At 37.8% G+C, this 58,385-nt stretch overlaps 1 protein-coding gene across 3 annotated transcripts; it reads right to left on the bottom strand.

The window, feature by feature from the left end:
- Positions 1-27,379: 27,379 nt before the first annotated feature.
- On the bottom strand, positions 27,380-54,775 carry LHFPL3 (LHFPL tetraspan subfamily member 3). Of its 3 annotated transcripts, XR_002781588.1 has the most exons (3): positions 53,198-54,403; positions 28,860-30,104; positions 27,380-27,881 (listed from the first exon to the last, which is right to left on the bottom strand). XR_002781588.1 is itself a non-coding variant. In XM_023533650.1 (2 exons), exons 1-2 carry the CDS (start codon positions 53,643-53,645, stop codon positions 27,829-27,831), a joined length of 501 nt encoding a protein of 166 aa, XP_023389418.1. In that variant the 5' UTR covers positions 53,646-54,775; the 3' UTR covers positions 27,384-27,828. The 3 variants fall into 3 exon arrangements, 2 of the variants coding, with proteins under 2 accessions (XP_023389418.1, XP_023389419.1); XM_023533650.1 differs by lacking the exon at positions 28,860-30,104 and having other exon boundaries at positions 27,384-27,881; positions 53,198-54,775; XM_023533651.1 differs by lacking the exon at positions 27,380-27,881 and having other exon boundaries at positions 28,223-30,104.
- Between the last annotated feature and the right edge of the window lie 3,610 nt (positions 54,776-58,385).

Consider the following 58,385-nt stretch of genomic DNA (forward strand, 5'->3'; position numbering starts at 1 on the left):
AACATTGTATGTTTCTAGGAATGTGTCCATTTCTTCCAGATTGTCCAATTTGTTGGCATGTAATTGCTCATAGTGTTTTCTTATAATCCTTTGATTTTCTGTAGGGTCCATAGTTACTTCTCTTATTTTATTTCTGATTTTATTTATATGAGTCCTCTCTCTCTTTTTCTTGATGTGTCTCGTTAAAGGTTTGTCAATTTTGTTTATCCTTTCAAAGAACCAGCTCTTGTTTTCATTTATCTTTTGTATTGTTTTCCTAGACTTTATTCATTTATTTCCTCTCTGATCTTTATTATTTTCTACTCACTTTAGGCTTTGTTTGTTGTTCTTTTTCTAGTTTATTTAAGTGTAAGGTCAGATTGTTTATCTGAGATTTTTCTTGTTTCTTGAGTTGGCTTGTATTGCTATGAATTTCAGTCAGGACTGTTTTCTCTGTGACCCATAGGTTTTGCGATGTGTTTTCATTCTCGTTTCTCTCAAGCTATCTTTTGATTTCTTCCTTGATCTCATTGTTCGCCCATTCATTGTTTGGTAGCATGTTATTGACCTACCATGTGTTTGTGTGTTTTTCAATTTTTTTGTTGTAATTGATTTCTAGTTTCATATTATTGTTGTGAGAAAAGACGCTTGATATGATTTCGATCTTCTTAAATTTATTGATAGTTGTTTTGTGGCCTAATATGTGGTCTATCCTGGAAAATGTCCCATGTGTACTTTAGAAGAATGTATATTCTGCCGCTCATTCTTTTTTTCTGTTCCTCAGACTGAATAATCTTGAATAGGCTTGCTTCAGTTTTGTCAGTTCTTTCTTCTGCTAGCTCAAATCTGCTTTTAAGCCCTCTAGTGAATTTTTGATTTCAGTTATTGTTCTTTAAATTCCAAAATTAATATTCAGTTCTTTATAATCAATCTCTTTATTGACAATTCCTATTTGGTAAAACATCATATATTTTCCTTTAATTCTTTAGACATGTTTCTTTTAGTTCTCTTAATATATTCATAAAGCTGATAAAAAGTCTTTGTCTGTAAAGTCCAACATCTTGGCTTTTTCAGGGATAGTTTCTATTGACTGCTTTTTTTCTTGTGTATGAGCCGTACTTAACTGTTTTTTTGGCTGACATATAATTCTTTGTTAAAAAATGGGCATTTTAAGTAATATAACGTGGCAACTCTGAAAATCAGATCCTCTCCCCACTCAGGGTTTATTGTTGTTGCTTTTTTTTGTTTCTGTTGTAATTTGTTTAGTGACTTTCCTGAACTAGTTCTATAAAGTCTGTATTCTAGGTTATACGTAGCCACAGAAGTCTCAGCTCAGTTAGCCTAATGGTCGGCTAACTGGACAAAGATTTTCTTAATTGCCTTGAAACAGCAGTCTCTGAGCCTTTGCTGCAGAACTCTATGTATGTAGTGGGCCCCCTCTGCAATGACTCTGAAAGTTTATAACTTTTCCTTAGTGCCTTCACTTCCTACTTGTACAGAGCCTCAACATCAGCTAGTCATGAGAAATTTGGACATTCCCTGATCTTTCCTGACATGATCACAGCCTTGTACATGTATGCGGCCTTCTAGATCCCCAGGACTACGGCAGAGCTTTTCAAAAGCTCCTCTTGACATCTTGTTTCTCACATCTATCTTTGAAGTTTGGGGGCAGGCTCTTGTTTGTTCCAATTGGCATTGCAGCCTCAGGCATGTGTGATATTAAATAATGGTCAATGATTGTTTTTTATATACACCTCAGGGATAGTAGTTTTCCTACAGTGTGAGCTCTGGCTCAGATCACATAACAACAATGCCCTGTGAACAGAGGTTTTCCATGGAACTGTGAGAGAGGTCAAAGAAAGACAAGGCTCTGGAGATGGGACTCTTTGAAGAGTTCATAATCTGTTATGGCCACTCCAGTGTCTGCTAGGCTGCTGTTTTTCACAACTACCATGGTTGTGAGGTTGCTAGTATTGAAGGCTACCACAGAGCTGGGAGAGGGGGCTGGGTAAATAAAAATGTCATAAAGCTTATTGTTTTGAGGTTCAGCTGTTTTTCCTAAATAGCTGCTTCTCAGATCTTTGCAAGCCTTTGGTTAATTACCAGAGCTCAAAAAGTTGGTTTTGATAACTCTGCCAGTGTTCTTATTGCTCTTATGGAGGTTCAATTTTTGGAGGTCTATTCCAGAAGTGCTTCTTCCTTTCAAACTTTTAAAAATAAGCATTTTAAAACTTACTTCTATATTGAAAGAACAAAAGAACAGAATGTGATGGTTACATTAAACTTCAATTTAGAACCACTGATAATTCACAGTATTATAATGTAGGTAAGAAAATGTAGTTACCTTAGCTCACTCTAGCATTAAAGTAAAACTATTTCTTGAATGAATGAAAGAGTGAATTGGTACATGAGTGGGTAAATGAATGAGTGAATGTATGCATAAATGATAAAAAATCCATCCTCCCAGAGAGTCCAAGTGTCACCAGGAGAGAAAGGCTGGCTGCCTACCAATATGCCTTTTAAAGAAGCAATCATTATCTCGGTGCCAAGTCTGGTCTTCAGCTTTGCAGACTCAGCTTATAAACAGTGGGGCCATATCTCTTGGACAGCTTCTCATTACCCAGCTCATAGAGATCAGAATGCCAACTTATTAATTTACAATAAGAACTATAAATACCATGAGAAACACGATAATTATATCAGCTGGTCTAGTGCATTTTCTCCCTGTAGGTAGATCTATCTGGGAAGACAAATCATTTTGAGAGGTATGCCAGGTGAGCACAGAAAAAGGACAATGAGAATTGTTATAACATTTAAATGTTTAGTGATATTGGGCTACTGAGGCTTGAGAAGCTATTAAAATCTTAACTTCTGTCTTGTTCCTGTTGCTTCAGGAAACTGGAAATAATGTAAAGCAACCTTACCATGTAAGATCTAAGGCTCTTCTCAGATGGAGGAATGAGGGGGGCAGCAGGGCTTTGGGTTTAGAACAGGGAGGAACTAAGCACCTTGTTTGTGCATTTTTTGGGCCACCCCAGCCTTTTTGGAAGGTTGAGCCCAGCAAAGAGTTAAGGTGGCAATGCTCCAACTAGGATGAAGGAGAAGGCTGACACTTAAACAAGAAGAGGAAGTAGACTGACATGGGGAGGACATGGTTTCCCTGAGCTTGAGAAGGGTGGGAAAAGGTCAGTGTTTGGGAAAGTGGTTCTACAAGTGACAGAGGCATACAATTCCCCTTTCAGAAAGCTGGACATCAGTACAATCTGCTCAGAAGCCCTAGGTTTTCAAATAGATCATTCCAGCTAGACTAAGGTAACCTGTAGAATCCTCACTGCAATTGGAGGATCACTTCGTAAGTTATATAAATGTATAACCACTATGCTATACACATGAAACTTATATAATATTGAATGTCAACTATAATTTTAAAATGAATATTAAAAAACATGATTAAGATTACATTTCCCAACTACTATTTACCCTCTGATGTGAAAAACTTCCCTCTTCTTGGCAAAGTTTGAATGGTTCTCACCAAGATCCTTTTTGCTGATTCCTCTTTTAATCTATGCTACTTCAAACAGTCCTTTTGAAGTGTTCGTTCTTTAGTCTTACTTTGGCTTCCTTCAAGTCCCTCAAACTGACTTTAAAGATTACTGCTCAGACCCAAGTTCTAGGAAGCATCTCAGTTTTGCCATCACTTCTAGCCTCTGCCACCCAGTTTTTATTTATTGTCTGCATTAAACAGGTTACTGTGGCATTTGGCATCCAAATAACTGTCTAAAGACTCCTGATCCTTCTTTTTCCCCTTTGTCCTCCTGTGTAGTCTTCTATCTCCATTACATTCTTCAATCTTTTAGTTAGGCTCTCTCAGTTTCTGGGTTTTAACCATTTACGAACATATTTATTTACTGGGTCTCTACTTCTCCCATCCTCAACACCCTCAATGCTTGGTTTCGTTTAGCTTCCTTTGTCATCATTACTGCTCACTATTTAACTTATTCTCCCTACATACTGTGCTCGTATTCAAAATTTCTCTCTTTTCTATTTCTATAGATCACAGGTGGAAAAGGAAAAGCCAGAGGAGTAAAAGGAAAAGCTTCCAGGATCCACGAGATGCCCTCCTGATTGCTGAAAGAATGCAATTGCTAAAGGTCACATAACTGATGACATGCTTAAAAACGAATTCACAAGGCACACAGAAATGAGATCTATTGACGTTCAAGATTCAAAACTAACCTTTAATGAGAGTCCATAAGACCATCTCTACTCCCCCTGACAACAAGACAAAGAAAAAAAGGACCATTCCTCCTTGTCTTCAGATTTTAAATACTGTCAAAAAGAGGCAAACTAGCAACAAGGTGAAGGTTTACCGAGAGCAACAATTTCCATCCAGAAATCAAATGAATTTAAAATGTTGCTCCTTAGGAGAAAAGACCATTTCCATCATAGCAATACTTTAGAAAAGAAGGCAGGTGCTGCATATTCAATCAGTAAATGCCAATGGAATACTAAGATCTCAGGGCAAAAGCTATTAAGCCAAAGTTTTTGAAATGCTGGTTCATCTGAATATCTGGTTAAAAGTACACTCACAGGGGCCAATTAGCATGTACATTTAAAAAATTAACTTTAATAATGATTGACAAGGCCAGTGTATGTCTAAGCAGATTGGGAAGCCACCAATTTGTGAGAGGCACTGACAGTCCTGTAGCCCAAGACCTCACCCATATTCTGTCTTGGCCCCTGATATCTCCACATTAGAGTTACTGTATTAGACAAGAGCCTCTATAAGCACTGACACTATAACATGCACAGTTCAGAGGAGGAAAAGCACAGATATTAAAGTACTACTAAGGGCTTTTACATTTGTTACATTGTGATCCTCAAAATTCTCACGAGGTCCAATTGTTACTATCATTATGGGGCATTATGGCATGGTGGTCAGGAATATGGACTGTAGAAGTCAACAGCCTGCACTTGAAGCCTGGCTCTGTGAGGTACTAGCACAAAACTGTGCCACAGTTTTCTCATCTGTGAAAGGGGGCAAATAGTGTATGTACTTATCTCTTAGAACTACTGTGAACAACAATACATTAATTTTTGCACAGAAGCTGCCTTTAAGAGTGGCTGGCACATGGTAAGTATTTAACAGGTATTCTGATTAATATTTTTCAGATGAGAAAACTGAGCCATAAGGAAATGAGATAACCTGCTGACAATCACACAGCAGTAAGTGCCAAACCCTGAACAGTATTCAGGGCCATCTGTCTCAAAGCCCAGTCAAGCACTTTGCATACCATCTCACCACAATATGATAGTTAATGAAGTTGGCTGTTTTGTTATTCAGAATTCATTGTGGAAATAGGACATAGGATATGTCAAATATGATCAGAAATGGGATATAAAGAGAATGACAGTCTGTAAAGATCTAGGCTAATGGTACTCAACTTTGACTGCACAAGGTCAGAGCTCGATGCTCAGGCCACATCCAAGAACAATTAAATCCAGAGTCACTGATGGTAGGACCCCAGCATCAGTAATTAGCAAAACTCCCTGGGTGATTCCAGTGTGCAGAAAGCTTGAGGACCACCACAACAGAATCAGCATAGAACTTGTTAAACAGAATTGCTGGGCCCCACCCTCAGAGTCTCTGATTCAGTAAATATGGGATAAGGCCCAAGAATTTACATTTCTAATGGAATTCCCTGGTGATGCTGATGCTGCTGGTCCAGGGAAAACACTTTGAGAAACTCTGCCCTAGATAATCAAAAATTCCCTCTTCATCCATGTGCATAGAAGAGTCTTAGAAGCCAAAATCTAGTAGGAGAGTGAATGTATGGTGAAGTAAAGGGTAACTAAGTATCCCAGAATGGGGCCTACGGCCCACAGTGAGAGCGGGGAACACGACACACTTCTGCCTACCTCACAATTTCTTAGCTAAGGCTAATTCAAATGATGAAAATGATGAACAAGGATATACACTTTTATGCTAATCTCTGGCAGTTTTAATCAAATTAGTCTCTCATCATTCTAGTGCATCTGTTCCAGTAGAAGCGATATTTCACCCAGCATCGAGTTCTCAATGAAAGAGGGTAGATTTTTTCAAGTCAAAATCAACTAATCATTATTCATTTACAAAGTGTTTTATAATAAATGGATGAGCAGAGAATTATCAGGCAAACAATGCAAACAAGAATTAAAATCTTAATTTCTCATTAGATTTTAAATTCCATGAGAACAGGGGCCACATGTGTTTTACTTATAATTTTATATCCAGAACAAGTGCAGTCAGTGCCTGATACAGAGTAAACATTCAATAACTGCATGTCAAACAAAGGAAAGGAGAAGGGAGAAGAGGAAAGTAAGGAGGAAGGAAGGAAGGGAGGGAGGGAGGGAGGGAGGGAGGAAGAAGGGAAGGAAAGAAGGACAGAAGGAGGATGGGAAGGATTATTCAGAACAGAATGCAAGGAAGGCCAAAAAAAACAAAGGGGAAAGGGGGATTATTTACATTGATAAAAGGCATAATCCATAATAAAGAGATAATAGTCATGAATCTTTATGTGTTTAATAGCAAATAGGAAAAATAAGAATGTTTAAGCACATATGGCAGAAATGCTAGAAACTCAATAGCAGTAGACCTTTTTGAGTCACCATACTTAACTGTCTGTTCTCACATACAGTGATCTGTTGAACTTTCTTGTTAACTGACTTGATCTGTAATCTTGGTGAGTAAATAGAGAAATAGAATTCACTTTAATTCATAGTCATAACCTGAATATAGTCATAAATGAATGTTTTAATTTCATCATCATGCTCTATGATTTTGATTTTATATAATACTTTGATCTTTCTTTTGCAATCTCTTTTATAACATGATTATATTTTATTTCTATACTTTTAAAAACAGTTTTATTGAGATATAGTTTATATTCCTTAAAATTCACCCATCATACATGCTGATTTTCAGTTTTAATACTTTTTGGAAGGTTTGGTTCTATTTTTAATTCCACATTGAGCCCCTAACAGTAATTATCAGCAGGAGAGTGAAACTCTCTTGAGGTTAACTCTCTCCCTTGAGGTTAAAAATTTAAGATATTTACTATTTTTCTCCTTACTACTGCTCATATTTGCTATTTTTATTTTAAAAAACTAGGATTTTCTAACAAGTTTATAAATACTAAACTAGTGTTTATCTTATCTCTTAAGACTTATTTATTATAATTACATTCTAACAGTGAACAAGTTTTCAACAGTTAAGAATAAATCTGCACAAGTGATTTTAAGATTCACAATTCCTTTTGAATTCCCCTTTCTGCTGTCTTCATTTTTATTCATTTCTTTTTTGGCTAGAGAATATCTGTAAGTAAATTTTTCAACATAGTAAACAAATGACATATATGGCTTAGAATTTCTCAGCCACAAACATTTCTCCTAAAAATATTACGGCTGAGTAATATTCTATTGTATATATGTGCCGCCTCTTCTTTATCTATTTATCCATTGATGGACACGCAGGTTGCCTCCATTTCTTAGCTATTATAAATAATGTTGCAATAAATATAGAGGTGTATTTCCCTTACTGAATGTTTGCCAGAATTTTCTTTACTCTTAAAATTCAAAAATATCACATGGATATGTTTAGATTACAACTATTTCATTAATTTTTCCTGAAACATGGTAAACCATTTCAATCTGCAGATTCGGATCATTCTTGAGCCCTGAAATGTTTTCTTCTATTTATATCTATGAATACTGTTTATGTTCCATTTGTTCTTTTTTAAATATTTATTTTGTTTTTTATTAAATAGATGTACAATATTATATATTAGTTTCAAGTGTATAACATAGTGATTAGACATTTATATAATTTACAAGATAATCATGATGATAAATCTAGTGCCCATCTGACACCACAGTTATCACAATATTATTAACTCTATTCCTTTACATCCCCATGACCATTTTGTAACTGCCAATTTGTACTTCTTAATCCCTTCCCTTTTTTCACACATTCCTCAAACCCCTCTCCCGTCTGGCAACTATCAAAATGTTCTCTGTATCTATGAGTCTGTTTCTGTTTTGTTTGTTCATTTATTCTGTTCTTTACATTCTATATACAAGTGAAATCATATGACATTTGTCTTTCTCTGCTTGACTTACTCCACTTGTCACAGTATGCTCTAGGTTCAGCCATGTTGTTGCAGATGGCAAGATTTCATTTTTTTTTTTTTTTTTACGGCTGAGTAATATTCCATTGTATGTATATGCCACCTCTTCTTTATCTATTTATCCATTGATGGACACGCAGGTTGCCTCCATTTCTTAACTATTATAAATAATGCTGCAATAAATAAAGAGGTGTATGTCTCTTTTCGAATTAGTACTTCGGGTTTCTTCAGATAAATGTCTAGAAGTGAAATTGCTGGATCTTTCTTTGTCTCTTGTTATAGTCTTTGCTTTAAAAATCTATTTTGTCTGGTATAAGTATTGCTACACCAGCTTTTTTAAATTTCCATTTTCATGAAATAACTTTTTCCATCCCTTTACTTTCAGTCTGTGTATCTTTCGATCTTAAGTCTTTTGCAGGCAGCATATGAAAAGGTCTTGGTTTCTTATCCATTCAGCAATCCTATGCCTTTTGATTGGAACATTTAATCACTTACATTTAAAGAAATTATTGATAGTTATGTAGTTATTAGCATTTTTTTACTTATATCTTTGATCTTTTTTCTTTTCTCTTTCTTCTTAAAGAAGTCCCTCTAACATTTCTTGCAATACTGGTTTGGTGCTGATGAACTCCTTTAGCTTTTGATTGTCTGGAAAGCTCTTTATCTGTCCTTCCATTCTAAATGATAGCTTTACTGCATAGAGTAATCTTGGTAATAGGTCCTTGCTTTTCATCACTGTGAATATTTCATGCCAATCCCTTCTGGCCTGCAAAGTTTCTGTTGAGAAATCAGCTGACACTCTTATGGGAACTCCTTGTAGATAACTAATTGCATTTCTCTTGCTGCTTTTAAGATTCTCTCTTTGTCTTTAACCTTTGGTATTTTAATTGACATATCTTCGTGTGGGCCTCTTTGGGTTTATCTTGTTTGGGACTCTCTGTGCTTCCTGGGCATGTATGTCTATTTCCTTTACCAGGTTAGGAAAGCTTTCTATCATTATTTCTTCAAATAGGTTTTCAATCCCTTGCTTTTTCTCTGCTCCTTCAGATATCCCTATGATGTGAATTTTGTTACACTTGATGTTGTTCCAGCCACTCCTTAAACTATCCTCATTTGGGGGGATTCTTTTTTCTTTTCACTGTTCTGATTGGGTGTTTTTTACTACCTTATCTTTCAAGATACTGATTCAATCCTCTGCTTCATCTAATCTACTGTTGATACCCTCTAATGAATTCTTTATTGCAGTTATTGTGTTCTTCATTTCTGACTGATTTTTGTGTTTTCTATCTTCATTTTTATGTATCCTGTGTCTTTGTTGAAGTTCTCACTGAGATCATTGGGCATCCTTATAACCACTGTTTTGCATTCTGCATCTAGTAGATTGCTTATCTCCATTTTGGTTAGCTTTTTTTTTTTTTTCTGGAGCTTTATTCTTTTCATTTAAGACATTTTTCTTTGTTTCCTCACTTTGGTTACCTAAATGTGTTTGCTTCTATGTATTAGGTTGGGCTGCTATGTCTCCCAGTCTTAGTAGAGCGGCATTATGTGGTCGGTGTCCTGTGGCACGGTCACCTGAGCCGGGTACTCCAGGTGTACCCCTTGTGCCCTTGTGTAGGTTGTGTGTGCCCTCCTACTATAGTTGAGTCTTGGCTGCTCTTTGCATGCCAGTGGGAAGAACTGACCCTCAGGATTATTGGTTGAGAGGACTGACTGTGGCTACAGTGGAGGAGCTGTTGTGCAGGGACTGAATCTACTAAGCAGGATTGGCTTTAGCGGTACTCTGGTGCCTGCCCAGTCTGCCCTTTGGTTGTGTCTTTTGTGGAGGTGGCTGGGTGGTTCTCTGATGTAGTCTGAAGCTGGCCATCAGATTCGTTGGTTCTGGGGCCTCCTACAAGGGACTTCATTGCAGGCCAAGGTCAGCTACTATCTGTGCCCTGCCCGGGGCTACTTAGTATGAGCTACAAATCTGCAGATAGTTAACCTTACGTTGGGCTTGGAGGTGCCAGGGTAAGCTAAGCTGCAAACTAAGGCTGGCTGCCATTAGTGCTGGGCTTGGGCTGCTTAGCAACAGATACAGATCATGCTGAGGCCAAATGCTACTTGTTTGGGTTTGTTAACCTTTGAGAGATTTTAAGAAAGTCCAAATCCTAGGCCAAGACAGGCCGTCTGTATGGAAAAGCCACTGGAGGCAGCTTGGGTGGGCCCAGAAGTTGGGTAAGGCAGTGTGTCAGGGAATCACAGGGCTGGGCAAACGTGTTAGCCAGGTTGATGGAGACTCAGTTATGGTGCCTGCCTCTGCATTCTGGGTGAGGGAAAAGCTCACCAAAAGAATAATGGCTTCTGGCAAAACTTCTGTTTGTGAGTAAGCAGTCCCTCCAGCCTTCACCCTAAAACCAGAAAATTCGGTTCCTCCCTGTATATCCCTGGCACCTTTCAAGCTGCTACCCTAGCGATGGAGCTCAGAGTGAGTGAGTCTGTCAATGAGTAAGTTCATGTACAGGCCCTTTAAGAGGAATACCTGGGACTCTACTCAGCCACAGTCTCCACTGGTTTTCACATCCAGAAGTTGTAGGAGCTTCTCTTCCTGGCATTGGAATCCTGGGCTGGGGAGCCTAGTGTGGAATTGAGACCCTTTGCTCCTCAGGGAATACCTCTGCAGCCAAGATATACCACCAGATTTTTAACCACCACATGTAGGTTGGAACTGGCCGTTCCACATCTCTGCCCCTCCTACCAGTCTCTGTGTGGCTTCTTCCATATATTCTTAATTATAGGATTTCTGTTCAACTAGACTTTACGCAGTTCCCAATGAACTTGTAGTTATCTTGTAGTTTAGTTGTGATTTTGATGTGGTTATAAGAGAAGGCAAGCACAGTTTACCTACTTCACCTTCTTGACTGATAAAACTCTCCATTTGTTCTTAAACTTTCTGCAGAAATGCCAGTTACCGTGTGCTGATTATTTGCCATGTCCATATCTAACACATTTTAATTCCACTTCTCAATATACCTACATATATGTAAGTACAAGTATATTGTTTTAAATAAAATAATAGTTAATATTTATTAAGGACTTACCATGTGCTGGGCACATGGATTATCTAAATGAATCTTTATAAGAAAACTCTGTGAGAAATGTTATGTTATATCCCCCATTTTGGAGTTGAGAACCTTGAGGCTTAAAGATATAATTAAATGTTCAGGGTCACACAGCTGGAAAGTGATGGAGTTATGACAGGAAAGCAGTCTAAATTTAGATCTGGTGCTCTTAAACATTATGTTAACTATTAATAAGATTATATGTGTGTGTGTGTGTGTGTGTGTGTATGTATATATACATATATATATACATACATATATCATGCAACAGAAAAGACTTTATGTATCAAGAAACAGAAAGTAATATTTTTCTTATTAAATCTATGCCATGGGCAGAATTCAATGTTTCTGCTCTAATCAGATGATTCTCATATAACCAGCCCAATAAATACTCAAATATGGTATCTCTCATCATGATAAGCACAGGAATTGATAAAACCTGGGACGGCACTGTGATTGAGGGTCCCAAACTATGGCTCCACCTACATCCATTATTTCCTCTACATAACAGAGCAGTGACTTTGTTGAGAAGCTCTTTTCCCATTACTTCTGTTTCCCCTAAAGTTAAAATTGGATCTTTACATTTACTTGAAACTTTGTGACTTTTTCCCAGATAGTTTAGTGGCTTTCTGATTTATTAGGTTTTGTCCTAGAAGCATAAACTGCAGGAAAGGTCAGCAGCCAATGTGTCTATTATACCACTCTCCTCCTTGGATGTCTTGCTTCCTTAATGCCAGTTTGGACAATTAACATAGCTGACTTGTCCAAATGTAAAAGAAAAGATGCACTTTATTATTTCAGGATAGTACTAGCCTCCTGAAATAAGGGAGTGATCCTATTTTCATATTCAAGAAAGCATCATAAGCGGGCAGGCACACTTACAAACTTACAAGGGAAATTCCCCAATGTCAGCAGTTAGTTTGCTCTGGTTCAGACAGGTCTGCACCATGGAAGGCCTAGGAAGTGTGGACTATTCCCCCGAGTTACCTCAAATTCTCTCAGAGATCAATGTGGAGACCTGGCTTTGTCCTGGGATGGCACCAGGAATCTGCCAATCAATCTAAATTTCCAAGCTTGCCCTATAAATGAACCCTGGCTGGACTGAAGTTGGAAGGAAACAACAAGGTCTGTATCTCCAGGCCATCTGGCACTATTTCTCTCAAAACTTCTGTGCTATGTTTGTAAAATAAAAGTCAGCACTCTCACCTGATCCTATTGGTTTCTGGTTTCATAATTTAGGAACAATACATTAGATGATGTGTTGGGAGACTTAAGAATAAATTGAACCTAAAGCATAAAAGGAAAACATTAACTGAACTCTTTGAAAGACTCCATTACAAAAAATGAAAAGGCAAATCACAAACTGGGAGAAAATATTCAAGGTCCACATATAAATCAAAGGACTGATATAAAGAATATATGAAGAACTCTCATACCAAACTCTTACAAAAGATTTGAAAAGACGCTTCACTGAAGAAGATATATACTGGTAGCCAATAAGCACACTAAACAATGCAAATTAAAATGAGACACCACAATACATCCATTCAGTGGCTATAATCAAAGTGTGAACAAATTCAATACCAAGTGTGAACATGGATGTGGGGAAGTGCAACTCTCATACATTGCTGATAGGAATGTAACAATGATACAGCCGCTTTGGAAAACAACAATCTCTGAGAAGTTAAACACACGCTTACCCTATGTCTAAGAAATTCCTTTTCTAGATATCTACTCAAGAAATGTGAAAACGTGTTTATACAGACTTGTACATGAATGCTTATAGTAGCTTTATTCATAATAGCTAAAACCTGGAAACAAAAAGCTCATTAATAGGTAATAAATGTAGTACCTCCATAAAACAGAATACTAATCAGCAATGAAAAAATGAACTATTGATAATCACAATAATTTTGATAAATCTGAAAAGCATGTTCTGCAAAACAGGCATAAGATTACAGATTGCATACTCCAATTCTCTGAAATTCAAGAAAATGTCAATTAATCTATCATAACAGAAAGTAGATCAGTGGTTGCCTGGGTCAAGGGTGAGGGGTACAACCTCAATGGGGCAGGAGAAAAGTTTTGAGGGTGGTAGAAATAGTCTACTTCTTGATTGTGATAGTGTTACTTAGGTGTATAGTTTCTCGAAACTCTCAAATGTACACTTGAAATGAGTGCGTTCTATTATATGAAAGTCATATAATAGGATTAATATTTTTAAGAGACTAGACTGAAAGTAAATTTCATTTGGGAAAGTTCAGAATTCAACTTCAGTGCTGCATCCATTTTATTTTCACAAGATGGAATTTTTACAAGAATTGAAGAAGCCACAGGCAAGTACACTCTAGGTTTCTTAGTTAAAAGCAAATAAAAACTTAGCTATTATTACTGAGAAGACACAGGGAACTTTAGGAAGCATTATTAGTTTTTTTTAATATGTAGCTTTGTCCTTCCCAGAGGTTATATAATGCTGAGAAGACACCGCAACAGTTTGGGGGGTGGGGTGAAATGTGGAGCAGTCACTGTTTTGCCAACTGTCACAAAAAATGGTAAGAGTCAATTTATGTTAATTGACCCAGTTCCTCACAGGTACAAGCTGATTATTCAGAAAAGCCAATATATGGTTTTTAAATATTTCAAACAATGAGGCTTCTGTCATTTCTTTAAAACTTGATTCTGAAGAATCAAAAGATATTATAATGAAAAGGTGCTTTTCCAGGCATTCAGTTTGAAAGGCTCCTTCCTCCAACCCATATGTGCCTTTGTGAGACATCAAAAACCAATTTCTCTCCTTTTCCTATAAAGAATGGAGCTATGTCCCCCTCCAAGTGACAAATAAGAAGGGAAATAAAAAGGCGTTTTAACAATTAAGTGTGTTTTACAAGAGTATTCAGCATTTTATAGCACCCCATGATCCTTCTCAGTCACCTTTTGTGGGGATGGTTAAACTAAACACCTGCAAGGATGGCTGGTGAGTCAGCAAATTCTTACCTTCTATCCTGTAATTAAACAAGGCATGGAACTTTACAAGATGTCACAATGCATCTAGTCCCCTGCCACCCACAACAGTTTGGGATATTTTCAACCTTCCTGCAATCCTTCCTGGAGTTAGTTGAGAACTGGAAACCATCCAGATATCTGGGAAATTGTAGCCAATCTGTGATGTTTCCTTTGTGTCCTCACCAAACAAAATTTCCAGCAAGAAAATTAAGCTTTATACTACATCATCTATCAAAATTTTAAAGTCATAACCCAAGTATACTGCATACCTACAACATTGCTAACTTGCTTTGCAAGGCTCCTATAACTTCTGAGGGAAAAACTATATATTCTGAATTGTGGATGTATAAATATTATTGGTAAAAAGGCTAAAATAACATAATTTACCATGTATTTTAGCAATGATAAGGAAGAATGTAGCCACTGTTTCCCTGCCAAGCCAGAGTAATAGAGACTGGTCTGCAGACACCTCACCAACCGTATTACCTGCTTGATGTCTGCCCAAGAAGTATATTTTGACAAAAGCTTTTATAGGACAAAAATTTCTTCTCATGATGCAACTTTTCGCAACCCCCAGCCGGTTTAGCCCTATTTTATTACCATGACAACCTACATTCCAAAAAAGTAGCAGAGATATTAACAAGAGAAAACTTCCGGTGTTACCCTTACCCTACTGGGGAGCTGACTGGCTCCAGAGACCTCATCTAGCATCGCCCTTCCTGTGGGTTCTTGGCATTTGATGACACACTGAAAGTTCCATATGAAAACTTCTTTACTCTTTATTCATTGCAGTTATCACTACCTGAAAATACATACTTTTTTATTTGTGTATAGTCAATCTTTAACACAAAGATGTAAAGTTAATGAAGGTAAGACAGAGCCTGACACATAAAAGTGTCCACAAACTGTGTTGAATTATTGGATAAATCAATGAATGAATGACTGTGTGTTGTCCTGACATCTTGCCACCAATGGTATTGTTCATGTCCTTTCCAACATCCAATATCATGAATCCTATATATTAACCAGTAGTTCCTAAACTGTAATCTGCATAAGGATCTCCCAATATGCTGTAAAGATGCAGATTCCTAGGCCAAACTCTACAGATTCATATTCAATAGTCTAGGAGTAGCACCTAAGGATCTGCATTTTTATAAATATTGCAGATTGATGCTGAAGCACTCTGGGGAACAGTGAGCTGGGAAAAGATGATGGCAAACCGTTTAATACAGAAGATGAAGGCAGGCAGCTATGATAATGGTAAGACAATGCCAGCTGCTAGAGAACTATAATAACGCATTCTCTGGAAAATAACGTGAAATACTAGCCCATGCAGGTTTGCCTCCAGAGACTCATCATTGAAGTGTAGGATCCAGAACAGTGTCTGTGAGGTTTCCTTTACATCCATTGTTTCTACCAAATTCATTTATTTTTCTGAGATCAAGTCTTGCAAATCTAAATGTCATCAAGATTTCATTATTCTGTGAACAATTAGCCAATCAGAAATTTAACCGTGTGCAATTTTGAGTCTTGTTAGTTTTATATTACTTTGACCACTTTTCATCAAGTCCAATTTTTCCTAGGTCAATTTTTACAGATTTCAATTTACCAAACAGATTTGGTTATACAACTCGTTTGTCAAACATACCAAAATGTACCATGTGCAGTATCCATTGTTTTCAGTTTTACTTTGCATTATTATTTCTACAGATGAAATTCATTACAAATTAAATTTAAAATAAACTAATAGTTTGTCTATTGCTTGAAGCAAATAGCACAAGGCAAAAAAATATCTGAATGACAGGAGGAGTCAAAACATTCTGCTTCCAATTCTACTAATTCATTGAAGATTCAAAAACGTAATTTCTTATTTACCTTGTGCCTGGCACTGTGCTCGGACCTAAGAACACAAAAACAAAGTCCATCCTAAGAATCTCACAGTCTGGTAGAGGAACCCATACTTTCAGTGCGCTCTAAAATTACTTGCAATAACATTACTCCCCTTGATGCCCTTCAAGGGAAGGAGTGTGCTACCAAACCATCCTATTAAATCAAAGCAAGGCTCTGTGTTTCTAACACCCCAGGCAACACCCACTAAATACTTCCTGTGCTGTATCTTAATTTCCATTTTTCATATGTGTCTCTAATCCCCCATCCCCAGTCTGCAAAGAAACTTTAATATCCATTCATAGATAACAGAGTTATCCCCTAAATCAACAAATATTCAAAACATGTTTATTCCTAGCTTGGGAGCTGAAAGGATGTCAGGTTATAACACACCATCAATAAATAGAAAGCAAAAATAATTTCAAAAATATTAAAAACATATTTAATACTTTTGAATCTCATGTTTCCTAGTTTCATCCAACTAAAAATTCATTTCATTTAATTCACAATTTTTCCTGAAATATTACTGCTACTGTGCAAGTAAAGACTTTTTTCTCTGATGTTATTTTCAAGTAAATCTCAATCACCTTGTTGTCTTTAAAAATTTGGTAAAAGCAGAATATACCAAATGGGTACACTATTCCATGAGATGTCCCATGAGGGAAAAGGGCTAATAGTCAAATAAGCAGAACATGTTGGATTAACAAGGTTACCAGCATGATTTCTTGTAAGACTTCTCAGAGCTTTTAATATGTTCATGTGCTTTATAAATCTTTAGTAGAGGACTAGAGCATGCAGCATTTCACAAACTTATTTGCCTATGGAACTGTTTTTGTTTGTTTGTTTGTTTGCTTGGTTTGGTTTGTTTTTTAAGTATCTCTGGAGAAAACTTGGGAAATGCAAGTTTAAGCCGCAGACATTTTCCTTTACTCAGAAGTATGGTCAATGACAGGCACCAAGTGTTTTATTTGGATTAATTCATTATTCAACCATTCGCTGGATAATGTATAATAAAATCACAACCAGTTGATTCTAAAAATAATAAGGTGTGAACAGCATCCTGGGAACACTGAAGTCACAGATGAATCAAGAACTATGATACTTAGATGCAAGCATCAGATTTACTGCTCTTGCAGGTCCCAAATTAGCATCATTTATTCAGAATTGCAACCCTGAATTTCCATTTCATAGGCTCCCTGACCAGAAAAGGACAAGAGCCTAAAAGTCAAAGTATACATGAGAAAATAGCTTCCTCACCAGCACACAGGCAGTTAGAGGCTGGATTATGATGTGAGTGGACACATGAGTACCTCCTGCTACAAGACTGAAGCCATGGTTAGGCCCTGACCACTCTGGCTGAATTCTTACTGTTTTTAATGGCTGCCTGGAACACTAACATATTATCATCAAAGAAGCAACAGTTCTGAAAGGGCTAGATTATTCTTAAAAGGAATGTAACTTCACTGAAAAGAAAAATGAATTAAAAATCCACCCACCGAAAAATTTTATCCTCTCTGAGGTTCTTAATGTGCAGTGAGATAATTCTGGTCCAGACTTTTGGTCTGGATAAATATGTCATGGAAAATATATACCTCCTATATGTATATTCATAGAATGGAGGAATATTCATATGCTATATTCATGTACGCATATCCCAGATGTTGTTGTTGTTGTAACATTATTTGTCTATGCAAAATTATGTGCCTATATACTCATACTCAAGTATTCTATAATGTCAAATTCTAAGCATAAGAGTACCACACAGCCAACTGTGGATTATACATCCATATCGTGTAACATCCATACTGTGACTCATTTGAAAAAAAAATTTTTTTTTTGCCTAATTTCTCAGTTGGAGAAAGTCATGGTGATATCACTATTCTAGAATTTGAAGTTAAGCAATAAAAGCATCAAGTCCAAAGTGAAAACAGTGAACTATGTTCTGAAACTCTAAGAACTAGATAGAAAGCAATTAAAAAATAAGAGAGAAAGATGTAAACAACAGGAAAACACAGAATGAAGTCAATTAGGCCCTTGCCCTAAGAACCATTTCCAAATGATTCTCCTCTAATGACTAATGCTCCCATCTTTCGTGGGTAACACTGGGAGAAGAATAACCATGTGCCCTTGTTAGTAGCCATTTTAATGTCATAGAAAGTGGAGAGTTAAAAATGGGAAACAAAGTTATTTTTAAAAAAGGGAACAATCAGGTGGATTGGCTTCTTTTGAAGACTGGAGCCAAAGCTCACTGTCTGAGGTCTCTCTATGTAGGACCTAGAACTCTACGATTAATTCTCCATGCTTTCAAGAACCATAAGAAGAAATATGGATGGTACTTTCTTTTATCAACTAACAAGACCATAGGACCACAGAAGATACAAGAGTTCACAATAGGAAAGAGCATTGTTTGCAAACCATGTTTTATTACAATGTATGGTTGGTTGGACCAGAGAGGCAGACTAATGTAGTAGTTAAGAAAATGGGCTCTGGAGCCAGACATATGAGTTCAGATCCCAGTTCTGTTACTTACCAGCTTGAATATCTTGGGAAATTTATGTAAATTCTCTGTTCCTCAGTTCTTCATCTGCAAAATGGGAATAATGCCACCTACCCATGCTGGTTATTAAGCTACTGTCTATCAACTTCAAACCCTCCCTCTGTACTCTATTCAGCCTCTGTTGGGGCTGGGACTCTGCAAGTCACATTTCTGCTTTGTCATCTTGCCCTTCATTAGTCTCTGCCAATAGGAAAGGCGACTGGAAGGCTAGAGAAGGAAAAGAAACTTCTTGATCTTCCTGTCTGTTGCCCTAACCACTCTTCTTCTTTCCCAGTGGCAGTTCCAACAACAGCAGCTGATTCCAGTTTGCAGTTTTTCCAACATGCCAAGAAATGGCCTTATTGTACCCCCTCATAGACATAGCGCCAACTGGGCAGCAGCCTCTCCTCAGAGGAGGAAGTTTTAGCTCCTTCTCAAAGTTTCTAGTCTTCTAATTTTAACCTGTTCCTTTTGTTCCTCCATCCTTAGCTGCTTCTTGTAGTGGTTGGTTCCATGAAGCTTTTGTGTTCTTTTTTCTCTTTTCAATTCTTCAGTAGAGAGTTAACATATATGCTAACATGGTTAATGATTCTTCATATTAAATTCTCTCTATTAAAATAATTGATGTGTGAAAAGACCAGCTATAGCTTGGGAGAAGACATTTACAAATTATATATCTGATAAAGGACTTGTATCCAGAATATATAAAGAAGTCTTATAACTCAAAAAAAAAAAAAAAAAGAAAGAAAGAAAAAGCTAACAATAAGAAAAGGCTCGAATAGACGATTTACCAAATAAGACATGTGAATGGCTAATAGGAACATGAAAAAGTGCTCAAGATCATTATTCATTTAAGAAATGCAAATTAAAACCACAATGAGATACCACTACATACCTACTAATATGGCTATAATCAAAAGGACAGACAATATCAATTAAGTATGGGCAAGAATGTGGAGAAATCAGAACTATCATGTATTGCTCGTGGGAATGTAAATGGTACATCCACTCTGGAAAACAGTTTCGTAGTTTCTTAAAAAGTTACATATAAATGTGTCATGTAACCAAGTAATTCCAGTTCTAGGAATCTATCCGAAAGAAATAAAAACATGCTCACACATTACACATAATAGTCAAAACTGGAAAAAAATAGAAATGTCCATCAATTGGGAAATTCACAAACAAAATATGGTGTATCCATACAATAAAATATTATTCAGCAATGAAAGGAACGAACTTCTGATACATGCAACAACATGTATGATGTTCAAAAGCATTATGCTATCAAAAGACACCAGACACAAAATACCACATATTGTATAATTCTATGTTAACTACTAAAGGTAAGTCTTTAGAGATACAAAGACCAGTGGTTGCATGAGGCTGAGAATGAGGGCAGGTATTGACTGCAAACAAGCTTGAGGAAATTCTGGGGAATGACAGAACTGCTCTAAAAACAGGATTATAGTGGTGATTACACAACTATATAAATTTACCCAAAATCATTGAATTATACACTTACGATGGATAGATTTTATGGTCTATAAATCATATCCAATAATGCTAATTTTTAAATGGTATTGTTTCTGTCTCCTGAATAGGCCCTGACTAACACAACCCTCGTAGGGCTGCTGTGAATATAAAACAAGTTAACACTATGTAGAAGGTATATAGAACAGTGCCTGTCACATAATAAAGGCTATATGTGAACTCTCACATTATTATTTTCTTACCACAAATTAAACACTTGACACGTAGCAGATACTTAATAAATATTAGTATCAGTGCAGAACAAGCTGGCCATCCTCTTCAAGGAGGTCAGTACAGTGGTATCCAAAAGGAAGCGTCCTTATGGAAACCATAGAATTGCTGGTCTGTGGGAATGCTATGTGAAGAAAAACAAAAGAACATACTCATGCATGCTTGGAAACAGGACACTAACAACACATTTGGAAATAGGATGAGGATGCTAGAGGGTGTGGGGAGGGAGAAAATTTTGGCAGAGGCAGGAACGAAGAAATAAATGAGAGTCAGGAAGTGCTGGTAAGAATAAAGGAAGAGACTGCAAACCAGAGAAGTGGGTCCCCACCTCCCCCGCCTCATTCAGGTAGCTAGGTGTCTATAATAAGCCTCTTGCCTTTGCCAAGATCCTTCAGGTTCTTGCTAAGCTAAAATTAAAGTCTTAAAAGTCCCAAAGTGAACCATTCATGTCCCTTCCTTCCTTCCTCCCTCATACCTTCAAAACAAGCTGGATAGAGGTTTTAATCCCAAGGAAAATGTTATTCAGACCCAAATTGCCCTGCTGGGGAAAACAAAGTGCAGGACCCACAGCAAAGGCTGCCAGGCAAGGACTCCTGATTCAGCCCTCCTGTATTCCACAGCACACCTAAATCACAGGGCCGCTGCTAATGAGCTGACGGCTTCACTCAATGCTGCTCTCTATGGATAACCCACCTAGCAAGAGCACCAAAAGCCCAATGAGAGGAAAGCTGGGTTCACAGGCAACAAATGATAGCCAAAGAATTACAATGATAAATTTCCCAGTGCTTCTGGGCTAAAGGCTTAAAGTTCAGAAGTATGAAGGAAAAGTAAGGAAAACTAAGCCTAGGGGTATAGCTAGTAAAAGGACCATTACATATATGCAGTTTTTCCCTGGGTCTTTGATGAAATAATAATAATAAATAAAATACTGAGAGGTACTCCCCCCTCCTTAAATCCCATCCATCCCTCAGCAACTGCCTCTTTCATCTGTAAGTCATCACAATGCAATTTTATGTCTGGGCAACCCCAAACAAAAACAAACAAATAAACCAAAACACACACACACACACATATATTTTTTTTAATACTATGTGAATAGCTCTAGAATTTCCAAGTTGGAAAACACAAATCCATTAATTATGCTGTTCCCAAATCCACTAGCTTTAGCTGTCTTCATCAACAAGACAGCAGTCTCCCTCTTCTGCCTGCTTAAAATCTGACAATCTATGTCCCAGAGCCCATCCACAGCCCATTTTATCTGACTCAATATTAGTACTAGATGGGGGTTAAAACTAAATCCCCTCTTAAGACACAGACCCTTTGAGTGTAACAACATACTAATTCTCTAATTTAGAAACAGGAGAATAAGAAAGATGGGCACTCTGGTTAAGAGTTAAACACAGAGAATCTAATTCCTAACCTGGAAATAAAGGGCTGCCCTGACCTTTACAGCCCATAAGGTAAGGTCCTCGGAACTCAATACCAAAATAATTTTCTCTGATGATCAAATGCATTATTTGTATACAGTAAGAGTAGAACCCTTATAGAACCTCTTAAAAATTGAGGCTGTCTCTCTGGTATTTTAGTTTGATCATGAGAACCCAGCTAAATCCACCCCAATATAATTAATCCACAAACTCCATAGTAAACTTAAACCCCTTCTCAGATAAAATTTAATAGCAGAATAATGGAGTAAGAGGGCCCCATGCAGTCCAGACTTTATTACGTTCAGAAAACATGCTTCAGGACATTCATAATTAAGTTATGAGGTATTGTCATAAATATGTAATTAACAACCATCCACACTTAGCAAAGTAAATGGAGAAAAAAAACCCTACATTCAGCAGTGCTGCTGTTTGATTTATTTGTTTTCTCCTCGCTGGCGATTTTTCAAAATTCAATAATCCACAAATGGACTCACCCATCTCTAATACAAATTAGCTGGGTTCTCATTTCTGTTTCATTTTATCTGTATTATATTTACTGAATTTCTAGGAATGATTGGCAAGAATGTAGGCAAAGCCATGACCATAAAATGTACTGAGGCAGGCAAGCAGGAGGATATAATTTTATATTAGGATGATAGCGGAAACCCTTCCTGGAGAAGTGGGAGGCACAGCTGGTATAGTTAGGAAAACTACCTTTTCCTTTTATTTGTGGAGTCAGTCATAAAGAGAGGAAAGGAAAGGAAAATTTTCGATAGGGTGCCTGGCAAAAGAAACTAGGTCACCTCCTAGTTTGAATGAGACGAGACCTGCACATATCAACCTTGTCTACAGCCCAGTCATTACGGAATTTTTTTGCCTGACTCCATCTTTTGCCATCATCCTGGATAATATTCAGCTTGATTTACTTCTATAAAGATCAACTGAGCATCCTTTATGTGCCTGACATTATGGGCTAGGATGTCAAACAAAGTAAAGGAGACCTTTGGACCTGGCCTCATTGGGCTCACAGTCTAGCACTCTGCCCATCTCTTCCTCAACATCCTCAAAAAGAGAATGTAATTCCCACTCCACACTCCTGTTCCTACTAAGCCTTCTCCGCTCTCTCAGAGACTACAGGAAGTCTCAAAGGAAACCTCAGACTCTGTTTTCCTCCCAGGCCAAGTCGCCAAGGGCAATCCTTCCAAGGTAACCATCTTACATTTAGACTCCCTCCCACATTGTCCATGCATGTCAAATTATGAGAAATATGATCCAGCACAATTCCTGTTGTTCGACTTCATCTGAGTCCTTGCTATGCTCCAAAATGTTTCTATTACCCTCTCGGTAATTCTCTTGATTATCCTCCACACAATCGTTCCAAACTTTTTCTCTTCTCCTTAGTACGTCCATCTCCCCTCCCTGACAATCATTCTAGGCAGATGACCAAGATGGCACAAGGCTTTTGATCTTCTTGACACTACCACATTCTCTTCATCTCCTGTGTCTTCCCTCCAGCTTAGAGGGAGAAGCATCCTCACCTTTCAGGACTGAATCTTCCACACTGGTCTCCTGATGTCACTGTCTCCCACCTCCTTCACAACCTTGCTATGACAGAAATGTTCTTTCTCCCGTATCTTCAGTAACCCTCGACTCCTCTAAATACAAATATCTTAAAGTTCCTTTTAGCCTAAAATAGAAATTTCTCAATTCTGCTACCCCTCTGAACTGACACTCTTCTTTTATTCTCATCACCAAATTTAGAGCTACAATCTTCTCCAGTTTCACCTTACAAGTGAAGAAAGCAGTTAAATGACCTGCTCATGCTTGCCCAACTCGTGCATGCTAGAGTGAAGAAAAACACAAGAATGCAATAGTTCTTTACTATAATATGAATCCCTGTCTAACACTCTGTCCTCTCCCTCAACACCTACATTCTAATCCTGACACTACCACACCATTTTCCACCATTAGAACTCGCTTCCAGATAAGAAGAGAATTTTGGTAGAAGATCTGGGTTCTTTGTACTTCTGAACAGGACTAAGAAGACATAAAAATCTAATGTCTATAGTCAGCTTTGCTATTATTTATTCAAAGTTATTTTTCTTCTTGCGATACCTCTTTGAAATGCATGTGTGTGGTGGTGGTGGGGGCGGGGTTAATGTTCTTTTTACATTTACTCTGTATGGTTTGTTTCCAAATCAGAGAAAATGTGGCCTATAACAAAAGAAGTTGCTGGACTACAAGCTTAAAAGGACAACTACTGATAAACAATCCCCCCACCATCATCGCGTTCTATTATTATCAAACTGTGCCCACTGCCGAGGGCTCTCATTACACGTTCCAAACGAAATCTCTGGGTAATAATTGCCTGTCTCCACTGCCTCCCATGCCATCTAGAAAATGGCTAAATCCCAAGATTAGCTACGGATTGCTGCCTGGGGGCAGGAACTCTTACGGAGAGAGCACTCTCCTTGTCACTCTAGTTCTAATACTCAAGTACAGGAACTTTCAGCTGCAGCCCTTGCTTAATCTGAATTTTCTTGAGATCACACAGGAAAGTCATCATCTGAATTAAATATCTTCCAAGCCATGATGATCTCCGTAATAGCTTAAGTGTGTTAACCTATTAACAAGAAAAGGAGGACATTTGTAAAAGTGAATTAAATCAAACCTACTCTGGGAGACTCTAATATTATTCACCAATATCTGGTGTCCTGCCCACTTTCTCGATGAAATGTGAACAGAAATAGCAATGCCGCCCTGGGTGAAAGCTTCAAGAGGCCACATGTGCTTCCCCAGGCCCTCTTCCCTCTGCCATTTGGACTGGACTAGGGTAAAGATAGCATGCGTACAGTACACAATTTAGGAGGCACTCACTTCCAGCATCATGGAAATGCAAGTTTGGCACTCGTGTGACCCCTACAGTGAGTGCAGACGGGCCTCACTTGCCTCATCCTAGAGCCAGCACTGCTAGATAGTGCTGCCCCATCAGCCTGGATCTCCAAATGAGGCTAGTATCAACATGAAGCAACCTTGCCACCCTCATGCACGAGTAGTAAAAAGAAATAAGTTGTGGTTAAATTACTAATATTATGGGAGTTATTTGTTACTGCAGCATAACCTCCCAACATACACCAATCCTCCAATATCAAAAATTAGAAACAACTTAAATTTTAGTAGGAGGTAATTACAATCTTACATAGCCCAGAGGAAAGAGCAGGAGCTTTCTTTCCATTAGGCAGACCTGGATCTGTATCCCAGGCTTAACACCAAGTGACTTTATGTAATTTATACTAACTCCTGGTTGTTAAATATGACTTTATGTAATTTATACTAACTCCTGGTTGTTAAATATGACTACAGATACCTTTCCAGATTTTTTTCAGAATTAAACAAAACTATTTAGGCAAAGCTCCTAGCACAATGTTTGACCTCGAAACCTACCAACAGTCATTTTTATCATATAAGGAGCTCACTAATTCCAGCCTCCTTAGGAAGGATGATCTGAGGCTTATTCTACAGATTGCCTCAGAGGGTCCCCGGCAGCTGAAGCCCGGATATCACAGGTTAACCATCCCAGAAATACACGCTCTATTGGCTTTCCCTCTTCCTTCTCCTACTCTCCCTGCTACTTCACTCTTCACTTTTATTTTTCAGAAGCATCTGCCCAAAATCATCTTTTTTAAAAATCGAGACAGATTTATATTTCTCGAAATCACCATGGTCTCTCTCATTGCTCGAAGATTTTCCTGTTACTTTGGCCCCATTACAAATATGCATTTAATCACCAAATCTAAACTGTTTTAGTAGAAACCTACTATTTTGTGAGTCAGAGATGAAGATCATTACCCCAAGGCCCTCTGCGTATTATTAATAATGTCTTATTCTTTTGTAGCACCTTTTTTCTCGAGAAGCACAAAATTCTGCCTATACATTATCTCATTAATCTTCATGGCAGCCCATGAGGTAGCGTGAGGCCAAGGGCTGCTATTACCCATCTCATCCTTTTCCCTTAGTGTTCACTCTCAGTTGGAAATGTTCAAAAGCAATTTAAAAATTAAAGCTGATTTACCAAAATCAATCATGAGAGATTTTTCCAGATGCTATTTAGAATGTACCTTCACAATGTACAACAATTATTCCAGGCCTTCCATGCCAACACAGATTAAAGTAACACCAAAAATCAATAGAAATATATAAATAAAATCAATATGCTCCACTACAAGGCTCCTGAAACAATGGAAACAATGTTATTCTGTTTTCCCACCAGCCTTAAAAGAGAATGACACTACTAGAGCTTAGAGCAGAGGCCGGCAAACTTTTTCTGTAAAGAACCAGATAGTAAATATTTGAGGCTTTGTGGGACATATGGTCATTGTTGCAACTACTCAGCTCTGCTCTTATAACATAAAAGCAGCCACAAATAATACATAAATGAATGGGCATGGATGCGTTCCAATAAAACTTTATTTATGGGCACTGAGGTGTGAATTCCATATAATTTTCAGATGTCACGAAATAGTCTTTTGATTTTTTTTCAACCACTAAAATATGTAAAAACTCATTCTTAGCTATGTTTTTGTGCAACCATACAGAAACAGATGGCAAGAGGGATTTGGTCCACAGGCTATAGGTCCCTGATCCTAGCTTAGAGGCTACCATGGGGATTTGTGAGTCTTCAGAGCAGATGATCTCCCCATTTTCACTCTCTCTGAAATCTTTCTGCAAATTCTTTCTTTGCTTTCATCTTGGGCAAAAATGCTTGTAAATGTGTAAACACACATGCACACACACACACAAACACACAAAAATTCCAATGTGGAAATCGACCCCCTCTACAGCTGAAAATACAATGAGTAGAAATCCTGGATTTTATCGTCAAATCTGTCACTGCATTTATATTTCAGGTACTGGCTTACCTACCTATCCTCAGGCAAACATAGAAATAGGTGGCTCATCTTCAAGTCCAGCTAGCTGGTCCCTGGTCTCCTACTTCACCACCTGGTCTCCTACTTCACCACCCAGTCTCCCTCTGGTCCTCCCATTCTTTGAGATGTACCTGGATGCCTTTACCTGATTAATTCAATGAAGACTCATTAAGGTCTTACTCTATGCCACACTTTGTGCCACGCACAATAAAGTATGACAAGTGTTACTACAGATATATGGGCAGGTGTATAATGAGCACAGAGGAAGGCATGGCAAGGCAACACTCCAAAGCAAAGGTTATGCTTGTGCTGTGTTTTCTTCTAAGATAACAGAAATGCTTTAAGTGAATTACTTGCCATTTCCAGGTTTTCTTATCAAGTAACTTCCCTGGATCATTTTGTCTCCCATAAAACTGTAGATGCCCTGTGCCCCATTTTCTGGAGACTGGCTGCTATGGTCTGAATGTTTGTGTACCCTCAAAATCCATATGTTGAAATCTTAACGCTCGAAGTGATGGTATTTGGATGTGGGGCCTTTGGGAAGTGCTTAAATCATGAGGGTAGAGTCCTCATGAATGGGATAAGTGACCTTATAAAAGAGACCCAGAAAGCTTCCTACTCCCCTCTACCATGTGAGGACACAAGAAGTCTGCAATCCTGAAGACAGCCCTTGTCAAACATGCCAGCATCCTATTCTTGGATTTCCAGCCTCCAGAACTATGAGCAATAAATTTCTGTTGTTTATAAGGCACCCAGACTGTGGTATTTTGTTATAGCAGCTCAAACATTAGCTCTGTGGTAAAAAAATCCTGAAAATCTTCATTAGTATGGTATAATGGAAAGTGACAGGGTTTTAGGATCAAACTGTCCTGGGTTTGAAGTCATCCCTCTCACTTACTATCTGTGTGACCTTGGGCAATTTACTCACCTTTCTGAGCATCAGTTTTATGAAATGACATACATCTCACACAACGGCTCTGAAACTGTGCACCATGCAGCCTCTCCCATGGAAGGTCTATTCTGCTCACCAGCTCCAGGGCACTGTCAGAGCCCATTTTCTTGGTGATCCATAACTGTGGTTGGGAATTCATCTATGTCTGTCAGTAGCAACAAATTTGAAAAACATTTCTCTAAACTGTCACCGCTGCAAAGGATCATTATGCTGACATCCACCGTAAGCTGACAAGAGCTCACGCTACATACAAGGAAAGGACCCACACATCACAGTTCCCAATAAAAAGCCGGCCCGAACAGCATGACAGCATTTATGGAGAAGAAAAGAGCCATGGTGGTAAAATACTCCCAGGAACCCAAGTAGAACACAAGCTAAATCTCAAGTTTTCTTTCTGACAGGCCAGAGATTCAGGCCCATCTTCCCAAAGGGCACACTCGAAACAAAAGTTCCCTGCATTTAAAGATCTCCATCACTGGCTCTGTGTAAGCTACCAATCCTATATTATCTTTATTATTCAATATGCTTTCAAGTAGTATAAGCAAAGCTTGCTTGTGCCCTCACATTATAAGCTGGGGATTCAGAACAATAGTCTTGAACAATGTCTGCCTCAAGTGTGTGAGGGAGCAGAGGCTGCCACTTGTCAAGGACCTGACTCCCCAAAGGTAAACACACTAAACTGGCACTTTTAAATTACACCCTACCGACCCATAATGAGCGGTGTGTTCCAATTTCGGGCCCACAGCAGTTAGCTTTGCAGAGAACTGTTTAATAACAATTGCATTTGATTTTTCTTATTATAGTAAAAAATATACATAACATACAATTTACCATTTTTAAAGTGTACAGTTCAATAATATTAGTATATTCATAATGGTGTGCAGCTGTCACCACTATCCAGTCTCAGAACATTAAATCAACCCTAAACAGAAACCCCATTCTCTCCTGCCCTCAGCCCTTGGCAACCACAAATCTGCGTTCTGTCTCTGCAGATTTGTCTATTCCAGATATTCATAAAAGTAAATAGATTCATATAATACGTGGCATTTTGTATCTTTGATTGCTTTCTTCCTGCCATTGCTCTAAGTTACCTAATCCCATTGCTAATGTTACCTTATCTCACCTTAATATCAGGGCTGGTCTATGAGAGGTGTGATGGTCCATTTTACATGTCAACTTGACTAGGCAATAGACCCCAGTTATTCAGTCACACATTAATCTAGGCGTTGCCATGGAGATACTTCATACATGTGCTTAAAGCCCATAATTAATCGGAAGGCCCTAAGAGCAGAACTGAGGCTTCCCTAAAGAAGAAGAAATTTCACCCATGGTCAGCAGCTTCAGCTCATGCACAAGAGTTCCAGCCTGCCCTTCCTGACGGCCTGCCCCACAGATTTCAAACTTGCCAGTCAGTCCCCGTAATCATATAGGCCAATTCCTCAGAATAAATCTATTAATATATATCTCCTATCAGATTTGTTTCTCTGGTTGAACTCTGACCGACACAGGAGGGAAAAAACTATTCTGCTTTTTCTAGTCCACTGAAGTTAGCTACCTAAAAGTTTAGTGCTTTTAGAGCTTTAAAGATGCCCTAACTTAAACAGTTGTTTTAGATTGTCATTTGCCCAAATGCCTCAGTCAATAATTATTACTTGCCATTAAGAGGAAGAAAAAAGCCTGACTTTATGTGTATCCTGGGTTCAGACTCATACTTCCTGACCAGGTTTCTGGCCAATACTACACATGACTTGTCCAGGAAGTGCTTGTCTCACAGCTCTGAGACTACTCTGGGTTATGTTAACGATGCTGTGAAACCTGAAAAGCACAGGCATGGAAGCCTTTACTACTTAGCCCTGTAGTCAAAGTCCAGTAGGCAAGGAATTCTGCCTACAAAATACCACTTGGGACTTCCCTCTGAAGGAATAGCATGCTTTTTCCAGCTCATTTTTGTCTGTGAAAATCCTACTCATCCTTTAAAGTCCACCTCAAAGACTATCTATTCAATAGTTCATCCCAAGTTCCCAAATTGAATTAAATGTGAAGTCTTCCTTTGAGTTTCTACAACACTCTGTGTCTCTCTTAGACCACTTGGCATACTCTGCCCTTGATTTTCATTGTCTGTGGGCTTGTGCCATCTCCTCCCCCATCAGATTGTGTGAGCGATGTATCTCTTCTTTGGGATCCTACGAAGACTAGCACAGTGTCTATAAGAAGATTGTTTGCTGAAGTGAAACTAAGTCCTGAGGAGTCTGGGAGAATTGGGAACTAGAGTCCATCTTTAATCCTTTTGGGTTAGAGTTGGGTTTTTCCTTTCTTCATTCTTCATCTGTTCCCCCAACCTCCTACTTGCTCTCTTGGTCTTCCTGTTCTACCAAAACAAAAGGAAAACACTTGAATTCCATAGCTGCCAAAACCCAAATGAAACTCCTCCTGGAAATGACAGAAAGTAGAAGGATCCTGAAGGGTCAGGTAAGGATGATTCCAGGCCCACATGTCTTCCCATTCTCTTTATTATTTTTTCCATCATGTTTCTCAAACTGGTCCTCACCTAATTTAAGGGTTAAAGTTGTTACCTCTTTCTTTCAGTATATGGTCGGGAGAAGTTGGTGATCAACACTAAGGAGTAGAGGAAACAAGAAAGAATTTTCTTTTATCTGCTATATTCTTGCCATGAGTCTGAATTTTGTTCATTTCTCCTCACCTGCCCTGAACTAAGCAGTGACCAAATCTGAATATGTAACTGCAAATTGCAAGCAACCACATCTTTCTTTCTTTTGTTACGGCATTTATTTTTTGTTTTCTTCTGTTATAAAAGCTATATCCTAATATGATCATTTCACTGATACTACATTTGTCCTACAATCTTTCACACTCTTTATTATTAATGCCTACCATATCTCATATCATTATGTCTTAATTTGGTACACCTGTATAATGAACTATATCAATTATATCAATATGAAAATTTACCTTTTATATCATATTTTCCTTGTTAAAGTGAGATGTGCTCTGGCTTTGCCTATGCGATAAATATACTAACTAATCTTTATGTCAGATTAACAACAGATTCTAAGACTGCCCTACTAATTCATTCTGGATAAATGCTAGTGGTGGAAAAGGTTTTCCACTAATTTTGGGTCTAAGAAATTTCTCCAGTCAATTAAGACGTGTTATAGTTTTATCTGAGGATGGATTTTTAGCGGGGCATTTACACTGGAGGGAATTTATTATGTTATTTAAACAAATTTTATTTTTATAAGCTTGATTGTATTTGCTTAGAAATTTTTACTAGTAAGAGGTCACATCTAATCTATACTTTTATAGATCTATTAAACATAGAGTGGGTGCTTGGAAAACATCAACAGATGAATTACCAGACAACAAGTAATTGTTAATCAAGTCCAAATGTGATTGCTAAAAGCTAATTTAGTTTCAAGTTACTCTGGTGGTGGCAGAGTGTCTGGGTCAGAAGAAGCTAGAATCATTTGGACACTGCCCCATCCATAGACTACATCTAAAGAACCATGCTGCTTCTAGTAACCCATCTCAGGAAAGATATGAACAATTGGGAACGCAATCAACCCAAGGGCCCAATGTGGATTAACCCAGAGGTAAAGGAACTATGTCATGTGAGGGACAACTGGGAGAAATGGGGATCTTGAGGACTAAGAAGAGAAAACATCATGAGGAAAGAGAAATTCAAGAGCTATAATTCAAGGCTTATCAGGGTGTCCTCTCAAAGACAGATTACACATTCTATGTGTGGCCATAGAAAACAATATTATAACAAATGAGTAACAATGAAAGAGAAGCAGATTTTAGTTCAATATAAGAAGGGATTTCTAATAATCAGGTATATCTAAAACTTTATAAACAATGTATTTTTCTGTTAAATATAACTTTATGTGTATAAAGTGACATTTCACTTCAATCATTGAAAATTTAGCATCTAAACTGAGATACGCTTTCCTTGTTAAATGCACATGGGATTTTGAAGACTTAGTATGGAAAAAATATAAAACATCTCATTAATAATTGTTTTATCAATTATACATGGAAATTTATATAATAATTTATATAATAATAATTTATACCTGTTGAGTTAAATAAGATATGTTATTGAAATTAATTACACCTGTCTCCTTTTACCTTTTTCAATGTGGCCACTTGAAATTACATATGTGGTTTGCATTATATTTCAAATGGACAGTGCTAGTCTAGAGAGATGAGCAACACCCTGACCATATCCTTTATCCCCTGAATGGGAACACAGGGCAGAGGTAGAAAACTAACAAGCATATGAAAAGATGAAGAGGTGATTTTTTAAAGAACACTAAAAATTTTGAGACATGTACACTAAAACAATGAGATACCACTTTAGACCATACAGACTGACCAAAACTAGAAAATAAGGAAAATGAGAAAAATATGAGTACCAGTGGGGATAAGAGGATACAGGAGTGCTCTGCTCCTGCACTGCTGGTGGACATGGACTGGTGTCCAGACAGCCTGGACAGCAAACTGACCCAATATAGTCAAAGCTGGCGTATGTGTGCCCTATGGTCCAGCAATTCCCAACAACCTCACGTAGGTTCATCAAGGGTTGTAGACAAGATGCTCACTGCAGGGTTATTCAGTGTGGTAGAGATCTAGAGGCAATCTGGGTATCTGCCACCCAGAATAGTAAGTGTATTTACTGCATAGGCAAAGCCAGCACACATCTCATCTTAATAAAGATGAAATGTGCTGGATACTGCGCTGAGTACTGTCCAGCGTCAGTAACAGTGGATCAGAAGTACAACCTAGTGCTGCTAAAAAATTGTTTTAAGTAAACAGATAACAGAGTAAGAAATCTATAGCAGAATACCATAAATACAGAAACACAAACAAGAAAAGTTATTTTTTATAAGAATCCGTACAAACAAAAAGATAACCATCAGACTTGTTATAATGGCTTGCCAGTGGGGAAGGAAGGCGATGGGAGTGAGAAATCAGGGAAAACGGAACTAACTAGAAAGAATATATAAAAGAAGAGAGAGACAAAGAATGGAGCCTTGCCTTTCCACTTTCAGTGATAGCTCTGGACAAGTCACATAACCTCACTGAGCTTCAGATACATCATCAGCAAATAACAAAATCTACCTTGAAGGAGTGTTAAGAAAAGGAAAACACCCAACACAGCTCTGGTATCTTCCAAGATTCCTTCAATGGGAACAACTATTATAACTTGGGTTTTATGCAGGTTCCGCTGACCTATTGAAGCACATTCTCCCGCTCTACCAGGCATGGGTGCTCATAACTCCAGGCTAATCGAACACCAATGAAGAAAATGAGCCATAATGCAGACCATAGGTAGTTATATAGGGTTATCCTTTATCTTACAGGACTTCTCTCACTCTGCAAACACTTCCTCCATCTAGAAGCTGTTATTTTTATTTGCATACAAATGAATAATTTATCACTGTAGCTATCAGGATCAGAGACCCAAACTAAGGCCTGAGGAAATATAAATAAAAAGGGCTAATATGACTCAATGACAGAATATTAAGAAGGCTTGGGGGGAAAAGTGTGAATATATATTACCTACATTCCTTCCTTATTTAGTCCCATCTAACACGCAGAACGGCCCACCCTGTTTTATTCCTCTTCAGTGTGGTTGCCTATAAGCTAAGGGAGTTTTAAAATATGAATTCCTCCATCATTGGCTAGTGTTAATATCTTACACTTACTCACAGAGTGGCCAATAGTGTTCTATAAATACATATGTGTATATGTGTATGTATGTATATACATGTATACACACACACATATACACCTGGTTTTCTGAATATGTCAGAGCTTTTACTGCTTCCTCACAAATACATTGTAAACAGAAATCAGCAAATTTTGATCTGTTCGGAGCCACTATGGGCATCCAGGACTGCAAAGGGAAAGTAGCCTTTCTGAGTAGCCCTCACAGGTTCCCCGCCAACTTTCGAGCTTTTCTAGAGTGTTTTTTAATGGGGTTGGAGAGCCCCAATTGTCACTCTGATATTAGCCAGGAGCAAGAGACCGGTTTTACCTGGGTCCACCCATATCTACTGGACTCAGGCTCTCGGCTGAAGACGTGGAGGTAGTCCCACATGATCTGCCCTACACTGAGGGAAAAGGATAAAGAAAGCTGTACTCCTGGACAACCAGGCTTATTATCCTCTACCTTGAAGCCTTCCTTTAAGATTATAAAATGCTGTGGTGCTCAGGCAAAATCTCAACAGTGCCTAGCACAGGATTTTAAAGAGTTTTCAGGGTATAGAAACTCCAATTTTAAGGGAAGGTTAGGAGGATCAGGAGGGGAAGCGGTGTTCACCAAAGGGCACATGCACTGTGTATGAGCTGTCCAGGATTGAGGGGTGGGACTGGCAGATACATGTGGACTACAGCAAGGAAAGGTAGGATGCTTTGAGGCAAGACCTGCTTAAATCAAGCAGAGAAAGGGATTAGAGTGCTCAGAATAATAATAACAGCTTAGATTTATGGAATTCTTATCATGTACTTTATACTATTCTAAGAACTTTACATGTAAAAGTATTTTATGTGTAAAATGCATGGAATATCATCGTAGAAGTAATACTTTATATCTAGTAACTCACTTGTCCTCACAATTACAAGAAGGGAGCAGTAATATTGTGCTAAATTTTAATAGAGAAAAGGAAAGCATGAACTTGGACTTAGAGGAAGCAGTGCCATAGTCAGGAAGAAAGATGCACGGAAATTCCTAGGTACCATTTTAACAATCAAATCTTTCCAAATGCTTAGCAAACGAGATGTTGAATGTATCCTTAATGGGTGTCAGTGTAGTTGCTATCTTAACATTTTTTAATTTGCTCTAAGGCCAGGCATTTATTTTCTGTGCTTGGTTAAACTATTAACAACTAAAAATTACATTTATAAGATTGTTTCTTGAGTCCAGAACTATGATTTAGTTTCTTTTCTTCTTAATTTTCTTCTAAAAATAATTTTATCAGCCTGGCTTTACGTATAGTAACTTCTGATCTGGTAGACTAGTCTCTACTTATTGGGGGAAAGAGGTCGTGAAAAGCAGAAAGATTCTTCAAACATGTATGATCCGGTAACTCTTTTAAGATAAGGCTAATCATAGAAGGGTGCTAAGATTTGCTTTGTGTTCCCAAATTTGAAGACTACAAAATTAATAGTTGTAAGAGAAATGCAATGGACCCTAAGGACCCAAAAGTAGATACACAGGAACTGGGAAAGAAAAGTGACTTCATACCAAGGGTAAGGAAGGCTGAATACATGAGGTATGACAATCAGGAAGAGAAGGCATTTCTGTGGATGCCTGCCATTTTGTGTGGCACTGGACATGTGAACTGAACTCACATATCTCTGCCTTGGGGCCTCTGCCCTGCTTTTCCTACTGCCTGGCTTCTCTTCTCTCACTTCTCTGTGTCCTGCTTGCAGGTCTCTTCTTAAATGGTATCTTATCAGAGAGACTTTTCATCAGCACTCCCTATCATCACCCTTACGTTGCTGCACTTTCTCCACAGCATTTATCACTACCTGATATGTATTATGTATTTAATAATCTGTTTGTGTCTGTCTTCCCCAGTAGAATGTAAGCTCTGTGAGGTCAGAGAATCTGTCTGATTTGGTTCACTGCTATTATCAACAGTATCTGGAACAGTATTTATCACTCTGCAGGTGCCCAATAAAGATTTGTGGAATGAATGAATGAATGAATCTCCTATTCAGGCTTTTATGATTAGTCTTGTCCTTTATCCTTCAAGTTAATATCAACTCATAGACTCTCAGTACCAGTCCCTTTACTGTTAATGGAAGGTGGACAATATGACAGTTCAGTGTAGTAGTTATGAGTATAGACCCTGGAACCACGTCACCTGGCTTCACTGCTTCCTCAAAACAGCATTGTCCAATAGAACTTTTTGCAATGATAGAGATATTCTGTTCTACACAGTCCAGTTCAGTAGCCACTAGCCACATGGACCTACTGAGCACTTGGAAGTGTGGCTAGTGTAACTGAGGAACTAAATTTCTAATGTCATTTAACTTAAATTTTAGTCACACGTGGCTAGAAGTTTCTGTATTGGACAGCACAATTCTAGCTGTATGATCTTGGCAACATTTCTTAATCTCTCTGTGCCTCCATTTCCTTATCAGTGAAATGATAACAAGAAGAAGAAGAAGAAGAAATATCTCCCCATAGACTTTATGAGGATTAAGTGAGGTAATATGTAGAGTACTGGAACAGTACCTGGTACACAGTGAGCTCTCAGTAAATGGTACTATTGCAGGCAAAAGGAGCTGGTTTTGCAATAACACTGAATCCTTATTCAGACCTAACAACAATATTCCTCTAATATATAAACAAACATAGAAAAATGTAAACATTCCCAAAATGTAAGATTATATCAAATATGTGATAAATCAGAAAACAGAATAAATATAAAGGAAATCTAGAATAGCATGCCAAGTTGACAATTTTAGTTGACTATAATGTTACTCTTTAATAAAATAGCAGTTACCATAGCAGCCAGACATCACAAAGTCATTTTAAAATCAAAGACAAGGCACATCTTCTTAAAGAAATCTTGTGAACAATGTAACTGAGCAATATCATGAAAAGGGTCCCATGTATGTCTGGTGTTTACTGTAGAGAATAATTCATTTCCCAACACTTTTCTTCAGCTTTCAATATCTACTTTACAACTATATTTTAGATTCTACATATTTTTCTGATATCTGAGGGTTTATATTTTTAAAATACAACAATAAAAAAGGTAAAACAATTATTTTGTAAGAAAAAATGATTATGCAATATATCTTATGACATACCTTATTATTGCCCTGGGAAGCAGCAAACTGATGCTATTATATTTTGAAGGAGGCTTGAATTAATTTTTTTATTTTGTATTGTCTTTTTGTTAGCCTCCAAATAAAACATTCTTTCCCCACCTATATAGGTTTTTTTCATTTATAAACTCCATGGTTTTTCTCCTTCCCAAAGAATTTGAAAGTCAAGCTGAATTTAAGAAGGAGGAGGCAGAGGGAGGGTGGAACAAAAAGGGTTTTTGGCTCCCTGATTAGACTTTATCTGAGTCTCCCCTTGCAACCATTATATAAATGTCCGTAAATGGAGCAAGGATAGTGGAGACTACACAAGATTACTGCTGCTCTGTCACATGCTAGTCCCATCTGTTTAGTTACTTGAACTATACCGTTCTGTCTTTTTGTCTTTTCGTTTGTCCTCTACGTCTTCCCATCTTGCTCTACTCTAAGATTTTATGGTTGTTACCTTAAAGGCTGAAAACTAAAAGAATTTCTTTTGGAAAATAATTTGTTTGAAAATGAGGTTTATACTCAAATATGTTAGTATTTACTTGGTTCTATAACATTTTCATTCTTTGTGTTAAGGTCAAAAATTACAAACCATAAAACAAACCTACATGCTGAATTTTAACAAAATATCCATTTTTCAGTGTCATATTTCTCTGGTCAAGGTGAGCCATTTAGAAGGTGTCATTCCGTATTCATATACACAAATATTAAAGCATAATCAAGTATGGTTCACATTTCATCATTTCAGAACTTGAAATAAAAAATAGGACCTGTTTTCTTAAGTAGAGCTTAAATCATACAGAAATGGTAAGATATCTAGTTGCACTGATTCTATGGGAAAATCACCCATTCTCTGAAAAGAGCTGAGAGAAGTTGTCTTTATATCAATTCCTAAAATAAGCTTTGAGTTGTGGCATCAGTTTAGCGCACTGAAAGATAAGGCAAACTTACAACAACAAAGATCCTAGGCACTAAATATATAATGGTGAATAAAACATCCATGATCACTGTCCTCAAGAAGTTTCCAGAAAGGTCACAAGGAGCTACAATTGATAACTACTACATGTCCTGTCTGAGCCCTAATGATATCCTTCTACAGATCTCCAATCTCCAACTCGAAAAATGGTTCACAGGGCACCCACTTCAGGGAAATTCCATGACTTCCTCTGTCCTCCTCTCGCTATCATCAAATCCCCACAAGAACCTAAAATGGAAAGAGCTTCACCTGCCCCCCCCCAAAAAAGGAGTAACAATGAATTAACAGCCCCAAAATGTACATGATTTCTTTTTTAGAATGAAAGAAAAATAAAATATTAAGGTCATATGGAGTTTTTACAAAACAGCAACATACTAGGTCCTTTACTTTTTTTTAATCCTTCTGGGACTGCCTTTCTAGAGTGATGATGATGGTGACAACAACTATGATGCTGATGTTAATACCTAACATTTATGAGTGTTTTCTGTGTTCCAGACATGAGACAGTCACTACATTTTTCCTCATTTTATAGATGAGGAAACTAAGGCATAGATAGGCTAAAAACTGTAAATGAAGTAGCCGCCACACAAACCCAGATGTTCTGCTTTCAGAGCTTATATGTTTATCTAGTATGTTAACTAGATAAACATATAACATATAACACACTTTTCTTAGTAATACAAAATTCTTTCCAAACCTAAGAAGAAAACAAATCATAAAGATATCTTAAATATTAGAAAGTGTTTTAGTCTTCCTATCTCCTCTAATACACATAATAGGCATGCAATAGGAAAGATAAATGAATGAAGGAAAGAATAAAAGGACTGAGAACCCAATTACAGTATTTTTGTAATTTCATCCAGTATTTTTACATTAAAACTAAGAGAAATCTACTCTACTACATGTATATGCCATTGGAAGTAGAGACCGTCACTCCTTTGTTCCTAACATACGATTCATCTTAGAAAAACATAATGCTAACTCGCTGTGAGGGGATTCATGAATTTTGAGTAGTAGGTCTGGAAATTATAATTAGTTTGCATGCATCAATCCACATTTCTCTGATCCTGTCCCTCTTTTAGCAATGGCATAAATTGGTGACTTGGCACTTTAAAGTTTAGAGTTTATGTGGCCATAGAACTAAGCAAAGTCAACTGAATGTTATCCATGGAATTTATTTTTGGGGAAATGTGGAAGACCAGATGACTCAAAAAACCCTCTCAAACAGAACGCCTCAAAATGTTAAAAAATTTTTAACATGTATGACTGAGCTGAGAGTAAGAGAAATACTTACAGGTAAGAAAAAAGACAAAGCAAGAGTCCAAAGAAGCAATTGAGCACTAAAGCTGACTCTGAGCTTGGTGGCGCCAACTGATTGCTGATGTTTGAGAGTTTTCACTTACCTTTTTCTGATACACGTGGAAGATGATATTATTACAATAGCAATTGCTAGAATAAATGAGAGGGTATTTGGGAACACCAATATGTAACTTTTATTTATTATATTTATTAAAATAGAATATTAAATATTAAATATATTGAATAGACATTTAATATTAAATATACTGGATTTGTATAAACCATGCCAGCAGAATATATGTAAATATTTTAAGTAACTTGAGCTTTCCTTCACCAACATCTATTTTTTTCCTTTTAGGTTATGCTTGAGATGATTGCATACAATTCCGGATCAAAACTTTTAATGATAATCTCTTCAAAAGTCTCATTTTAGATAAGCAGTTTTTTTATGTTTGTAGCAGCTAACAATTCATGAGTTTGGTAACCAAATTAAGAAGTTAGAAAAAGAACAAGAGAATAAACGCAAACAAAATAGAAGAAAATAAAAAAAAATAAAAGCAAAAATTAATGCTACATAACAGAAGAAAGTAATGGAGAACAAGAGTTGGCTCTTTTTAAAAGACTAATAAAGCTGACAAACTGTGGCAAAACTGATCCAAAGAAAACAGAGAAGACATCAGCAAACAACTCTTATTATATGATTGTAAAAGCATAGTATGAACAGTTATATGCCAATAAATTTGAAAATGTAGATGAAATGAACAAATTCTTAGAAAAAATATATCTTTACAAACTGACTCAAGATAAAATAGAAAACAGGATTCTATAACAATTAAAGAAATATAATCAGTAGTTTAAAATCTCCCCACAAAGACATATGAGGCCCAGACAATTTTATAATTTCTATTAAACATTCAAAAAAAAAGTATTCCGATAGTACATAAATTCTTTCAAAAACCTGAACAAGAGAGGCTTCTCAACTAGTTTTATGAGTCTTACATAATCCTGATACCTAAACTAAATAAAGACGGTATTACAAAGGGAAAAAAAAAAAGATCTATCTTACTCATGAAAATACTTTTTAAAATATTAAATAAAATATTAGGGACTGAGACTCACAATGTGTGTCAAAGTGGTAGTGTTCTTTAAATGCATAATTATTTCATCATTAGAAAATCCAGTATTATATTTCATCTCATCAACACATTAATTCAGAGAAGTTATTTGATCTCAACTGATACAGAAAATGCATTCAATAAAATCCAACATATATTCATAATCTAAAAACTTTTTGATGTAGGAATGAATATGCGAACTTCCTTAACCTAATAAATAGTATTTGCAGAAAAAAAAAAAATCTACCCCCTACGTCATACTAAATGGTGAAATATTAAAAACATTTCCTTTCAAAACAGACAAAAATTAAACAATGTATTACTAAGAAATATATACATTAGTGTACCTTATATGTATATGTACATTATATGTATATTACTATTATAAGGAATATAGGCTAATAACACAAAAATCAGGAAAGTGGCTACCTCTGGGTAGATATAATCAGAAAACGGTAGCAGACACACAATTATTATTCTTTAAATTGTACACACAAACACACACAGGCACATACACACAAACGCAATATATATTATTCATAATATGTTTGCAGATGAGCTAAAACGATGATTCGTTTTGCAAATATTAAACAAAACCAGAATGATGGCTAAGCTAAATAATATTATAACTACAATAGAAATTTAAATTACCTCTTTCATTGTACAAATTCAAGCATGCCTTCTTATAAGTCATATTTCTACCTACAATACTTTAACACATTTGGGAATATATTCCATAAGAACTGCTCATGTCACCATGAGACAGAGAGGAATAATTTTATGTGAGACTCATTCTATTACCTGAATAAATCTATCACAATTAAAAGTTTAGTGTTTAGAGACTACCTCTCACAATCATTAGGTTGGTTTTTTAGAGATCTTTCGTTTAAAAAAAAAAAATCAATTCTTTAACAGTACACAAAGGAAAGGAACAGTTTTTGTCAAATGAACTCAGACTGATTACAGAACTTTTTCCCTTTGTTCTATGCACATTAACCTAGTCTCCAAATTCTAAGAGGTCTCAGACCAATGCTAGGCTGCTGAATTGAACTGCAGGATCAGTATAGTTTCAAATTTTCTGCTTGGCCTTGGAACTGGGCCAGAGTGGGGTTTGGGGGCTAATGAGGAGGACTCCTGGTAAAGATTAAAAAATAATGTTTTTTGACTGTGAGATGGAAAAAAAAAAAAAAGGCTTGATGTTGAGCAGGAAAGTGTGCTATTTGAAAGTTTTCCTCTAAAGAACTTTCAGCACTTCAGATTCCCAAAGAGGTAAAAATCAGATTGAGCTCAGGTTCCATTTTTAAAAAAGAGAAAAAAGAATGGAATTTGTGTGTTTTTTGAGTGGCTTCCAGTGGAGAAACCTATGTAAGAGTGTACAACTGTATCTAATTGCAATAGCTATAAGAAAAAGCAGGCACTCATTCCTTCTTTTTCTCCTGTTTTTATGGAAATGGAGACTAGAATATATAGCTAGTAATTAAATTAGGTGCCCAGTTTTTCATTCTGATCCTGTGAAGCATTATTTATATATGGCTAGGGTCCATGTTCTTAGTTATTGTAAACATTATTTTTAAATTCTGAAAAATCCCTAAGTTTCCCAAGAAATAGAATTTCCAATTCTACTTTTTTCATTCACAAAACATGCCTGAGCTGCTGCAAACATAATGCATAGCTCATGACCACCAAGAACAAATGACTCTTTAGAATCCTATAGTTCTGAATCCCTCAACTTCTTTTGAATTCTCCAGTGACCTGCTAATCCTCCAGTGATGTTCAAGTTATTATTCTAAAGTGTCCATCTCTAGGCTAAGATGCAACAGCCAAAATGTTCTGATGGAATACCATGCCAATGAGTCCTTCAAAAAAGTAGGACCCTGGAGAGTCAAAAAGCTCCCTAAAAAGTCAGGTAAGTTATAGAGACTAATTTAAAAGAATTGATATCAAGGCAAATGGGCTGCAGGAAAGTCCAGGAGGAGTTGGCTTTTTCTTTGTAGGTAAAAGGAGCTTTCCTCTTACTGCATGTATTGTGGATGAATCTCTTTTCTCATTCTTTTTCAACCTTCATATTTTATCCTTCACCCTTCATCCTCTAAAATGTTATCTGACACGTGGTGGGGAAAAAATGATTCTGGACCTGACCCTTTAAAAGGCAAAGTTCTAAGAAGCACACGATAACAGGGCTGGAGCTCCCTCTAGAGTCCATCCTGCAGTCAGTGGAGGGGTCTTCAGTAAAGTGAACTAGGTGGGGGCATATCCTGGCCCATTTCTCCATTCTAGCTCTCTTGCTGGAGAGCTCTTTCCAGGAGACTGAGAGGTCTAGAAGAGCAGAGCCATTCACTATGACTTACAGGACACAGGTAGGAGACTGTCCAGCAGTGCTCACCAGCATCTCTAGAAGTATCTCTTTTCCAACATCTTTAAAGCACGCTTAGTTAATAAGTTCTCGTCAACATCAACTATGGTTATTCAGCATAAAAGGGATATTGATAATATGTAGAGAAGAGAACGTTCATTTGTTCATTATTCAATCCAGTGGTTTGGGTCATGGTAATAGATATAGTTATAACAAACTGATGTTCTCATTTTATAAGCTGATGACTTTAAACCTGAAATGAAAATATTAATAAGAAGCAATATAAGGTTTGTTATTTTTAAACTTCTTTAGAAAAGTTAAAGAAATACAAGGAATTAACATGTTAATGAAAAACAGAGCAACATAATCCTTTGAACATATATCGGAGAATCTTAAATCACTACTTTTCTTGCTTAGGAAGAAAAATAAAGATTCAGAGTATAATATTAAGAAACAATTTTTAAAACATTAGAGCTACATTTAAAATAGTCACAAAAAAAGCTTCTTCACATTTGTTCCTGTTGTTACATGATGCTATTAGAGACTGAGAATATTCCATTTTGGTTTTAGTGACTGTGAAGAAGAAATAATTTGGGTATTTCTCTATCACTTCGGGTAACTTAAGAATTCCTAAGTACTTAGGTAGGTCTTAACATAATCTAAAGATGGCTCACGTTGCCTTTAAAACGTGGCTCCTTTTTTCAAGTTTGTTCAGTTAAAATTATTAAACAGTTCAAAATTATCTCCAAAATACATTCTTATTACTTTGAGTCATTACTTTAGACAAATAAAATGGAAGAGCTAGACCCTGCTAACTCAAAATTAAACCCTTAACTGAATCAGGGTTTGTTAGTAATATACAATATCCATTATAGTAATCACAATGGCATTTATATAACATTGTTCAGTTTCTAAAAGGATTTCATAGCCATTATCTTCCTTGATCCTCAGAACAAGGTAGGTCTGGCACACACAAATTGTGAAACAAAATTGTCCTTCTTTAAATTGTGCATTGTGAGTTCAATCTTCCTGTCCACTAAGTTTTCTGCATACTAACCACTCCTCCAGTCCTGCTCTCTTCAATGGTAGTAGCAGTGATCACAGCAACAGTAATCATAGCTAACAGTAACTGAGTGCTTACTATATGCTAGTATATAGTGCATTACATTTTACATGGACTAATTCAATAATCCTAAGAACACAGAAGATAGATCTTTTTATTTAAGGTCTTTATATTGAGGAAATCTAACTTTGTCTAAGATTTCATATTGAGGAAATCTAACTTTGTCTACCTTGTTTGCTTTTGGTTCTAATTTTACCCTATTTTCCATGATTTTCCTAACATTTACTTTGTTGGTAAATGCTCAGCAACATTTGATTAACAGATGACATATTTTAATGTCCATAACTAGCAATCTCTTTATATGTATCTGGAATACAATTATATAAATCTTAGAAAAATGTCAAGAATATAAAAAGTCAAGAGTAGTAAGACGACTTGCCCAAAATCATCCAGCCAATAAGTGGCCAAGTCAAGATGCAAATCTTACGACCACTTCCTCACCTAATGCCCCCAGAAGCTGCCAAGTCTATCGTTCCTTCTCTGGAACTCTGTCTGTGACTTAGTGATCCTGTCCACCTTCACCACTTTCACCACCACCATCAATAAGCTAATCTATTAAGAACGTTTCTGCATCTGATGTTGGGAGGAGTTGGATGATACTGAGCCAGTAATGCTGACATTTGCCCTAGTCTTGCAGGATTCACGGCCTAAGATTGATAGTGATGAGATCAGACGTATAACCAGAGGGGCAGCATGGGCAAAGAACCACCCAGGCTGTAGGTTAGAGAAACGAAAAGGTTGGGATGAGGAGTACCTCATCACACTTAAGCATGCTTGAAGAGGGAAATCTGGTAAACATGTAGATAATTATTTTCTCTGTAAATAGCAGTTCCTTCCCTTCATGTTGATACAGGATGGTGAAAATGCATATTGAAGACTTATGCTAAACAAATGCACATTAAGTTGGGAGGCAAAAGAAAGTGGTAGAAATGGCATCAAACTGAGAATCAGATGTGTGTTTCAATTCTTACAAGGTGTAATTTTATCAAGATTCTTAATTTCTCTCAGATGCCAAGGCAGTGTGCTGTAGGGAGGGAGAATCTGATTACAGCTCAACCATTTACTGGCTCTGTGACTGCTAACAATTTTTAAGCCTCAATTTCTTCATCTGCAAAATGGGTGTTATAATACTAACCTCGCAGGATTGTTGTAAAGGTTAAATATACTAAACTAAAGGTTTTCGCAAATAGTAGTTGCTCAGTAGTTAGAATTTACCATTATTTCTTTATCCAGAAAATCAAGAGATTGCTAAATTAAGTTTTAATATCCATTCAACTTCTAAAAGCTTGTAAGTCTATATCCATTTGGCACTTGGTTAAATACACTTGTTTAAATGTTTGCTAAGCTAGATTGTTGCTCAGAGGTGGACCATGTCATTTTTTTATAGCATGAATGGCCAACCAAATCACGTCTGGAAAAATAAGTCTTATTTTCAATCAACTCATAATTTAATTGGGGTACATTAGCAATAAAAGTCATTAATGGAGGTGAGGGAAAAAAAGCAAAGAAAAATGTCTCAAATTGCTTAGGTTAAGTATATTTTATCTATTCTACCCTCACATATAAAATCACCTATAAATTGGTGTAAAACTTTTACAATTTTCCAGTGAAGAGAAAATTATTTTTCCAAATTCATACTATATCATCTTTTCTCTGGAATAATGTCTTTCAAATGTTTTTACTACAATCCACAGCAAGCAATACATTATACATTGCCATCTAATCCATACACACATATGTAAATAAATAAAGGTTTCGTAAAACCATTACTATCTATATTACATTCATATTTTCTATTCTGTTTTAATTCAAGTTTTAATGCTGATCATTACATACTAAATTGATATCATGACCCAAAGTGTCACCAACCATATTTATAAAACTGCGATACGGCATTCCTTTTCCCTATGAAGGTTTTCAAAAAATGCTAACTAGTCAGTACCACACCTAGCCCAGTAAACTGGTTAAAATATGAATATTCAGTTAGCTGATATTTGGCATTACACAGATCCACAATATTGCCGGTTATTAATCATCTGTATCTTAGACAAATTCAATCTAGCTTGTACTATACATGTTCTTAAAATGCTCCATAAATATATTTATCTTAAATATATTCACTGGAAGTTCCCTTTCCCCATTAAATTCATTATAGAAATCAATTTAGTTTCACAATGTGTAATTAGACTTTTAAAGAGAAACTATAGAATGCTCTTTATCACATTGTACAATGACCTTTTCTTTCTTATTTAATCCTTCTCCATATTTCCCATCTGCCATACTAGAAGTTCAATCATCTCTCCCTTTGAATATCTTGATTTTAGAATCTTTTATAACTCCTTGTATGGAGGAGGGGGGTGGAGCCATAATTCTTCTTTCTTGGTAATTGGATTTGCACACTGTTTTGCACTATAATGCATTTTCCAACTCTCTGCTTGTCCCATGTTAATATATTTTTAAGCCATTGGTTATATCAAATTCAACAGGCTTTAGATGTTATCAAATTCCACAGGCTTTTTAACCTTGAATTTCTTCAATTCTTTTTTATTCATACTTCAATTATTTTTGGTGTCACTATTCTAATCCTTGTCATTCTTCACAGCTGGATATATTTGCCTGTTTTTCAAATACTGAGCCTTTTGTCAATGATGATACACATTTCCCATTCTGATTTTGCACCCTCGCTCTTGATCTTCATGAAAACCAAAAAGGGGATGTGCAGAGCCCTCCCTTCACAGACTATTTCCACAAATGGTTTCCAGACACTTAAGTAAATAGGCCTATGATGCATTCTGTACTATAGCTGAAGTTGAACTCCCTTCAAACTCCTGTCTGCCACTGTTTTCTAATAGGGCAAAAAAATATGGAGAACACTATTAGTTAAGTTCTGCATGAACTAAGGCCTCTTTTCTGATTGACAATTATTTCTCATTCGTTTCACTACCTTTTACTACTCTTCCACTAGCCCTTTCATTGATAAACCATAATCTCAAAATCTCATGCAATTAGACTATCTTTACTCAGCCTATCACTTAGGATCTCTTCTCCTATGAAGCACAGATAGACAGTCCCTACCCTGCTGCAGACTTGGTTTCATTAGGCTGGAGAAGATGTCAGAATGCAGGTATGCGAGACCCATTCTGACAATTCCATGTCAGCAACTCTACTTCAGAAAGGTTTGCTTACTGCTTTCATTCTGCCAAATAGAAGCTAGATATGGTTCATGTCTAGGTTGATCAAAAACTTATTTATCTTCCTCTTGCTAGCTCCTCATTGTTTTTGTTTTATTTTAAGAATAGAAATGAGAAATATGCTCAAGATTACAGTTAGGATGATTTAACTATGAATGGTACAATAATCCTATGCAATAGGAGCATCAGAATTCTAGCTATAATTTGAGACCTGCGTGATATAATTATGTGAGCATTTAGGATTCTGGGAAAGGTTATTTTTCTTTTTTTTAATGACCCAATGATTTTTCATAAGTTTATGTTTAAATCATCAAATAACTTACCTACTACTTGTTAAATGAACCAGCCTCTTATTTTCTGTTGTTACTATCTTCTTGTTATTATTAAGAATAAAGGTTAGTTCTTCGGTCTTTCCTCATATCAAATAAAAATTCCAGTTGATTCATTATAAGGGAAAATCACATTAATTAAAGCTAGTGCTGACCCCAAAAGTTCAAACATATTATGGAAATTAGACTTTAAAATTCTCCTAGTTATCATGCTATTAAGCCCCCAAATTAGAATTTTCCTTAAGTATTACTTCATATCAGTGTGATCAGAAGTTCTTTCTATTCCTCTCCCCACGGTTTATCTCCTCACACCACACACAGAAGTGTACTGAGCCACATACTGCAACTATAGCTATATGCTCCACTGTTTCTTTTTCTCTTTTTTTTAAATTTTGCTCACTTTGACAGACTTCTAAGGTATGTGCCTATAATGTAATATACTGGCCTGGCCATCTGAATTCTTTTTACTGGGTCATAGCCTCATATCAAACATAAGCACCAATCATTAAATAATTGTTTTCATATTAAGTATCTGATACCACATTACATTACGTAGGTATGTATGTTTGTATTTATTATTTATAGAAGTATATAAGCATCTTGTTATCATTTTTACAATGGTTAAAAGCTGTTAAATGTGCAGCCTTGAAATAAGAAAAAAATCACCTAACGATATATATTTTGGGTTATATGAGGCCTGTTATTTTTCACAGCTATTCACTTAAAATTTCACTGTTATAAAAATCATTTGTTTTGACGTTCACATTAATATATTTTCCAACATCTCTTCAATTGTCACATTCCTTGTCACACTACATAAAACCAAAAAAAAATAATAATAATAAACAGTTTCTAAATTTTCATTTCAAATCATTCCATATAAGTTTGGCTTGGTAAATAGTAAATTCTTAGAAGTGGAATATGTTGTTAAAAATGAAAACTGCCCTCCCCAGGGGTATACATTCATTCCTCTGCATCTGGGAGAATGTTTGAAATGCTCTGGCAGAGGAAAAATCCCTCTCTGTTCACTCCATAACTGAATTCAAGATGGATAAGCAGCTCTTTGAGGCAAGACCTCACTTCCTCACGCTGCTCAGCATAGGCCAAATGATAAGAACTGGTGATGGTCCTGAATGCCAAGTCTGTGCTTGAGTAGATAAATCCCAAACTTGTACCCTTTTCAGGGCACCCACATCAGAGTTCTGCACATGCAGGGCCACCTATCTGAGCAGGCCTGGTAGGCTGCCTGGCAGGCTGCCTGGCAGGTCAAAGAAGAGCACATCTGCATGGTGCCCAGAAGGGAGAAATGGGAAACCTGGAAGTCACATCCTCATCTGTCCAGATTGCTCCTGAAGGCACATAAGGAAAAGCAACCTGGAAATGGGTCACTGCGCTTATGAAAAAAAGCCTGATCTTTTGATTCTTACAAAAACCTCCATTTTGAATACTGTGATTTTTTTTTTCATGAGAAACTAAATGGTAAGGAAAAATCTGCTGAATTCTAAGATATAATTGATTCTCTCCCAGTGTTGTAATGAAGATCACTACCTATGCATCAGAAAATTCCTCCATTTGAGAATAAGATCATCATGAATTAGGCTGTCAAGCCACAACCATTGCCATCGAAGATTGTTGGAAGAGTTCCTCTAGTTCAATTACTGCTGATGTCACAAACCAATGAGAAAGATGAGCACTGTGGCTTTCAAAGTATACTGTATTCACTTCTCAACATGGTGTGTGGGAAATTCTAAATCATTCCTTTCTCCTTTCATTTGCCCCATTAATCATTCTTTTTTTTTTTTTTAACTTAGTAACTCAACAAAAATACCTACTATTTGCCAGACACACACATACTATTGTGTGCCAGGATACGGCAATAAAAATAACACAAGAACAGGAAGCAAAACTAACTCTCAAATAGTGCTTGCTTACTATACATTAAGCACTATTGTCAGTATATACATTTGCTTATTTAATCCTTGTACCAATCTCCTAAAGTAAGGACTATTATATGCCCACTGGGCAGATGAACAACAGAAGTATAAGAGATTAATTCCCCAGGTTACACAGTCAGTGAGTGTCAGAGTCCGAGTTCAAACCCAAGTTCAAATGTCTTTTTACTCCAGTGTCCACGATCTTGATCTCTATGCTATATGAAAAAATAGACATGACTTCATAGAACTTTTAGTGTACTAGAGAACACAGACATTAAATAAATAAACACACAAACACATTTGTAGTCTCAAATGATGACAACTTATATAACAAAGAACAAGGTACCATGAGATAGGATGGTATAACATTACAGAGGCTGGCCTTGCAGGCTATGAAATGCAATGATTACCTCTGGCGAGTCTCATCTCAACTGACAAAGTTATAAAATTTAAGAAAGCAAGTTGGCCAAAAAGAGCTAAACAAAACTAAGGCTGGGAGGTCAGGGAAAGTGACTAAGCAATTCAGCCCTTAACCCATGCCACCAAGAGCCTTGCCATCTTGGTGGCCCTTCTTCTTGGCACATTCAGAATGACAGGAGATAAGGGATCTGGTAAATAAAGTCCCTTCTCCTATCCTTATCCTTCCTGAATAAGGAAATCCAACTTGGATCAGGTGCCCCTTCTTCACATATGAAAGCGAATACCTCACTGCTGCCTTCAACCAAGAAGTCCATGGTAAATGTCTAAAAACATTGATTTTTGCCTTAATACATTAGCTTATTTGAAAAAAAAAAAAGGATTTATTTGGCCTACAATTGTTAACATTTGGCCCTCTGGAAATAATTCAAGATACAGCTTATAGTCAGTAAAACAAACAGAACACTTTTATGAGACTTGAAAACAGACTGAAACACAATTTAAAGAACAAAACTAGGGAAGCAGAGAATCAAGTTCCCAAAGCAAAAAAAAATTCCCTTCCCATCTTGACTTTTTTTAATCTGGGCTTTATTACCCTGTCTGACCAATTACAGATCTGCCTCTTTTCGTGTTAGAGAAATCATATAGAAGGAAGAAAAGTCTCTCTTTTCTTCTCAAAAAGTTATCTCTGTGTAAATCTGGAAATTTCGCATCTCTGATTGCTATTATTTATTTTACGTATTATTTTTATATCTTCAGTTTTTAAATCAGGCATAGCCCATATGTGATCAACTACTGTTGATTACATTCAACAGTAGTGTGACATATTAGCTCCTAATTCTGTAGTTTCACTCCACTGAGGTTAATAATGATTTAGAGGGAGAAGCAAGAAGGAAAGGGCAGGTCTTCATAACAGCACCATTAAGTGTTTGTGCTTCACACATCGAGATAGAAGAGCAACATAATCTTCAAGTCCAAAAAAACTAAGTTTTTTTTCCTAGTTCACTGTTCAGAATCATAAAAAGAATAATTCTGGATGTTGTACTGCCACAAGAAAGTTTCCTCCCTCATCATTTTAGAGTATCATTTCATACGGGGATTTTACATTCTACCTGGTTCTAATTAATGATGTTACTATATTAAAATGCCTAGATAACTAAATACACAAGTTAATCATTTGACTTTCAATGAGGGTTAAACAGTCTCTAATAACGAAATGGTACATTAAATCTCATCTTTCTCTGTAGCACATTACACTTGAGATTAGCCTTGGTACAGTTAAAAGTATGCAGAGTCTTCTTAACATTTAAAAAAAAAAATAGCCTAAAGGTTGGAAACTGAACTTTGAAAGTAACTTACAGTGTCAAGAACAACTATATTACATGAATTTATTCCAAATCTGTCTGCTCTTGAAATGTCCATAAGAGTTTACATTATATATAAATTTCTTGTTAGTGTCATGAGACTTAAAAATCAAAACCCCAAAAACCACATTAAATGTGACATTCTTCAGAAATATCTTCTACATCCTATTGCTTAAAAATCTGTGAATATAATTGACTGATTCTTAATTGTCCCATTGTCATAATTCATTCTTCTTTAATTAATATACTTTATTAATAAATAAACATGTCTTTCTATGGTTTATCTAGAAATAAAATACCAAATAAAAGCTTTAAAAAGTATGCTTAGACCTAAAGGACCTGTACTGCTACAAAAATGAAGTAAATGTCCTTATATATTCTTTAGTACAAGGGCTATCGTCACATTTTTACATTGACATATAGGAACATATAATATATTAATGTCAAATCTCTGAAAACATAACTTCATATTTCACTATCTCAGAATAAACAATTTTTGTGTGCTCTGTTCCAAGAAGAGGACAGTAAAACAACATTTTAATAGTTGCAGTTTGTATTAACTTGAAAGCTGATAATTCTTTCCCAAAAATAGTTTTCTTTCCTTTTAAAAGAAAAAACAACTTGGGTTTAGTGTACAAAAATCTCATAAAAATAAAATATTTAAAAATATATTGTTGAGAAATCACTTGCAAATTATTTTCAGACCTTTGAAAAACAATCTAATTTGAATCACCAGTCTAAATAGGTCATTTAACTTAGAAAAATTAAAATTAGCTGTGCAGGGTCAATTCTTTTTCTAAAACATCTGCATCCTCAATGTCCTATTGTCTTCAAAGTCAAACCAGAGTTAAATGTCAAGAACAACTATAATACATGAATTTATTCCAAATCTCAGTCTGCTCTTGAAATGTCCATAAGAGTTTATATTATATATAAAAACATGGGGTAGGAGGGAGATGAAGGGTGCCTCAATAAGTTGGGAGTGGAAAGAGAAGGAAAAGCAAAGAATTCTCACATTTCAGGAGGATAATAGAGTCTGAGGAGTCTCTAAAGTGCTCTTTTCTTGCTTTTCACATGGAGCACGTTCACAGTTCATGACATATCAAAATCAGCTGAGACACACTTAATACATAACAAATACTTCCATACTAGATTAGTTTCCCACTAGCTTCTCTTATATCAAACTAGCAAACGTAAGATCATGATGAACCTTAACTCTCTTGTCCAGCACCTTTAGGGACGTAATCATCCTATATCACTCTGGTAAACTTGGAGATCAAATCCCTACTCCCCAGAAAACCTTCCCAAGCATAGGAATAAATACGAAATCTCGAAGGTAACATCTTCGAAGAATGAAAACAATCAAATAAAACAAAACACAAATGAGAAAATTTGGTTGCCTGAGACATCCTCTATTCCTCTACACCAGATCATCCATAAAATCAAAAGGACCTTGACAATGCTAGAACAAGAGGGTGTCAAGTGTGGGAGGATGGAGTTGCCTTCAAAAGGCAGGACACTCAAGGTGGCTGGCAGAGTGGGAGTTGGCTTCACATGGCATGCAGAGAAAGGAGTCGGGAAATGCACCCCCATCTTTTCTGGGATAAGAGTAACTTTGATACTCAGAAAAAAAATTAATTTCATATTCTCCAGCTAGCAACAATCTATTACCAACTGGCAAACGGTGATCAGAGATACTCCTGAAATAGGTTTTCTCCTCTTCCCATCTTCCTAAAGCCACTTCCCAAAAACGAGACCTTGATTCCCTCGAGACCTCTCTCTTCGTTTAAAGATGGAATGGAAGGACCTCTGCTGTGACAAGGAAGCAAACTGAAGAATGGACACTAGAGAACTGCTAAGGAACTTCCTAAGCTGCATTCTTCTTAAAAGGGTGAAACCCAAAACAATTAGGATTTATGCATTTCCAGAAGCATGTTAAAATTTTTACAACTGCTCGGGACAGAGAGAAACAATTCCACTCCAGCCACCACCCCCCTCCAACACACACACACACACACACACACACACACACACACACACACACACACAGGAGTCTCCCAAGAACCAATGACAGAAACAGTCCCAGCGAGGAACAGAGCAGATTGACTCTCCTTCAACTACAACCTCTCTAAATCCGCTTTTCGTCTAGCTGTGTCAGTCCCTCCTCAGTCCCTCAGCACACACCGTAAGCAGTAGCTTCTCCCACCCTCAGTTCTAAGCGGACTCGGCCCAGCAACCGCCCTGCCTCGGGCGGGTACCTCTGGGTGGCGTCCCCGCACAGGAGAGATTCTCGAAAGCCCCGGGACAAGAGGCTGGTGCCGAGGCTGGCGAACCCCGGGGATTCCGGCCTCCCAGGGTTTCCGCCACCCACACCCCCAAGCCTGAGCGGATTAAGTTGCTCGACACCCAGCGACACTCGCAGCCCGGTCCCTCCCACTCCCGCGCCTCGGGCTCGGGCGCCCCGAGGTCCCCCCACCTCGCCTCCGCGGAGGTGAGCGCGCACTCACCGGAGGTGAGCTGCATCCAGGCACAGATCTTGTACACGGTCGCCGTGTTGCAGAAGAAGAAGAGAGAAAAGCAAACGATGCAGGCGATGATGAGCATCATGGAGAGGCCGATGAAGAAGGAGGCGGCTTTGAAGGCGCCCGAGGGCAGCGTGGAGAAGTCCGTGAAGCTGCCCCTGCAGGTCAGCTCTCGAGAGAAGCCGTTGCCGATGCAGTAGTGGAAGAGCCCGAAATAGCCGGCTTGCGGGGTGTCCACGCCGTCGCCGATCCAGTAAGGCTGGATGAAGCACACCACGTTGACGATGGCAAAGCAGATGGTGAAGATGGCCCACAGCACGCCGATGGCCCGCGAGTTCCGCACATAGTTGGTGTGGTACAGCTTCGCAGCCTCCTGAGCCGGGAGCATCGCGGCGGCGGCGGCGGCGGCGGCAGCGGCGGCGGCTCCGGGCATTCTCCCCCTCCTCCTCCGCCTCCTCCTGGTCCTCCGCCTCCCCCGCCTCTCCGCGCTCAGGAGACACACTCACCGAGCCGCGCGCTGCAACTCCCCTGCCTCCGCCTCAGCCCAGCAGCGCCAGTTTCACAGTCTGCATCCTCGCTCCCGGAAGGAGGGCGGGGGAGCGCCAAGCACCCCTCTGGCTCTCCTGGCACTGTCTCGCGGCCCCCCTCCCTCCTTCCTGGCCCGGGCTCCAGCCCTTCTCACCACTCTCCACCCCTCTTCCCGCCGCCGCTGCAGCTGCTGCAGCTGAAGGCGACAAATCCCGCGCGGGGCAACGTGGAGCGCGGGCTCCCGCGCCCCCGACTCCGCTTCCCGCCTTCTGCCCCTCCCCCTCCCGGCCCGGCCGGAGCGGCTGAGTGCCCCGGGGCATGGAGGACCGCGGCGAGCCTGTGGGATGCTCCTCAGGTGGAGGGCGTGAGCCTGAGAAGCGGGCCTGGAGCTAGGGAGGGAGAATCTGAAGGGACGGGAACACCCACAGGATCCTAGAGGCTATCCCAGGATCTCGGTTGGCGTCAGGAGCCCCGCGCGCGAGGCGGAATCTGGGAGCATTTCAGCTCCGCACAGCAACGTGCTTCGACCTCTGCATCTTTGCCGAGACGCGAGGGGCAGCGCGGCAGTTGCAAGCGAGAGATGCCAAGGGAAAGGAGACGTACTGCCCCCAAGAGACTTCCCTGTTACAACAGAACTGCCTCTTGCTAACTCCACGGTTGCCTCGGGTCCACGAGGTGGAGACAGGAGAACTTGGGCAGGAGCTGGCAGATGATAATGTATAAGACATATCTCAAAGGTGGTCTCATGTCTGCTGACCTGAGCTTGTTACCTCTTCGCGTTTTCCCCTCTCTGTAGGGAACCGAACTGTAGTCAATCGGTGCCCTATACATTCCTTTTTCAAGTCATTTTTCACACAAACCCTGCCATAGATGGGGCCTGTAGGGGAATGGAAGTGACTGTGTCACAGAAACGTATAGTTTGTCTGAAAACATTGGATAGTTTGGCCAGTGTTATATCTCTTACACAAATATTCACTGTTCTGCATGCTATGGATACAATGAGGAAGACAGTAGGTGATGGTTTTTATTTTCCAGGTAGTTCACAGCAATCCAAAGTTCCAGTAACCAGAGTTGTTTTCAGAATAATTTCCCCTGAATTATCCATACACAATTCCTTACATTTGCATGTGGCATTGTTGTTTTATACCTGCACTTTTTGCTGTTTCCTTAGCTTAATGAGGTTTTTTTCCCAGTCTTTCTATTGCCCTTTTAACAGTCCCTGACATTCAAATTCCATTTCTTGGTTCCTTCTGAGTCTGATAAAAAGAAACATGTAACCCCCACTTGAAGCAATGGAACCAGAAGGCTGCATAGCAGCAGCAGATTTTGGTAACAAACCGTTTTATACCGAATGACCACCGCATTCTCTGAGCAGAAAGAGAATTGTTAGGATTTGACCCCTAAGTCTACACTTAATTACACACTTTATTACAATGGGAAAACATGTATAAGCTCCTTGACACCATCTCTTGCCATGATGCCCAAACTGTCCCACCTTTTTATGAGAGCAGTGAGAGACATGAGAAACCAGCTGGAGTATGAAACTACCAGGAATGGGTAAGAAAGCTTACAATGGTTTCGTTTAGGGGTTTGGAAAGGAAGGAAAGCTCCAAAAGGTATTCAGCTACATAAATAACTATTATGTGGAAGAGGGGTCATACCCTAAGTGATGAAGACCATCCATGCCCCTCATCTGATAATCTGAAGATTTGAGATTGTATGGGGAGAGAGAGGGAGAGAGTGGAAAGAGGGATGTGGGACACACAAAATAATGAAGGGGCTGAACCTGGGAAAGAATTTAAAAGGGCGAGGGTTGGAATCTTAAATTCAGCTTTTCTTATAGGTATGAAATTTAGGTATTATAGTTTAAGGTTCATTAGGCAGGACTTTGGAAACCAAGAGGACAGAATTAAACAGTAACATGAGACGTAAATTTAAGTGAATAAGAATTTCTTGCAAGTATGGTTGTAGAGGCTCTGAAAGTCTTTTAAAAATCAGAGGGGTTTGGGGAAGGTGGAGTGGATGACCTAAATATGAGCTGGCCCAATATAACACTCGCGAATATCTAAAAATATAATACGTGATGATGCATCATCGTGAATTGGTGACAATGGAAGGTCATAACTTCTGTTAGGTTTCATTTGTCTTAACTCCCCCTGAAGTTGCTGGTAGATCAGAAAATTAGAAGAGTTTTCACATGGAAGGAGGAAGCGGAAAGGTGAGAGTAATCAAATTTATGGAGCCATTTGGCAGGCCATGTGTCCCAGATGCAGAGATAGCTTCATAGTACAAACCGACGATAATTTCTAGTAATTCTCCCAAGCCCTCAAAACTCCCCAAACCACTTGTATGAAGTGGTCTTTCTTTAAATTCAATGTCTAAAAGAGATCTTACTCTTCCTATGTGGTGGTTGAGATGGAAGTTTGCTGACAGGGGAAAGGCTGAGAATCAAAAGGCCTGCTTTAGACCTCAGTGCTTAAATTGCCTTTAGAGAACAAAGAAAAGACTGGCGAGTGACTCAGATTCAAATGTTGTGATTCAAAGAGCTTTTCTATTTGAGTCATGCCCAAGGAGAGCCTTTTTTCTTATTCTAGGTTTGGAATTGCCTCTGGGTTCATGTTCAGAATCACTCAAGGTGTCCCCTCCTGTCAACAGCAGCTAGGAACAGACCAGCGTCGGTGTATTCCTGATCTAAAGTGATCTCATGGGTTTCCCCTTGAAGTGAGGGATTAGTCAGGAGTAAAGTGAACCCTGCCAATGGCCCTTCCTGCCTTTATTCTGCCCTGCACCATAGATTTCTAGAATAAGGCAGAGTCACCCAAGGCTTGGAATTAGGGATGAGCTAGAACACCTGCAAACTCTTCAGTTGTCATCAATAAAGACAGGTTATCCTTCTACATCTTCCCAAATCCCTCCATTGCCATCTCTTACCTTGTCTTTGGCAACCAGAAACCCCAGAAAGAAGTAAAGCTATCTAAAGCTTTATTAGGCACCAGGTAGATTGTAGGTATTCAGACAGTTAAGCATCTGGACAACTAATTACAGTCATTAAATATGATGTGACCAGGAAAGCTGTTTTAAGGAGAAGGAAATAATAAAACTAGCTTGATTCATGCTAAGAAGTTACTATTGATAGAAAACTATTTTGAAACTATAACATGATTCATATGTGCTAAATAACTAATAGAAGCCAGTGTCATTGACAGCATCGAATTAGAAACACTAACACTCAAATCTCAAACCTGACTGTTAAAAATGTTTTTCTCTTACTGCCACAAAGAGTCAGTAGTGAGACCCACTCTTTTCCCAAACTGCGTCTTAATAATATTAGGACTGTAAAAGAGAAAACAACAGAATAGTTGGACTATGTAACACTACTAAAGAGATTCTGGATGAGTTAAAAGACTAAATGTTTTGATCCCAAACTAATCTATGATGGCTTGGAATGTGAAAGCCTTGGAAGGCAAGAGACTTGGGATCCAGACCCAGCGCTACCTCTACCTGACTGTAAGTGCCTAAGGCTCTGGGAGCTCCATTTTCTCATCTCTAGAATTGTGGCGAGGGAGAGGGCACATCAGGTGAATTCTAAGCTCTCTTTATGCAGTAAAATTCTCTTCTACAAAGACTATTCCAGAGTGACTTTGCAAAAAATCGTAAAACCCAGTACTTAAAAAAAAAAAAATGAGACAAGACCTAACAAGAGAGAGACTCTGGTGATGCAGACACTTTATTTAAAATTGAAAACCCTTTCTGAAACTCAATTGTTATAATTTTTCAGGCAATGGGTACTTAGTGTTTTCAGGTAAGTCATTGCTATGACCTTGGGAAATAGAAAGAGATGATTTCTAAAATCTGTTATTTAATTGATTTGTATAGCTTTACCAAGGTCAGTATCAGATCCCACTCCAGAGTATAAAGATTCTAATAATGAAGCTCTTTTAACTCACCATGGGTTTCCTTCTGCCCCTCCCCTACCTTGGTTTTCTTTTAGGGCTTTTCAGAAATCAGGAAATACCTCTTAGTTAATCAGTCACTAGGTTAGCAGTGGCAATCAGACAGATTAAGTGTTTCAATGCTCCCTGCAAATCAAGATCAAATAGATCACAAGGCTCTGATTTAATTGCACCTTAATCTATACCACTTTGCAAGGAGATAGGAGCTCCATCTGTGGAGAGAAATGAGCAATATTCCTATTTCCTCTATTTTGAATTGGATTCTGTTTAAGAGTCAGCACTTTTATAAGTTCTTTTCACTTTTCCATAACCCAGGTAAAAGCATAAGTTTTTTTCTCTTAAGGCTAAACACCTCCACAGCTTGTGTTAGAAGAACCGTCTCTCTGTTAACCTTTTAAGTCCTTGATAATTTCAGAACAATTCTGTCTGAAGGTAAGTAGTGACTGCTATTGAATAAAATACTATGGAAACATAACCATCACTTGAGGTATGGTTTTGTAAGTCTATAATGGAGCAATATTAAAGTTTTAAGTTCAGTGTGTACATTCTATTCTCCTTCAATCTAGTACTAGTTGGTCTTTCTGATCTTTAAAAAAAAAATAAATTCTATCTGCTGTTCATTCTGAACTTGCTTCACGGAGTTTTCACTCGAGGTGCACCTTGATTGAAAATCAATGACTTCATTTGGAACA

This window comes from Pteropus vampyrus, unplaced genomic scaffold (assembly GCF_000151845.1).
Source record: "Pteropus vampyrus isolate Shadow unplaced genomic scaffold, Pvam_2.0 Scaffold107, whole genome shotgun sequence".
NCBI classification, from domain to species: Eukaryota; Metazoa; Chordata; class Mammalia; order Chiroptera; family Pteropodidae; genus Pteropus; species Pteropus vampyrus.

What these genes read in the sequence shown, in the direction of transcription:
- LHFPL3 (XM_023533650.1), bottom strand. Translation starts at nt 53,645, where the DNA reads ATGCCCGGAGCCGCCGCCGCTGCCGCCGCCGCCGCCGCCGCCGCGATG. An exon ending in CTGGATGCAGCTCACCTCCG is followed by an intron (nt 27,882 to 53,197) that starts GTGAGTGCGCGC and finishes TGCTACTGACAG; the next exon opens with ACATAGATGAATTCCCAACC.